This window comes from Ursus arctos, unplaced genomic scaffold, assembly GCF_023065955.2.
Source record: "Ursus arctos isolate Adak ecotype North America unplaced genomic scaffold, UrsArc2.0 scaffold_3, whole genome shotgun sequence".
In the NCBI taxonomy this organism is placed as follows: domain Eukaryota; kingdom Metazoa; phylum Chordata; class Mammalia; order Carnivora; family Ursidae; genus Ursus; species Ursus arctos.
Window position 1 is genome coordinate 8216816 of NW_026622985.1, and position 72089 is coordinate 8288904.

Consider the following 72089-nt stretch of genomic DNA (forward strand, 5'->3'; position numbering starts at 1 on the left):
CCATTTGACATGATGGATAAAATCAATCATACTTAGGGGAAATGACCCTTTCACAAAGGACAACAGAAACGGTGCATTAAGTAGATTTCTAAAATCTCGTCACCAATCGAAGGTTACAGAGTGGTGACACGAGCAGGATTCTGTTTTTGGCAGAAGCAGAAGAGCAGACGTGGGTTTACCTCTTGGGTTTAACAGTGAAACAAACTGGCAAAATCCATGAGATGGTGTTTTTAAGACACTGGAGGCAGGCAGTCCTGCTGAGTGCTCTGTGAGAGGCAGGCACGGCACAGGGGAGCCTGTGATGGCCCCAGACGTCGGCCTGGGAGAGTTTCCCAGAGAAGGTGCGGGAAGGGGGCCCAGGCAGAGCCTCTCAGACTCCCTAGTGGAGACGCAGTAGAGAATTCAGGGAGACCAGGTGTCTGGAACAGAATTTGCTGGAGAGACAGAGGGGCACCCGAGAGAAGGCTGGAGATCTGCAGGGGGGGGGACCCCATTTGTTCGACTGAAGACAGGATTGTGAAGAAGTTCCCCAGGGCCATGGGGAGAAGGACCTGGAAGGCTTAGAAGGAACAGCACCTGGTCCTCCCCGCTGTTCCACTGGGCTGCCTGGAAAGGCTCAGGTCTATGAGGAACGGGGCAGCAGACCTGGAAAGGCCTTGCATGGGGGAGCAGGACGCATAGCCCCAGACCAAACATGATTCTGGTCGTGACAAACACTCTTAAAACCCATAGACTCAGACTGTTTCCAATAATCGATCCAATCAAGGCTTAAGAGTATTTGTAGGAATACAGACATGTCCAGCGCTCAACAAGGTGAAATTCACAGTGTGTAGAATCCAAGAACCATCACCAGCCATGTCAACACACGGGGACCCTGAGCCGCAGCGAGGGGACAGCACAGCGCCGGGGACCGTAAGGTCCGTGTGGAACCAGAGTCCCCCGCGGGAGGCAGAGAGGCATAGTGAGAACGTGCTGGATAAGTCACAGCCAAACACTTCCCAAGTCGGGTGGGAAGTGTGAAAATACGGATCAAAGGGCCTCAGTGACTGGATGCATGTCCTGTCCGAACGACTCAACACCGGTGACGAGGGGAGGGACGTTCTCGAAGAAGCCGGTAAAATGCAGCGTGTGATGTTCAGACCCGCGGGGAGAAGGTGCCGGCAGGTTTGTTGCTGGAAACACGTAAACCAGAAGACAGCTTCGCCTCCAATGCACAAACACAACAGCAAACAGGTGCGCTCCCCCGCCTCCCTGGAACCAAACACACCAAAACACCAAACCAAACCAAACAATTCCCGTCAACCTAGCATTCTAGACCTGGTGCAAATACAGCTCAGAAATGAAGCTATGGGGCGCCTGGGTGGCACAGCGGTTAAGCGTCTGCCTTCCGCTCAGGGTGTGATCCCGGCGTTCTGGGATCGAGCCCCACATCAGGCTCCTCCGCTATGAGCCTGCTTCTTCCTCTCCCACTCCCCCTGCTTGTGTTCCCTCTCTCGCTGGCTGTCTCTCTCTGTCGAATAAATAAATAAAATCTTTAAAAAAAAAAAGAAATGAAGCTACGCTTGGATTTTGACATACGAGAAAGACGAGAAGCGTCGAGGGAAATTACTCAAATCAGGAGGCTGTGGGGAGGTTCCCGGTGCTCCTGCAGGGTGGTGATGGTGGCGGGGATGTCATACGGGAGCCAGATGGGGTCCGATGAGGAGAGTCCAGGGAGGTCACCCCTCCCCAGCGGGCACGAGGCTGTCCCCAGCGCTGTCAGTGGAGACCCTGCCACCTTAGGTGTCACGGGGCAGGGGGGCAGTTGGAACCTTGCATTCCCCAAAGTTCTAAGACTGAGAAGCTTCTCATCCCATTAAGCAAGTTAAATGTGTTTCTGATTCATTTTCCTTACCGCTATGCTGCCCTTTGCCCCACGCGTTTATGTAAGGGTTTGGAAACCCTGCTGTGGATTTCTGCAGGTGATGCTAGCTGGATACAAGACACTCGCCCCAGGTGCACAGAATTGCAAATCTATCAGGATAAAAGATGCAGGTAAGGGGATCTTTCCTATGAAAGCTCAGGACTGTGCTCCATACATCGAGTGAGGAAGGAGTGCTTCCAAGCTGTCACAGAAGTCACCAGGGGCCTGGGCTGATTCGAGACCAGCCTGGGGTTGGGGTGGCCGGCTTTGTCCCCGTCCGTGGGCAGGGCCTCCCTGGCCACCCGCATGCTGGAGTCCTCTGCTTCTGAATGGGACCCGTGCCTCCCCCGGGTGCCAGGGGACCCTGTTCATCAGCACTGCCATCACCTGTCGTCCTTCCCAGGGAGCCTGCCTCCACCTGCTCTTGGAGATTCCACGGTCAGCCCCTCGGTGCCGCCCCCGCTGCCGGACCAGCTGAGCCCAGGTGTCCAGCCTGGCTTTGTGAGGGATGGGTGCAGGTTAGCCCTGAGAAACTCACACTCACGGGGGGTTTTGAATAGACTTCAAGTGCAGCTGAGGTCAGGGACCATGGGGTCCCTGCTCCCGGCAGCCCCTTCAGGGGGGGATGCAGGGGCCAAAGCGCTGGCTGAGCCAGAGGCTGAGCTCCTCTGGCTCTGGATGTCACATCGAATCATCTCTGCCGTGTGCCAGCCCTTGCAGCTGGGGCTGCGGCCATGGCGAGGTCCGTCCTGCGTGGGTTCCTGCCGGAGAGCATGGGATGTCTCAAGCTCCACACACCGATGCTAGGCATGGGGCTGCTCTGTGCTTTCCGGGGTGCCGACAGCTGCCCGGGTCACAACCCTCTCTGTGCCAATAGCTCCCCCTTTGGGACGGCCCGCATCGTTGTGGGGCCCCTGCCCTATGTCTCTGGAGCGGGCGCGCGGACTCCTGCGCTCAAGACTCTCCCAAGTGTGACGCGTGTGGCGGGGCCTCCCTTAGCACAGCTGTGACACTCTGGCCACGTGCGACCTCAGCCCCACTGTCTGTCCTACACCAGCACCCCTTTAGCTAGCACTTCCCTTCCTCCCTTCTGTTTGGTTTGCTGGGATGGCTCTTCCAACCCTGTGGAGGGGCTGGACGGCGTTCTGCCCGGGGCCTGGACTTCTCACCCTCAGCGAAGACAGGGGTCCTGTGCACACCCCCTCGTGGGCAGCCGAAGCTTTAGGGTCATTTTGGAACGTGCTTCTTGGTTTCTGGGGAGAACTCGGGGTTGGCAGACAATCAGAAGTCATGGAGTTGGATAAAACCACCCAATGAGAGAAGAAATAATGCCACGAACAGATGTGCAAGGGTTGGGACTCTCTTTGAGGCTTTTAATTTTCCCCACCGAAATCACTCTGGACCCGGATATCGTCATCGGGTGAAATTTATTGAGTTGAGATGTGTCACGCTCCGGACATGGGTTTTCACGTGTATTTGCGTTCCCTGTCGCAGCAAGTGTCCCCCTTTCCAAACAGAGAAATTGACAGCAGAGAGATGAGCTCTTTCCCACAGGGTTTGCTGGAGACTGAATGCTTGTGTCCCCCATCCCCCAAATTCACATGTTGAAACGGAATGCCCAGTGTGATGGTGTTGGCAGGTGGAGCCTAATGGGGCAGCCTCAGGATGGGACCAGTGCCCTGTCCCAGAGCCTAAGAGAGCCCCAGCCCCTCCCACCCCGTGGGACACAGTGGAACGGCACCACCCGTGGACAAGGAAGTAGGCTCCGGCCTGGCACCCACTCTGTCGGCACCCTGATCTGGGATTCCCACCTCCAGGGCTGTGAAAGCAGTTTCTGCTGTGTAAGCCCCCCCATCTGTGGGACTTGGAACAGAAGTCCAGAATTGGCCCGTCCTGGATTCAGACCCAGTGCTGAATGACGTCCACAGTTCTGCCTGCTTCCTATTGGGGGTCCGAGGCACCTGTCGGTGGCCTGGGCAAAACAGCAGGGTGGCCATGGAAGGGGCCATTCTGGAGCTGAGCTGTTAGAATGCGTTCACAGGGCACAGCTGTCTGTCTGGCCAGCCTGGTTGGTCTGAAGGGCTCTGCCCCTGATGGCTGGAAGGTGCTGGAAAGCCACAGGAAGGTGGGACCTCTGCCAAAGAAAACACTCTTCTGGCCCCTAACCCTGCCGCTCCTCGGCCCCATTTGCACACGGACCTAGCGGGCGCACTGGAGGGGAGGATGCTCAGCCCGCCGTGCTCAGCACTGCTGGCCAAGGGGCACCGGCCCTGACGTCCCCCAGCGCTGGCTGCCGGGTGCCCATCTGGGGGCGCCCAGCCCGCACATTCTGCGGCACCTGCAAAAGTTGCCTTTTCCAGCATCTGTTGCAGAACTTCTGGGAAAGGAAGCACGTCCAGTCACATGAAGTTGATAAGGTGGTTGAATAAGCATGGGTCATGGAACCATAGCGACGAGGAAGAAAGTCCAAAATAAGATGAAGGTGTTGGCATTCGAACGCAGGTAGAATAAAAACAGAGTCATTAACACGTTGTTTGTTTTCCCAGAGTTTTGGCTGCTGTCCTGGCAAGCTGAATGGGCCCTCCCGGGAGCACTGGGTGCAAACAGGGCACCGAGAAGGGAGGACAGGGCGGGGGTCCAGACAGGACTGCGTCGTTCTGTTCTGCTTTGACAAGTGCTGTGGCTCAGGTCCCTCTTGTAAACCCTTAGGGCAGCCTTAAAACCAGTCCTGTGCTCTCTGGGCTGGCAGCCCCTGCTTCCCATCTGCCCCCCGTCAGGACGTGTGGCGTGAGGTGGGGACACGCAGCCTTTTTGTGCTTCTGCGTTCCACGTGCCGCACACTCTCACTGGAAGCTGTGGTTTATTTTCCATCCGGCACACTTTGTTCCTACTGACCACCCGCTGGTGCCTGGTCCTCGATACAACGGGCCTCTATATGCACCTTCTCTAATCCAGCACGGGCAGCATGTGTCCATGGCCTGCTGTGTGCCAGGCGCAGTGCTGGGCATTGTGCATGTCCTGTGTTATTTTCACTGCAATCCATTCAGGCTGGCACGGTCCTCACATCACCCTCCACGGAGGAGCAATGGGCTCTGCCCACAGTCCCCCACAGGGCAAGGTCAGAGCCCGAATTAGGACCCGGGCCATTTGACCCTAGAATAAAATGTCCCACTGTCTTTGCTCTGCAGGACCTTGTGCTTCCCAGGGAGGGTCTGGACTCAGCCGTCTCTGCACCCTGTCCTTGGCTCCGCTCCTGTTCCCCAGTTACCCATCCCTGGAGCACCTGTCCACTTGCCCCCAGTGTGAGGTGCAGAGTCCCGCAGCCGGGAGAGGCTTCCCCCCCTGTGTGCCCTTGGCTGTCCATGCGTTGAGGGCTCTCCTCTCATTCCATCACAGGGAGGGACAGCCACGTCCAATTTCTTTCTAGTGATTTCTTCAATCTCCTAGCTCCCAGGGCCAATAAGAGGGTGGGCAAGTGCAAAGGGAAGGCACTGAGTCACACAAGGATGTGTCCAGGTGCAGGGCCTGGGGGGGGTGCCCAGAAGGGGACCAGGTAGTGGAGAGTCTGGGACGGAAGGGCAGAGCCTCAGCCATTCACTCGGGGTGAGGCGTGGGCAGCACAGAGCTGCAGAGCAAGGAGCAGGGGTGGTGACCTCTGGAGAAGGAAGCAGAGTGGGTTTCACGGAGGGAGCAGCCCTGAGGTGATCAGAGGCATAGGGGCAGAGGTGAGAAAACAGGAGTCGGGGGCCCATGAGCTCCGAAATGGCCCACACCATGCTTTTGTTATGATTTGTTTCAGTCTGCGTTTTGTTTGAACCCATTGAATAACCAACAGATCTCATATGCTGGTCTGGAGCTATCATTCGTAGCCGGCTCAGCGGTGTGGGGCCCATTCCGACACTCGGCGGTTGGCTGGGGTCTCAGGTCGTCATCTGAGGGCTCGGTTTCCCTCCACGGACCTTGCTGAGCCTGCACCGCACCAGCTCACCCGATTGGAGGGGCTCATGAACCTGTCCGGGGCCAGGACATTACCAGTGGTGATTCCAGCCCCGAGTGGAGGCCGTGAAGGTCATCGTAAGTGAGGAAGTCCCTGCAGGGGCTGGGGCTCTGGTTGCATCAGCCTCGTGGGCATGGAGTGGCCCACGATGGGGACAGGAGCCAGGGTGGCGGTCCTAGCCTCATGTAGCGCCAGAGGTGACCTGGTGAGGAAGGCAGAGGGTGAACGACCGGATGCCGTGAGCTTCATAGGACCGGCTCTCAGGTGGCAGAAAGCAAAGGCACGTTACCGCTCACATCCTATGCGTGTGCAGAAAGCAAATGAACAGATTTACTGGCCATCACGGCCGGGATTGGCTTTTGCGGGTCACCATGTGTAAGAATGCTATAGCTGCTTTGGTTCCTTCGGATTTGGGGTTAAAAATGCCATTTGTTTCTTTTAAGGACTTCTAGGGATTTTCCAAGGCCAGTGCTACGTAGCAGCCAAGTGCTCGGCACGCGGCTCTCTTCACCCCTCCTAAGGAGCATCTGCAGGAAGCAGGGAACAGCCTTGGGGAGATGATGAATTGCAGCTCCTTTACGTTGAATGCATGTTCCTCAACCTTGAGTAGATAATTTCCAGGCCAAGAACGGCTGTAGTACATTTCTTGTTACAGAATCAGGCAGACCAGGAGGCTGCTGGGGACATTCATGCAAAATGGCCCAGTCGTGTCCTTGCGTGATGCACTGTTGGTGGGGCTCAGGCCACAAGGAGAGACAGAGACAGAGAGACACAGAGACAGAGATGTGAGATAGAGAAACAGAGAGACAAAGAGACAGAGAGACACACAGAGGGAGACAGAGAGACAGAGACAGAGAAACACAGAGACAGAGAGACTGAGATGTGAGATGGAGAAACAGAGAGACAGAGAGAAAGAGACACAGAGACACGCACAGAGAGATGGAGAGTCAGAGACAGAGAGACAGACAGAGAACACATAGAAGGTTGAAAGCCCTGAGAGACGACCTTGCTTGTGTCTATGCAAACACAGCTGGAGAGCTTAGTGAAACAGAATATTTATTGGAGAGTACAGTTTACCAAAACCCATGCAAGTAGTAAGAGAACCCATTAGCAGACCCATTTCACAGGAAAACTGGAGTAAGTTATCGAGGAGTATTTCACAGGAAACCATCAGTTCCCAGGGAATTCGAGCAAGATTTTAGAGACCAGATTGAAATTTCTAATTCTGTTTGTGAAGCAAATATAGTAATGATACGTAAACCTAATAAAATAACATAGAAAAAGAGTTTTCAAACCAATATTAATTTTAAATAAACAAACAAAACACCTAAATACAATTTTTAACAATCCCATTCCAGTATCACAGTAGGAAATAATGAAGAATACCCCAAAACCAGCTATTTTTAGAGCCCCATTCAAGGGTGATTCAATATTAAGAAATGTGTTAATATTATGTATCTTATAAATATGTCTAAGGAAAAGACTCACATGACTCCCCCTGTGGGATGATGCAAACACCTTTGGTAAAAGTTAACACTGATTTCTAATAAAGACTATTGAACAACAAGGTAGTTTCTATGAAATCAGATAAATAGATAAAGATATTTAAGAATTAAGTTAAGAAAAAAAATGTTCAAAAGCTATATGAAGGCTTGAAAGACACAAAAGTAGATGCTGGAAAAATACAGTGTGATTCCCGTGATGTCTAATCGTGACACGAACAACTCTTCCACTGTTATTCATGAGGTCAATGCACTCCTGGTGAAAACACCAACAACATTCTCTCCCCAGACCTGGCAAGTTCATACCAAAGTTCCCAAGGAGAAGTAAACACAGGAGAATAGCCAGGAAAGACCTGAGGAAGAAGAAGGGTGGGGGCCAGCACCTCCAAAATGGCTGTAGAGCTCGCCCCGGGCACCAGGGGTGACCAGCGGATGGGATCTGGAGCAGGGCAATGACCGCCCATGAGGACGTGCAGAAAGGGGCCGCGTATCCACCACCGGGTGCCGGGGAAAGCGAACTGCCCAACAGTGTGCAGGGCCAGCAGGAGAGCCACTGGGAAATGGCAAGATCAGACCCGTCCTGCACTCCACACACACAAGAAAGCCAAACAAGTCAGAGACAGGAATGTGAACTGGGCAATGCATGGTAAAATCCGTGTGCGTGCCTTTGAAACCTCGGTGTAGGGAAAGGCTTTCTAGAAATACCTTAATCTAGAGGCAACAATGAAGAGCTGGTTAATTTGACTATTTCAGATGAAAAATGTGTTCATGGCAGAAAACACCATGAATAATTTTTTTAAGATTTTATTTATTTATTTATTTAGAGAGTGCATGTGCAAGCTGGGGGAGGGGCAGAGGGAGAGAGAGAACCTCAAGCCGACTCCATGCTGAGTGTGGAGCCCGATGGGGAGCTTAATTCCACAACCCTGAGATCATGACCTGAGCTGAAATCAAGAGTCAGATGCTTATCCGACTGAGCCACCCAGGCGTCCCAGCAGGAATAATCTTGAATCAACATAGCAACATAAGTCACAGAGAAGGGAATTAATATCCCTAGTGGATAAAGGACACTCAAAAACCTCTTTGTTCAGGAGCTGCTTTTATTATGTTGAAATATTCCTTAATAACCTAGGCCTTATTCAGGTGAAGGAGGGTCCAGAACACGTATCTATGATGGCATTAGCCCGTCCTCGCTGACCCTCATGAATGATACACACAGCATTGCTCCAAAGCGTAGGTGACGGAAGGTCCCAGAGGCTGAGTGCTTCCAGGAGCAGCTCCCTTCTGGCTGCTTCAAGACTCGGGTACAAAGAAGAGCACCGTTTTCTCTTTTGAATTTAAATCTTCACTGCAGTTCAAATGCTCCTTCCCACATACCTCAGTTCCAAGCTTCCTTAGTCTGAAAAGACAGAGAATCATAAATTCACCAACTTTTGTCTTTTTGGGTGTACATTTGGACAAATATATCTGGACAAAAATTCAGAAGAGTTTGAAATTATTATTAAACGAAAAGCCCTATAAGATGACTACAAGGGAGATAAAAATAGGTGATTCACAAAGAAGAGACATAAAAATAGCTCTTCAACATATCAAACGATGCTCAAACTTTACTCAGGGCAAGAGAAATGCAGATTATAGGGGCACCTGGGTGGCTCAGCTGTTAAGCATCTGCCTTCAGCTCAGGTCATGATCCCAGGGTTTTGGGATCGAGCCCTGAATTAGGTTCCCTGCTCTGCGGGAAGCCTGCGTCTCCCTCTCCCACTCCCCTTGCTTGTGTTCCCTCTCTCGCTGTCTCTCTCTGTCAAATAAATAAATAAAATCTTTAAAAAAGAATAAGAAATGCAGATTATAGCAACACGGATTGGTAGTTACGCAGACAGTCGGGATTCCAAAACCTGGACGGTGCACTCAGTGGGCGTCTGGTGAAATGGGCACTGCTCTACTCTGCTGTGCAAACCCCTGGGGAGACAAACTCAGCAATATCCAAAATATATACGTCTTTACCCTTTGACCCACAATGCCACTTGTAGAAATTTACCGTGAAGACACACCCCTACTAACACAAAACCACATGTGCACACAATTATGCATTGTAGCATTGCCTGTCATTGCAAAATCTTGGAAATTACCGAGATGTCCAAGTAAAGGAGAGTGACTTCAAACAAAATACGTTACTTACACAGAAGGAGAAACAAGGAACTGTGTAGAAGAAGGAAGGTGTGCATGAAAAGCTCAGATGGCGTCTCAGGGGTGCTGTGGGCTGCAGCAGTCAGACTCCCGAAGAAGGCATAGAGCCTGCTACCGAGTACGAACGAAGGAGGACTCACAAAACAACACGTATTGGACAGTCTTGGCAAAACCCAAAAAAACACAGCACTGGAAGGATGGAGCAGAAAACAAGGGGACTGCTTTGTCCCTGGGAGGGAACGGAGTCATGGAAGGGCCAGCATGGAGTGGATTTCTGGGTGTGTCTTCAAGGTCTGACTTTTGGAAACATGTCAGTATTTCACATATTCGGAGAATGACATGGGATCAGCAATTGTGGAGGGCAGGGAGGGGAGGGAACGGAAGCTGAATGCAAGTAGAAATGAATGACCGTAGTCCCATTTCACCCTCGCAGCGAGCGGGAAAAAGTCGAATGCTTACCAACCTGCATGAGGTGGGTGGCTTGGTGGTAGGAGTGTCGTGGCCAGGACAAAATGTTGCAATCCGATGATGAGCTCAGGACACGGCGCTGTGATGCCGCGATGTGCGTGCAGCAACTCGGAAACTAACACGGGACAGGACCAGCGATGGAAAGGGTAATGTTGGGGGTCGGAGTTGTCATCTGAGTAGGGAGAAGGCAAGGGAAGTACCGTGGGGACTTTCGTGGTACTGGAGGGGCTGACTTGTGTATGTGTACGTGTGTGCGCACACACGTCTATATGCTCACACGCGCACACACACACACTCACTAATTTTGTCTGGTGGAAGTGTCCAGAAGCAATATCTCAGGAGCGCTGAGCACTACTAGCGTCCAGATCTTGGTATCAGGAAAAATACCCATTTTTCACTAAAGAGGCATCAGGGCTCCTTGCAGAAATGGCCATCTCCAGGTCTGGGGAAGGAAGGTTACAAGAGGAGACTCCCCGCACATTTTGTATGCCTACAAAATTAGGATAAAAGTAGGTCAAAAGGCACTGGCTCGGTTTGGAAAACGCTCCCAGTAGCCAACTCTGGGACAATTTGTGCATCCATGTAACTAGGGAGAATGAATTTGATTAGAGGCGATCTCCTCCCTTAGCGGGTGCAAAGGGGGAAAATCAACGAAAGCGGAGACACCAGCTTGACCCACACTGACAAAGGGTGAGTGGAGGAGGTCACGTGCCTCTGAGAACGACACAACCCTGCTGTTTCAGGTGGGGACTGGGCGAGGGCGCCTTGGATGCGTCAGCTGAAGAGACACTCTCTAAACTGCTCATCTGTATGCTGTCAGGAAGCGTTCCAGGTGAAAGAGGATCGAAGACACACGAGGGACCGATGTGACCCGCCGTCTTGGCGTGACCTTGCGCTGGGGAGAGATAGGCTTTAAGGAATAATGGAAAAAAACTGGGATCTTGCCTGTACATCATGTCACATCATATATCTGTGATAACCTGAGTCTGAAAACTGGATGACAGTTTCGTAAGAAAACCTCCTCTTTTTAGGAAACGGACACTGGAGTATTAGCGAGTGAAGGGGGCATAATACACACAAATGCTCTTCCATGTTTCAAACAATATGCATCTACAAAGGCGGAAAGAATAATAAAGCTAATGTGGCAAAAATGTTAACACATGGTGAGCCTACATGGAGGGACTAGAAGATTTCTCTGTATTTTTCTTGCAGTTTTTAAATAGGTTTGAAATGATTTCAAAATTTAAAAAGGTAAAGAGGGGCGCTCAGCTGGTGAAGCATCTGCCTTCGGCTTAGGTCATGATCTCAGGGTCCTGGGATCGAGTCCCGCATCGGGCTCCCTGCTCAGCGGGGAGTCTGCTTCTCCCTCTGCCCCTCCTCTCTGCTCATGCTCTCTCTCTGTCTCTCTGTCTCTCAAATAAATAAATAAAATCTTAAAAAAATAAAAAGTTAAAGAAATAAGTAAACTTTTCTTCCACACAAAAGCATAAAAGCCAGGAGTGGACAAGTGGTGTTAATTTGAGCAGAGGTCCTTGCACTGCCTGGCGAGTGGTTATGGTATGAGCCAGCACGAGCCTTTGCTGGGGCAAGAGTGCTCCTCACACGTCCCCTGCTCTGGGGTAACCCCCACGAGGAGAGAACAGGGTGCCTGATCACAAAACTGATGGAGGGGAAAAGGGAGTACGAATTAATCAATCAATTCAAAATACGGCAAGAGGGGACATGGCAAGGGAGACAGAACAGGCAGAAATAGACCCACGAGCAGAGAGCGAGATGTGGGCTTGAAACCAGTCACACCAGTAAACGCATCGATCTCCCAAACAATTGCTTAAACAAATACAAGCCGATGACAGGCTGCTTCTGTTCTTCTTGTAAGACTAAAAATGAGAAGATCCATCTATTCCTGTTGGCTGCTTGGAAATGGATGGTGTGTTCAAATTCGGTGATTCGAGGAGATTTTTGAAAAGGAAGTGTTGAAATATTGTTGGTGTGGTAAGTGCATCACGAACACTTGGACTTATTACATGACTGGAAGACGATCTGGTATTTGAATCGAGGAGTAATCGACCTCATTAATAAAGGAGGCGTTTCACAGTAGCCTTTTAATCAAGGCAGAAAAAACTTGATTAAATTCGACAGCTGCTTATGGTAAAGCCCTTAGAAACCGGAAACAGAGGAAAGCTTTCTTTTTTTGACAGAAGAAATGTATCAAAATGTTACAGCAACCATCATTGCCTCAGGGCAAAGTGGGTCCCGGGAGGGGGCAAGGCTCCTCCAGTCCCCCTCTGGCTGAGTCTTCCCGGGGGTCGCAGCAACCGCAGTAAGTCAGACATAGCAGGTGCGCGAGTCAAAGACAAGAACACAAAGGAATCTTTCTTCTGAGATGACATAATTGTGGCTACGGAGGATCTAGAAGAGTTTTTAGCAAAGTTATTGGAATAAGTGAGTTTAGTAATATTTTGTATCATTGGATAAAAGGTCAATATGGAAAAATCAATTAAATTTCCATGTACCAGCAACTAAAAAATTAAACTTTAGACTGTGAAAACAACATAACAGAATAAAACCCCCCCCTCCTGGGATCGGATCTCATAAGTGATCTTCATATCTCTACACAGTTAGCGCAAAATAAGATTGGGATCAGTGACTGCATCCAGAGTAGCACAGGGAAGTGCTCCGTTCATGAACTGGGGAATTGGAGGGTTGAGTTACGGGGATATTTTGAAGTTAACCACGCATGGCTAGGTACAGTCGAGGTTCCGGCAGGTCTGTTTGGGGTGGACAGTGATAGGCTGATTCTAGAATCTGAACAGAAATCTGAAGAGCCCAGAAGGGCCAAATGAGTCCCAAGGAGGACCTGCCCTCTAGAGGGACCAGCTCCAGCGACACTGGGCTTGTGCACTGGGGCGTGGTAGTTCCTACAGTGCCGCGTGACTGAGTGCAGAGAAGACCAGCGGGAGGACACGCAGAGCCCGGAACAGACGCGCACGAGCACGAATGTTTTATTCACAGCGAAGGTGATGCTCAGAGCAGCAGGGGAGAGAAGGGCCCTTTTTTTTTTAAATGTTTTTTTATTATGTTATGTTAGTCACCATACAGTACATCCCTGGTTTCTGATGTAAGGCTTGATGATTCATTAGTTGTGTATAACACCCAGTGCACCATGCAATACGTGCCCTCCTTACTACCCATCACCAGCCTATCCCATTCCCCCATCCCCTCCCCTCTGAAGCCCTCAGTTTGTTTCTCAGAGTCCATAGTCTCTCATGCTTCATTCCCCCTTCTGATTACCCCCCCTTTCTTTATCCCTTTCTTCCCCTACCGATCTTCCTAGTTCTTATGTTCCGTAGATGAGAGAAACCATATGATAATTGTCTTTCTCTGCTTGACTTATTTCACTTAGCATTATCTCCTCCAGTGCCGTCCATGTTGCAGCAAATGTTGTGAAATTGTTCTTTCTGATAGCTGAGTAATATTCCATTGTATATATGGACCACAACTTCTTAATCCAGTCATCTGTTGAAGGGCATCTCGGCTCCTTCCACGATTTAGCTATTGTGGACAATGCTGCTATGAAGGGCCCTTTAGAAAGTGATTCACTGGCTATCCTCATGAAATAACTCATGACCATGGAGAGTCGGCCCTTTTCCATGTCTGCTCCTAGATTTAGGTGCTCTCCAACCAGCCCTTGTCTAGAAACAGCACCTCCTGGACAGGCTCTGCTGCTATCTTCACACACGATCTCCTGGGCTGGGCTCCTGGGATGAGGCTCTGCTCAGAGGACAGAACTTTCCCTGCTTTTCTCCAGGTGGGATGGGGCTCCTGCTTCTCCTAGAAAAGGATGAGCTTGTTAGTCAACATCTTAGAAATCCTGTTCATTTTTAGAATGCCCAGGTGGCTCAGCGGATAGAACATGTGACTTTCAGTCTCAGGGTCCTGAGTTCAAGCCCCACATTGGGCCTGGAGCCTACTTAAAAAAAAAACAGTTTAGGGGTGCCTGTGTGACTCAGTTGGTTAAGTGTCCAACTCATGATCTCAGCTCAAGTCATGATCTCAGGGTGGTGAGTTCAAGCCCTGTGTTGGACTCCATGCTAGGCATGGAGCCTACTTAAAAAAAAAAAGAACAGCTTAGAAATCTTGTTCATTTTTACTCATTTTCCACCTACTAGGTGATGAAAATATATGCCAGAAAAAATGCAGAATAGAGTCACAATCAAAGTTATATTTTTCTCATTAGACTGCTAAATTTGTTACACAGACTATTAACAATATTCATGAAAAAGTAAACACTAGTTATAATTTTAAAAATGTTGCCCAAAATATTACTAAATTAGTTATTTTATCACAATGCACTTTTGAAAAAGAATGAAATGGGGAAATATTACATTTTTATTTGAAACCTTAAAAATAATTCTTCATAAAAAAGACACCTGCAATCATTCTTTTTTACAGAAAAGCAGAAAATAAAAGTATGTTTTAAGTGTAGGATTTGCAAACTACTGAATGGTTAATGTAGGCTGAAAATAATGTAGGCTTACTATATTTCAACAAAATTAGATTTGGAGACTTAACCATTGCAGGTTTTGTTTTTTTTTTTTTTTTAGCTTAGACAAGAATTTAGCTCCTTGAAATAAACAGCACAGGGGGCGTGGCCTCTGTAGGGGGAATGCAGGGTGGGGGCAGGATGAGTCTGGCGGGGGCTGAAGGTTTGCAGTGGGGCTGGCTGTCTCTGGGGGCCCTACGCACTGTGTGTATAACCAGAGGTTACAAGCACGGAAGAGTGGAGTCGAGCAAGGAAAGTATTGATTTTCCTTAAAGATTATTTCTGGCTCTAATTCAGCATTTGGAACATATTTTATTTTATTTTTTATTTTTTTATTATTTATTTATTTATTTTTAATAATAATTTTTTATTATGTTATGTTAGTCACCATACAGTACATCCTTAGTTTTTGATGTAAAGTTCCATGATTCATTATTTGCGTGTAACACCCAGGGCTCCATGCAATACGTGCCCTCCTTAATACCCATCACCGGTCTATCTCAGTCCCCCACCCCCCTCCCCTCTGAAGCCCTCAGTTTGTTTCCCAGAGTCCATAGTCTCTCGTGGTTCATTCCCCCTTCTGTCTAGAATCACCAAGGAATTGCTCAAAAGGAAAAACAAAGCTGGGGGCATCACAATGCCGGATTTCGAGCTGTACTACAAAGCTGTGATCACAAAGACAGCATGGTACTGGCACAAAAACAGACACACAGACCAATGGAACAGAATAGAGAACCCAGAAATGGACCCTCGGCTCTTTGGGCAACTAATCTTTGATAAAGCAGGAAAAAACATCTGGTGGGAAAAAGACAGTCTCTTCAATAAATGGTACTGGGAAAATTGGACAGCTACATGCAAAAGAATGAAACTTGACCACTCTCTCACACCATACATGAAAATAAACTCCAAACGGATGAAAGACCTCGATGTGAGACAGGAATCCATCAGAATCCTAGAGGAGAACATAGGCTGTAACCTCTTGGACATCGGCCACAGCAACTTGTTTCATGACACATCTCCAAAGGCAAGAGAAACAAAAGATAAAATGAACTTGTGGGACTTCATCAAGATAAAAAGCTTCTGCACAGCCAAGGAAACAGTCAAAAAAACTAAGAGGCAGCCCACGGAATGGAAGAATATATTTGCAAATGACACAAGAAATAAAAGACTGGTATCCAAGATCTACAAAGAACTTCTCAAACTCAATACACGAGAAACAAATAAACAAATCAAAAACTGGGCAGAAGATACGAACGGACACTTTTCCAATGAAGACATACAAATGGCTAACAGACACATGAAAAAATGTTCCAAATCATTAGCCATCAGGGAAATTCAAATCAAAACCACATTGAGATACCACCTTACGCCAGTTAGAATGGCAAAAATTGACAAGGCAAGAAACAACAATTTTTGGAGAGGATGTGGAGAAAGGGGATCCCTCCTACATTGTTGGTGGGAATGCAAGTTGGTACAGCCACTCTGGAAAACAGTGTGGAAGTCCCTTAAAAAGTTAAAAATTGAGCTACTCTATGATCCAGCCACTGGAACATATTTTAAACATACAAAAAACTTTCTTCATTTTTTCAATGAGCTGTTGGTCAGCAGCCTTGCTGTCTGTGGAGGAGGGAATGGACCCGTTGTGTGCAGTTGGGTCAGGTTGGAGGACCCCCTGGCCCAGGGAGCGACCACAGCTCAAAGATGAGGCCATAAGAAGGACCCAGGTGTGGCTCTGAGTGGGTTTCCGCACCTGGGCAGTGCAGGCAACAGTGTGTATACTATGGGGTGCTGGGGAGCAGAGCACAGCCCCTGATGGTGGGGGGCTGGGGGGCTCTGTGGCCTCCTTTCCTGTGTCTAGAGCTTTTACTAGAAGGGGAGAGCAAGGGAGAGCCCCACATCCCTTGCATTGCCACCGGGATTTGGGATTTGGGCTCCAGCTGCTCCGTCCTGTGCAGAGGCACACGGGGCTGGCTGCCCTCTGTCCCCAGCATGGGACGCCCTGCAGGAGGCATGAGGGGTGCACGGAAGGGAAGCATCCCTGGCGATGCAGAAGGACTCTGAGGCTCCTGGGCAGGCCCGGCCTCCCCAGCCATGGCGCGCATGTCTCTGCTATGTTTTCCATAGTTATGAATATGTATGCAGTTATGCAAATAATTTATTTTCTATATATCTATGCATATGAATTGTATTTATGTGATAAAAATCAAGTAAAAACATTTATAGATAATTTTTACCATAGTAATTTTATTCTGATTTTCAAAAACATATGGTATTATTCATTTTTCATGTTATTATAAAATAATTGTTAAAATACGTTATACTAGCCATGTAATGCAATGTCTCATATGTTTCAGAGTTTAATGGACCTCTTCTCTTATGCTGAACATTGATATTCTTCCAACCTTTCACCATTATGTATGTGAATCTTTTATTTTTCTCTTCTCAGGAGGTGTCCTCAGAATAAATCCTTACAAATGCCACGACTGGAATCCAGTGGTGAGCGTCATGAAGGCTCTTGAAACCTGCAGCTGGATTCTTCTGGAGACACAGGCAGGTTGCTGGTCCTGTAGGGTCCTTCCGTGCACCTCCGGCAGCTTGGCGAGTGTCTGTGAGGACAAGCCCCACAGTCACAGCGCACCTGCTCTGAAGGACATCGCCATAGCAGTGACATTAACCCGTGTGCACATTGCACGTCCACCCCTGGCCAGCTCCGCAGCTGCTCCGTGTGTTCCCCCCACCCAGCCTGCAGTTAGTGTGAGCCCGGGGGGTCAAGGAGAATCAGGGCCAGCTCACCCTCGTGGGCTCTGGGAAGACGGTGTCTGGAGCTGGGATGAAAGTCTGCAGAGTGCTTTCTGTCCTCCCATCTAAGCTTAGTGGCTTTAGGGTGGCCCATTTCAGTTTCCCTACCAGCACCCTGCCCTGGTTCTTCTGAGTGTCCTGCCCTGGCATGGCCCCCAGCACTCCCCTGACGGACCCAAGGCCTGGCCAGTGTGTCCCACACACCCTCCCGGTCGGGACTTCGATCATCCACCCAGGCCACCATCAGATTGGGGAATTCGGGGCCGTCGTGTCCTCCGTTCACCCCTGCCGTCCTGCCTTATCCCTGTCTCCAATATGCTGGGACTTCCTCAAAGCAGAGCCAGTCTCTGTCTTAACATGGGGTGCTCAGAAATGGAAGGCCATGCAGAGACACGGAACATGAAACTGGCAAGATGACAAGGCAGCTTCTTCCTTGAAGAGGTGAAAAATAATTTTGGTGGCATCTGGTTACACATAAGACGGAAGCTGATGTCGAATAAGCAAGAGCACTTGCTGTAGTCACGATCGTCCTTACGGTCATCGCTTAGAACGACGTTACGTTTTGTTCTTAAGTCGTTTTAAATCTTGAGCAACTTGCGGGCTCTTCAGGTTGTTCGCTGGTTTTCTCCATTAACCGGAAGGTTGTGCGTCACATCTCTGTGTGTGTCCGTGTCTCCCATTCCCCGCCTCTTGGCCCAGAGCTTCAGGTGCTGTAAGGCCCGCTTACACGGACCATCCTTGATGCCTCCTGCCAAATGCTCGCCCCACGGTGTGTGCGAATCTGCTCTGCTCTCTGCTCAGCGGGGTGCCACTTGTGCCAGCCCTTGACCATGGTGGGTACGCCATTTCTAGGACGTTTTGTTAATTTCGCCAGAGAACTGATCAGTATCAACTACTGATTGCTAAATTTTGAATAGTTTTCATGAAAGTGGGTGTTTAAAACCCAGTCTTTGGCTGTCTATCAAAGGAAGCCACCATGTACCTACATTTTCTATAAATAAGCTTGAGATGCTATCTTTATGCCATGCCCTTTAATTATGACATCAAATTATACTATGGCTGTCAACATGCTTTACACAAACCACATTTAAAACTTTGTTTTAGGAACAAAACCGTCGACCAAAATATAAATGGAAACATGAGCAGAGAAGAGCGATCAACAATGAATTGCCTCCAAACAGCTTGAAATAATATCGAAAGCTTGATCTCATTTTAAACACAACTGCGTGAGATTTCTGGAATGGATTTCACAGTTCTTTGAAACATTTCGTCCTTACATTTTAGCACATGTACAAACACCCACATCAGAAATGTCACGGCTAGAGCAAAGGAATCAAGGTGCAAAAATAATGTTCTCCAAGAGTCCTCCAGCACAAACATTACCACACTTCCCCCAACACTTATTTTTTGCTGAAAGAACTCCTTTGGGGAGAAATCTGGGAGACTCAGACTCGATTGCACATCACAGTTCTTTGCTGCACCGAACAGTGTGTGTTTTGGGAACCACTGTTGGGGACTGGGGACTTCTGGGCGTTAGCAGTGCCCTGAAACAGGGCTATCTTTCTGCATCTGAGTATTTTCTGCTCATGTATTTTAGCTTCTTTGGATGGAAGACAGGTGATCTGGGAAAGCACAAGGATGCAGGTGGCATTCTTGGGGACCCTGGAGGTATAGCTGCCCCGCCACCACCGGGATGGGGGCTCTGGTGCTACGTCTGCTGACCACACCATGCCACGGAGCAGTGCTCTGCCATGTGTATTCAGAGTAACAAACGGACTCTTGGCTCGGTTCCCAAGTGGTGCTTGTTTCCTGGGAAGGGGAGGAAAGCTGGAACAGCTGGAGGTGACATTTGTGTTTGGAATGAATCCCCGCTCCTCAGACCCTTGCTGTCTGGGTTTCTGAGTTTGTAAAGTGTGGGGATTCTGTCCGATGACCTTTCATACCCTCCCTTGCTCTGCCTTTCCAAAATTACCTTACTCTTTCAATACTGAAGTCTCTGCTATGTCTTTACAAAAGTTTTTTGTGGATTTGTATGGGGACATGGAAAAACAGATCATTTTAATTTGTTCATGTGTTCCACAAGCAATTTCCATGCTCCTGCTTTGTAAGAGGCATTCTTGCACTGTGTGTGGGCACGTGACTTACTCCACTGGGTTGGTTTCTGCTCCAAAAACCTCATGGTTCCATAAGGGAAGAAGAGCTAAACATTATTTTGGCAGAATGCGGCAAGTTCACTAAGAAATGCATGTATTGTGGGAGAGCTGGGAGGAAAGCATTCAGCTTGGCTCAAGGGTTTCAGATCCCGGGCCACGAAGCATTTGCAGCGGAAGATAGATAGAAATGCCCAGTTGGAGATATTCTAATGGGCTGACTTCTCCTGGTGGACATTTTGGTTATATTGTAACATTCAGTTATGATAACATTTTGTTACTATTAACGATCCCATAGCAAACATACTTGTGTGTATATATAAATATTTCTCTCTATATCCACATCTACACCTGCGTCCCCTTCTCCAGATCTGTCCAGGGCCACTCATCCCCCTGCTTTCTCAGATTGTCCTGATTTTCCCATTTCTCCCTTTCTGTTCAATATTTTTGATCTTCATAAGCACAGAAAAAAAAAAAAAGAAAAGAAAATGGTGGGATTTTAGGGGCAAGGCACTGCCCCCAAAAGTCCATTTTGATGGAAGATAAATGCATAGCGGATGTACCAGGAAAAATCCAAAAGTAAAATATTTAAAGTCTAGGATGTTTTCACAGTTTAGGCATTTTCCTGCCCCTAACGTGCTGGCTCCATGGCGGGAGTGGATGTGTTTCTGACCTGATGTGACTTGTCCTCAGCCCGTTCTTCCCCGGCCACCTTAGGAGAGATCATGGCCCCAAGGGTTGTATGTGGCTGGCTGGGACGGTGGGTCAGCTGGGGCACAAAGTGCAAATCTGGGGCTCAGGGGGTCTTGCATTTGAGTAGCTGACTTACTCAACTGTGTGAGGTAAGTCAGCAAGGCCAGGGCTCTCACCTGAGGAACACCGAAACATTGTTGGTCCTCGACAACGATCAGACCAAAGCGTCTCTCTTGCAATGCTTTCTTCAGGAAGAAGTTAATGTAGACCTCCCCTGCTGAGTCCTGGAATTGCGTGTGCGTGCACGCGTGTGTGTGTACATGTGTGTGCATGTACATGTGAGGTGGGAGTCCAAAGGTGAGAGTCTCTCACTCACTTTAAACGATTGGCATCTTCACTGAGCTGTTAAATCTCACATCCCTGCTGAGACCCAGCTCTGCAATCACCAAGATCCCCCCACCCCCAAGTCTGCTTTCGCGAAGCCCCGAGGAGCATACACTCTTGCTGGTGGAAGTCAGCGTTTTGCCAGAGCGCCAGAGACACTTGCGGCATCCCCGAGACCCTGCCAGAAATATCCTTCTCTAGCCCAGGCTCAGGGCAGCGCCCGGGCTTCACGCCTCTGTCCCAGCACGCGGACTCCTTCACCTTGTGGGGCTCTGGGCTCCCCTTCTTGACACTCAGTGGCCTTGTTCTAGTTTCCGAACAATGATATAAATGCACAAATATTGTGGGAATTTCAAAGTTTGTTCATAATTGCCGAACTCCTCGTTTACAGACTGTTTCCTCCTTCTGAGGAAGCAGACCCTGAGACTGGTCATTGGAACCTGTGTTACTGGCATGATCCCGGGTATGGTGGCCCTCCATTACTGACCCTTCAGCTTAAACAAGAAGAGACCCGGGCTGGAGAAATCATGACTTTTCCTGCTCATCCCATTTCTAGTATGGGGAGGGGTTTTTAGCACCCAGATTTCTTTTTTTTTTTTTTTTTTAAGATTTTATTTATTTATTTGACAGAGATAGAGACAGCCAGCGAGAGAGGGAACACAAGCAGGGGGAGTGGGAGAGGAAGAAGCAGGCTCACAGCGGAGGAGCCTGACGTGGGGCCCGATCCCGCAACGCCGGGATCACGCCCTGAGCCGGAGGCAGACGCCCAACCGCTGTGCCACCCAGGCGCCCCTAGCACCCAGATTTCTGACCCCAACCTGGGGCTTACTGTAATCCTGCTGAGCCCTAGACTGGATTTGAGGGCATAGAGGTGAGAAATCAGCATATCCTGACGTCCTGTGAGGCAACTGGCTTCACGAAAGATCCAGCTTTTGGTCCTGAATTCCCTCCTCTGGATACTCAGTAGTTTCCTGTTATGCCTGCCAGGGAGGCAGGGTGGGGGGCAGTGACCCCATGGTGGTAGGGGAGCGACTGGGGCATCCCCTGCCAGTGTTTGAACCTTATCACCCACTCAGCATTGGCTCAGACCTCGTCAGGCTTCTGGGGCCTTCTGGCTGCTCTTTGGTTTCCCCTGAATTAAAGGGGCAGGTCTGGGCTAGTTTATAAAGTCATCGGGGTTTTCTCTCTGAAACATGGAGCCCATTGACTCCCAAAGAAAGACCAGGTGGCAGAGACCACAGGGTAGAGGGCGTTGAGATGCCTCAAATGAGCACGTGGAAGTGGATGCCAGCGTGTGCGCGTGAGAAATTCTAAAGCCCTGGAGGATGCATGAGGCTAATTTGGTTCATTAGCTAATTAACCAATTCGTTAATCAGTGATGCCTTGAAACGGAACCGCACAGGTTATTTTCGCACATGTCTGAGCGTTCTTTAGGTGTTTTGGGGGACTGAATGATGTAAGATACAGAAAAGAGTAGAAAAAAGCTGGTTTCTTTTATTTCTTTTTATTTTGCAGATAGAAGGAGAGCAGGGGGAGGGACAGATGGAGGGAGAGAGAGAGCATCTCAAGCAGACTCCACACTGAGTGCAGAGCCCAACGGGGGCTCGATCCCACGACCCCGAGATCATGACCTGAGTGGAAATCAAGTCAGACGCCCAACTGACTGAGCCACCCAGGCGCCCCCAGTGCTAGTTTCTCTGAGATCGTGCCTCTGCTCAGTGACAGCAGGACCCTGACCGTGAGGGTCGCTTCTCACGTGCCGGGAGCAGCTCAGGTGTGTGGCTGCCGTGTACTTGTGCACAGCTCATGCAAGTGTGCAAGACGCCCACACACACACAGCCGCTCTCTCACACACCCCAATACACGCACACACATGCACACACAACACACACACAAGATACACACTCACACATGCATACACAAGACACTCGCACACCCATATACTCTCACACAAACACACACTAACGCAATCACGCACACAACCTCACACACACTCACACTCCTGTACTCTCGTGCACGGACGCGCGCACACACACACGCACACACACACACACACACACACACAGGCACGCGCACACCCGCAGGCGCTCAGGAGCCAGGCTGGGAGCTGGCCGTTACGGCCGCCCTGGTGACTTTCTCAAGGACATGCGCTCTTTGTGCTCAGTCGGCTCGGAGACATTTGAAGTCATTGTCAAGTGACAGCTTCCATCAGCCTCTCCCACTCACACTGCTGCTCTTTCCAGGGAGGCTCCTGCCACGTGGACACAAGGACACACGCCAGGGTCATTGGAAAACGCCCCCGTGGAATGGAGAGGAAGGAGACAGCAAGCAGGGGTTACTACTGGTCAAGAGAAAATCTCAGTTTACCAATTCAGACGTGCCCTCCCACCATTCAACTTGTCCTCAAACACTTGGTGAATTCATATTTTGGAAACGCCTTCGGTAAACGCGTGGCCAGTCCCCTTCTGTGAGAGGCCTCGAGCACGCTCTCTGTAAAGCCTGGAAAACCCCAGGACAGACCGGCCAGGGTCCACTCACCTTTGGGGCCTGCCGTCCTGATTTTACTATTTTGTGTCACATCAGCCCTGGGAACTGAGGAGATGCAGATGCGAATGCTCTTTCCAGGAGGACCCCCTCTCAACCCTGGGCTGCCTGGGGCCCCTGGCGGGCTCCCCTGTGGCAAAGTGAGGCCAGGCTTTGTTGGTTGGAGAGGACGTGCGGCGGGCATGAGGCGGTGCTCACACGCTGCGGCCCGGAGAGGCTCTGCAGGTGAGCCGTGGGGAGGCGGACGGAGCCCGTGACCACACAGAACACCCAGGGAGATGCCAGGTGCATCCTGACCGGGTCCCTGTTCCCCAGAACCACCCACTGCAGGTGCTAGAAGTGAGAAGGGCCTGGCGTCTTCCCTGGGGTATCGAGGGGGAGGTGGGGCTGATGATGCCCTCCAGCCAGGCCGGGTTGGCGGCCCGAAGCGTGGGCAATGCAGGTGCTGCACACCGGCCACCTCCCTTTGCGGCCTTGTGGAACTCACCCCCTGGCTCTGCACAATGGGGGCGAATGGAAGAACTGTCCCCGAGTAGGCACCGTTGAGTGCTCGCCGTGTCCCCAGGCAGAGTGGGGAAGGAGGTGGCCCCGGGTGCCAGGGGAGGCCCCAGGAAGAGTTGGGTACAGCAGTAATGGAACGTTCCCTGTGTGGCGGCATCCCGGGCAGGACACACAGATCTTCCTGTGGGATCGCACCTCATCCTCCCACCCCCAGGAAGACCGGTGCTGCGGGGCCCTCTTTACAGACGAGGAAACCGAGGCCCGGAGCGTTAAGCCTTGGTCTGGGTGACACGCAGAGGAGGTCGTGGCCCCAGGGACTGGGCTCAGGCAGCCCCGCACTGCGGGTTCATTTTCTCCGCTCAGTCCTTCACTGGAACGCTGCTCTATCCAGCTGTCCCTGTGGAGGCGGGAACCAAGGTTAGGGGCGTGTCGGCCAAGCAGGTGAGGCTCAGCGCCCTCTTTCCACGTTCACAGGGAGAACAAGCATGTCCCTGCAGGCAGCTGGGGGGCCTGGGTCCCTGTGGGAACACTCTGGGTTCGGGGGGGAGTCCTGGCTGGCCGGGTGTAGGGAGTGGCTATGCCCGGGACAGGGACCCAGAAGGAAGGGCAGACACTGACCCAATGTGGGGTGCAGAACGAGGCCAACAGTGAGGGCCCAGCGGTGGCTAGAGAGGGGCAGGGCAAGGGAGGAGATGGAGCCCCGGGACTGTCCCAGTGTGGGGCAGGCAGAGGGAGACTCGAGCAGAGGCCCCCCACTGGGTCAGGGAGCCGAGAGGTCCTCTCAGGAAAGGGGGCCAAGGAGGCCTCCAGGAGTGCCACAGAGGTGGGGTGGGGGATGCCGGCAGGCTGTAGATGCCTGAGCTCGGGGAGACTTGGGCACCATTGTGCCTCATTCCCATGAGGGGACTAGCGCTCCCCTGTTGTCTTGGGGGCTGTCTCCCCGGGTCTGTCCTGCTAGCGTGTGTGAGCCCAAGTGAGGCGTGGCCGTGTTACACCTGCGTCTCTGGCCCCTGACACGGAGGAGGTGATAACAAGCGTCGAGTACCTTCCAGGAGATGGCGGGGTGAAGCAGAGGGACTTGTTATAATTCCTTGCAAGTAGATCCACTGAAAAGGGGCAGTCCTGTCCCAGAAAGGTCTGCTTTCCATGAGGACCCACAGAGAAGGGGAGAAGGGAGATGGGCGTCGGTCTGCAGAATGGCTGAGCAGTCTTGCAGGGGCGAGAGGTTCTAGGAGCAAGGGCTCAAGGTTGAGAAAGGTGCCCATGGAGCTGGGGAGAAGAGGGTAGAGATTCTCCATCAGCCTGTTGCAGTCACGGTCCTTGGGGTCACCGAGTCGCCAGTGCCACTCGGGTGGTGAGGGTCTTTCAGGTGACGTCCCCCTGCAGAGCACAGACACCACTGTGTGTCCACAGCAGGACTGAGAACTGCGATCTGTCCCTGGGACCAATGGGAAAGAGATGAGTATTTTTATTGCGAAGATTTTCTGGTATTCGTCAAGTGCTGGAAGTATGGCAGGCATTGCCCAAACAGGAACTGCGTGGACGGGGGCGGCGGTTGGCCCGTGGGCGCCTGGCTAAGGTGGGAAGGAAGGCTGCAGTCCCACACCGTCGCTGTGCCACGGCATGGGCTGCCTGGCGAAGGCGCCTGCGCTGGGGACAGAGCCAGGGTGAGCACGCACGACTCCGCCCACTTCCAGAGAGGATGAGCTGCGGAGGATTCGTGACACCCCCCTCCCCCAGGTAGGTGCCTAAGTGGGGATCCGCACACTGCCACGCAGAGCCATTTCTAGCTTCACTCCATCCTACGGATGTCTCCTGTCGTGTGCTACGTTGAAGGGACAGTGGTTGCTCTTCCAGGGACACGGCAATCCTCAACACCACCGGCAATGCCCTGATTTCGGGTAGTTGGAGACTTGACGTGACTTTCCCCTCATTCTTTGCATTTATTTGGGAAGACGAAGGCCAAAACAAAACTCAGTCTTCACTGTGTTTTGTTTAAAAGGGAAAAAAGAGCTATTTTTGTTTGCATTCTTAGACAAATCTCTCTTTGAAGAGTTCTGCTTTGTGCATTTGGACAGGGGTGCTGTTTGGATCTCCTCTCCTCTGCATGGTGACGCCTGAGGGGTGGGCAGAGCCCGGGCAGTGGGCTCCGGCTCCCGCAAGGCCTCTAGAATGCACGTGGAAGGGCTGGTATGCACGTCCAGGGGATAAGAGCCCGGTGCTCGCGTCTGTCTCTGAAGCCCAGGCCCTGTTTGAAAACCTAGCAGTGGCTCTTCCTGCCAAAGGACCAAAGTCACGAATGGATCCCGTCCTCATTTCGGGGCTTTGGGCGTGCTCTGCAGTAGGAGGGGACAGCCCAACCACTTTGCAGCAGGTGTGGCCGTGGGCGTGGGGGCCGCTGAGCTGTGTCTGCTGGGGACGCAGCCCTCCTCCCTGCAAGGCCCTGTGGAGCCTGTGGCTTCACTCCCCCACATCAGCGTTGCTGGGGCTTTCCACGTCTCTGCCGCCCCAGACACAGCAGTTAACATCTCTCGGGCCGTCGTCCTCCCGTCAGGCGCCACGTTGGCTCCGCTTCAGGATTCCCTCTGGCCTGTCTGCTGTGAGCTCCATTGCTGCAGCCCTGGTCTGTGACCCAGGACTGACTGACCTTGTGTCTCTGGCTCAGGGGACCCTGGTGTGCAAAGGTCACTGTGCTACTCAGTAAGCCACTACCCCTTCCAGCACCCACGACTGCACCATGTCTGATGGGCAGGGGTCAGTAAGGGCGGATTACTCGTGCCTTCTGGAAGCCAAGGGTCCAGCCGGAGGGAAAGGCAGAGAGTGAATGTAGTGTTGGAGAAAATGTACCCGGGGATGTGGAGGGAGGGTGGCTGCCCTTTCTGGGGATCTGGGGGAAGGAGCAGATCTTGTAGGGGCAGGGAGCTCATCTGGGCATCTACTGGGCTCTCTCCCCACTCTTCCATGTTCCCCAGTATTTCTTCTGTCTTCATGATGCTTATGGCCCTCACTTCCTTAAGCAGCTCCCCCAAGTGAGGGACCCAGAACCCTTGCCTCTGGCTAATGTCCAGCTCCCCTTCTTTGACGTGAGGACTGGAATTGCTTCTCCTGGGGATGGTGGCTTTGTTCCCTCTCTTTGGCCTCGGCCAGGACGCTTGCTCCCATCACTTGGTGACGGCATGCAGGCTGAATCACAGGACCAGGTGCATGCATCTTTGCGTGTGTGGCAATATCTGCTCACTCCCCCGGGTTCACCTCCTGCTCTGGGACGGTCATGCCTCGAGTCTCACGCTCCATTTTACATAGAATTTTGTTCTTATATTTAGTAACAATAACCGTGACCCTGTGCTCCCTACAAACACAATTTGTACCAATGGGTAAAAGAGTTGTGGAGCGTCCTCTGAGGGGTATCCCAGAGGCAGGTGGAGCTCCCAGAGAGGTGCACCAGTGTGAGAATCAGGACGGGCTGGTGGAAGGATGCTGACCGTCAAGGCGTGGTGGGATCTGGGACGAGTACTGGTTGCTCGATGCCAGCCCCTGCCTGTGCGTGATGTTGGGAGACTGCTGGCTGTCAGGTGTTGTCCGCACCCAGCAGGGGGCTGTAATATCATTGTACAGCCAGACCATTGCCTGCAGCCGCAGCTCCTGCACGCTGACCACTCCCAAAGACTTTCTGTCCATTGACTTCCTTACTGTAAGGCCCGAGGTAGGTGAGTCAGCAGGTGGAGGACGTGGGACTTGGACCCAGGATGACTCTATCCATGAAGGTGTCCGAGGGGTGTGTGTGTGACCCCGTCTACCGCTGTAGCTGGGAGAACGGGCTCACCAGGCTCACAGCACTGAACAAAGACCATGTGATGTGCCACGAGCCTAGGTCACAAGTCCAACAACCCCAGATCATGCTTAGAGAAGTATGTTTATTTAAGAGAGAAGTCATGCTGTGTGGTGAGGGCAAGACGTTGATTGTACTAGAGGCCAGGATATGGGGACATTTCAAGAGGTCAGGAGGGTAAAAACTGTATTAGCAAAGGGGCCAAAAGAAATAGTAAAAAAAAAAAAAGGGGGGGGAGCACCTGGGTGGCTCAGTCAGTTAAACATCCGACTCCGGATTTCGGCTCAGGTCATGATCTCAGGGTCGTGAGATTGAGCCCCATGTCGGGCTCCACACTCAGAGTGGAGTCTCCTTAGGATTCTTTCTCTCCCTCTCCCTTCGTCGCTCTCCCTGCACACACACTCTCTCTCACATAAATAAATAAAATCTAAAAAAATAAGAAATAGTAAAAAATAATATATAAAAAAGGGTTCAAAAACTAACTTTGAATAAGAGCCCTGGAGAGACTGAAATCTCACTGCAGGTGGGTCTGGGGAGGGACTGGCCCTGGGCTGAGGATGGTGACCGTTTGTAATCTCTAGTAAACCCTCCCAGAGGGCCCCGACTTAGCAGTATTTCTTTTTTAACTTTAGAATTTCACCAGTGAACCCTGTCCCTAACTGGGAGCACTTTTCTTAAGAGGGCTCATAAATCTCAGTCCTTTTGAAGATGGGGGGTGTGGACACCTGGGCCCCACTGCTGGACATTAAGGCGATTTTCAGAAGGGCTGTAGCAGTGGCTCCCATGAGTACCCCGCACGGAAGGTGGGTGTCGGTCGGACAAATTCTAGGGAGCTGACTCAGAGACTGAAAGGTGGCGCGTGTCTGGATGGGGCATCCCATTCATTCTTCTGAAAGGTCTGATAATTTCCATTTGAACCGATGTCTGTAAAATCGCATGGCTCCTCGCCACGGATGAATATTGTCAATCACTTAAATTTTTGTGTATCCAAGGGGAAAAAAAGACGCTCAGTTTTTATCTTCATTTGTGTGTTTGTAATTGCGGGTAAAATGGAGCACAAGCTTGACACGTATTTGTCGCCACGCGACTTTCTTCGTCTAACAACTATTTATTTGTACCCTGTGTCCGTTTCCTTTCCTTTTCTCTTTCTTTCTTTCTTTCTTTCTTTCTTTCTTTCTTTCTTTCTTTCTTTCTTTTCTTTTCTTTTCTTTTCTTTCTTCCTTCTTTTAAAGATTTTATGTATTTATTGGAGGGAGAGTGAGCACGAGCAGAGGGGAGACTCAGAGAAAGACGGAGAAGCAGACTCCCTGCTGAGCAGGGAGCCGATGCAGGGCTCGATCCCAGGACCCTGGGACCATAGCCCAAGCTGAAGGCAGACGCTTAACCGACTGGGCCACTCAGGCACCCCTCTGTGCCCATTTTCTATTGAACTGTTTGTATTTGTTTCTTACTGCTCTATAGTTCACCTTTATTCTGGCAATCGGGGATAGTTTTAGGCGTTCTGCTTCCTGAAGCTTATACATCTGGAAGAAAAATCACACAAAACCAGATAAGAATGTGACTGTGTGCCACCAGCCCCCTGCCACGGCTTTGGCATTAACAGTGAGTGGTCGAGTGCAGGAGCCGCAGCGGGAGCCTTGTGATGTACTGACTCTTCTAGAACTCACCCCTTTGCGATGTCTGCAGCAAATACTGTCATTGTAAGGACATTTTAATTTTGTGTTTGCACATCTGTCCATCATCACGGCTGAGCTGATCGCCTGTTTTCTGGGGCTGAGGCTTCCGTTATTCTGGGTCTCGCGGGTCTCATGGGCACCGTCGTGCCCGGCCAGCCCCTGTGTCTCCACCTGCTGGCTTCGTGTGGGAGGGACGGTCGTGGGCTGTGGGGCCAGGGGTAGCATGCAGAGACGATGGCATTCCTCCTCTGGATGCAGGTGTCCCGTTCACAGCCATTGATACTGCCCGGTGTGCATGGACGCAGAGTTTCTGGATCTAGAATGCTCTATGCCCCACTCTGCCCGGGGCTTGGCTGAGGTCTCCCCAGGCTTGTTTCTCATAGATGTGTTTGCTGATTGTCTCCTAGGAGTCCTGTAAATGTTTTGCTTGGCTCAAGGCTCTGGCTTCTATTTTCCAGTACCGCTATAGATTTTGAAAAGTACTTGTGTGTTGTCATGAGGAGGGCGGCGGAACGTTTCAGACCATCCCTGGAGCCAGCCTTGTCTGCACGTGCCTCCCTCGTGGGTAGATCTGGTGGGCTTCTCAGGAGGAGTGGGTGGTGTGTAAGTGTGCAAACCTGGGACTTCAAAATGTTTTTACTGTGAACCACCATTTGTATTTTTATGAGACCTCTCTCCTGCGGCATGAGCAGGCATCCCCACTGCTTCACGCAGGACTGAAATCACGGCGTCCTGGGCCCCACATGCCCCCCAGGCAGGAGCTCCCCCACGTGCCTGTCCCCACATTCTCTCCTCTTCTGTCTCCTCATTTCATTTCATCTCGAAATGCTGGTGACAACCCATGACACAGATCAGCAGCTCCCTCATGGGTGCACCCAGGCCCCGGTGGAGGAGACGCCTGCCTGTGCCCGGTCCCCAGGCCGGTCCCCGGCCCTCCAGCCCCACAGTCACGCCCCTCCTGGCACCGTGGGAGGACTCTCTCTCTTCTTGCCAGTAATAAGCAGTTTTAAAAAGAGTGGTTTTTCTTCTCTTTGTTCTGTAATGCAAATTTCAGAAGTGCGGAGCTTGGCTGTCCAGAGACAAGTTTCCCACGGGCCGCCGGGTGCGGGCACCAGCCCTGATGCTTAGCGACAGTGTGTGGTGGGAGGCGCCGACCCAGGAGGGAAGCTCGTGGCGTCGCTGGGCATCACGGCATCTGTAAGCAGAGACCCGGAGATGCGGGACTGCGGGAGGCTGGGGACGAGCGAGCCCGTGTGTCAGGCTCGACCCCGCTTATTACAATGTGAGACACATTGTAGATGTGCTCACCTTGTACTGCGTCTGCCCTCCTCGAGGGGGATGCAGGCCTGACAGAGAGCCCTTTTCCCGACCCCTCTCACTGCCTGACTGGCCTCACCCCGGCTCCTTGTCCCTCCGTCCCCCGACCCCTCCCCCTGCCATGTTCCCGACTGTCCTCCACGGCATCTCTGTCCCCCCCCCACCCCCGTCCACTCTCTCGGTCTAGCCTGCACTGGGCGTGTGGGTGGACAGGGGTTGGGGTGAGCAGTGGTTCTGTTTCTCTGAAAGTCCGGGCCAGAATGCTTGAGTTTGTAGGGCTGGAGCCAGCTTTGTTTGTGGGATTCGGTGGAGTCATGATGGCAGGGGTGAGCTGGCGAGAAGCTACCGCCCTGGGTTCTCCTGCCTCCCTTGCGTGGTCAGGGCCACTTACTTCTGGGCCACTTACTCCCACATCCTGGATAAAATGTGGGCCACGGTCAAGGTCTATGTAACTTCAGTAGATGCAAGCACCTAGCTTGGGGTCTGGCCTTACGTTCATCCCGTTGTCCGGCAGCGCGCAAACTAGGGGCAGGTGGCCGTGTGCTGTTGTCCCGCGGAAACATCTTCCAGGTGCATGGCCCTCACCCCAGGGACCGGTCTGTCTGTCCCCCGCTGCGGGCGGCCCATCTTGGGCATGAGATACGACGAGGCTCCCCGCCCTCGCCGTGGAATGGGCCGACCCTGAATTTTGGGTTGGCATTTGAACAGTGCTGAAGTTCTCGTGCCGAATGTTGCATTGAACGTTCTTCGTTCCAGGAGTGACAGCACTGGGCATTTTGAGTTTGGGCCCCAAGACGCCAGTGGGAGCTCTGTGCCTCGTGGCCCGACCGTGAAGACGCCGGGAGGCCTGTGGGGGAGGATGGCTCCAGCCCCAGCCCCAGCAGAGCCGCCCCGTCCCTGCTGAAGGGTCCTCCGGAGTCAGGAGCCGCCCGCTGCAGCTCCAGACCAAACAGAGGGAGAGGAATATAAGCACAGCTGTAGGATGCCCCGTGGAAGCTCAGGAGGGGTCAAACCACACTAGACGAGCGGTCAGCCGTCCAGTGTTTATTTAGTTTTACAGCACTAGTGAGGCAGACAGGCCTGAGAATGTTTCCCGTCCTCTTCTCTGCCCTTACCAGGACACTCAGCTCCTTCTGATCCGTGATAAGGGAGGAACGGCGGCTTTTGACCAAAAGTCACTTTGCTGCCAGAATTAAACAGAACCGTCTCCTTCCACAGGAGGAGAAATCACGGCCAGATAAGGTCTCGAGGTTTCTCACTCGATCAGCCACGTAGACTCACGTGTCATCACGTATGTTCCATACCTGAGTTTCGTAGCCATTCTTGTCTCCCCCGGCAGTGAGCTGGAGAGCAGGGGCTCACTCCTCAAGGAGGTTTTATCTCCATGGGGAGACACGCCACACGTGGGCAGAATGCCATGTTTTAGAACATGGGGCTCCCATGAGACTCAGGGACTGTGTTCAAAGAGCAGGAGGAACTAGAGAAGTGAGAGAAGAGGAGGAGACAGAGTTTGCTGGCAGAGGAGGCTGAATGTGCAAAGGCTCTGGGGTCAGAGACAAACAGGAGCAGGTGAAGTCACAGGAAGTTCTGGCCCCTGGTGTGCACAGAGCACAGGGTGCACTTAGCGATGACTTCACTGCTAGGAATCATCATTAAGTATTAAATATTGTGTCAGAGAGCTGTTCACTTACCCTGAGAGTAATGGGGGATTGAGCTGTAAAAACTGCAAAATTTGGGGGCACCTGGGTGTTTGGTTGGTTAGGCGTCTGCCTTTGGCTCAGGTCATGATCTCAGGGTCCTGGGATTGAACCCTGCATCGGGCTCCCTGCTCCACGGAGAGTATGCTTCTCCCTCTGCCTCTGTGATCTCTCTCGCTCTTACTCTCTATCAATAAATAAAAATAAAATCTTTTTAAAAAAATGGCAGAATTTGAAATAGGATGCATTTTTGAGAACATGTGTTTTATGAAGGAGAATCATTTGGGTTGCAGTGTGGGTGAAGAAACGAGGCATGCTTGGGCCAAAGGCTGGAGGAAAGAAAACGGGGAAGTGCCAGTCTGAGGGTCACTGACAGCGTCAAGTCCATCAACTCAACGGAAGGCTGACAGGCAGGTGGGCATCCTGGTTGGGTCTCCGGGGCAGGGTCTGTTGCACAGCGAGGCTCTCGGAGAGCAAGTGTGCTTTACTCAGCTCATGCTGGAGCTCAGTATTGGTCGCAAGGATCAGGGGTATCCTAGCATCAGGGAATAAGGAAGGCAGAGAGTGTGGGGGAAAGCAGATAATGTTTGGAGGTGCCTTTGGCAGGAAGATGCATTGATCTCTGTTTCGGAGATCTAGGATGGGGAATCGTCACTGTGAGCTGGTGTTCAGAGGCCAGCCTGGGGAGGCAGGTGTGAAAGGTCCCAGGCCAGGATTCCAGAGTAAGGAGGCTGAGGAATAGCAGGTCAGTTAGGTTTTCTTGGTTCCATGTAAAACAAAAGGTCTCTGGCTTCCCAAGCATTCATGGAATTTGATGTGAGATCTGGAATCACTCCAAGGTTGGGGACCGGCTGGGAAGCGCACCCAGAAAGGGCAGAGGCCGCATAATCCAATCAAGGAGCACCACAGAGCGTCCTGGAGAAGACGCTGCAGAAGCAGAGGCTTGGCGGGAGGTGAGGCAACGGGTTCACGCAGCGCTTTTCACCAAAGACGGACGTCCAATGGCTGGAAAGTGACCACGGTCAATGGAGGTTTAACATTTTTTAAGGTGGTTATTTTGAGTGTGTGCCCATTTTGAGGGGAGGCTCCAGATGTGAGCATGTGACTTTAGGAATTGGGGGTTGGGGCCTAAGTGGCTGAGTGGGGTCGACATCCCAAGGATGGGGCCTGTGAGAACAGCAGCCTAGGTGGATGGAGGACGTCCAGCCGTCTGAGCGGGGACCAGTTGGGCACCGGGGTGCCACGAGAAGGAAGCCTCTACTTCCCCGTCTCCATGTCCCCACCACCTGATATTCTCTCCACAAATGCTTGACTCAGTTTAATTTTACAGTAAGGTAAAGGAACGCCCCTAGTTCACATGGCTAGCAGGGACAGAAGAAGAGGTTCGCTTGTATGTCCTCTGGCTTCAAACCCAGTGAGCTTTCAGAAGCTAAACCAGTGTGAGGATGGTGTGTATGCGCGTGTGTGTGTGTGCACGCCTATGTGTGTGCGTGTGCACCTGTGTGTGCCTGCGTGTGCACCTGTGTGTGCACCTGTATGTGTGTGCACTCCTATGTGTGCACCTGTGTGTGCACCTGTGTGTGCCTGTGTGTGCACCTGTGTGTGCGCGCACTCCTATGTGTGCATGTGTGCACCTGTGTGTGCACCTGTGTGTGCGTGTGTGCACCTGTGTGTGCACCTGTGTGTGCCTGCAAATGCACCTGTGTGTGTGCACGCCTATGTGTGTGCGTGTGCACCTGTGTGTGCCTGTGTGTGCACCTGTGTGTGCGCGCACTCCTATGTGTGCATGTGTGCACCTGTGTGTGCACCTGTGTGTGCGTGTGTGCACCTGTGTGTGCACCTGTGTGTGCCTGCAAATGCACCTGTGTGTGTGCACGCCTATGTGTGTGCGTGTGCACCTGTGTGTGCCTGCGTGTGCGCGTGCATGCACAAAATCACATATTAGACAGTATCAACAATTCATGAGAATTTATTTTCACACGGCTTACATTTGTTTGATTTTTCTTTGAATCCATCACTCATGTTTATGTGCAAAAGAGGTTTCTAAAGTGGAGCTCTGACCCGACCCATCCGTGGCCTGAACACGGCAGACGGGCTCCCATTGCCTGAAGAATGAGTGATGCTGTGCGGCCTCATGGCCCTTTGCAATCTGGTCCATTCCCTACCCTTTAAACCCCAGGGTCTCAAGGTTCTTGTAGCCCTTGTGAAGATTACAAGGGCACCTTTTCCTCAAGGCGCCTGGCTACCTTTGGGCAGGAAACTGTCCTAAATAATAATAGTAGTGACTTTACTAAAGTATAATTTACACACCCAAATCTCACCCATTTTAAGGCCCGATGTGATGATTTCAGTAAATTTATGGAGCTGTGCAACCACCAGCTCGGTCCAAACACACCTGTTTTAGAACAGTTCCAGTACCCGACAAATATCCCTGTTCCTGTTCGCGGTAAGTCCCTATCTGCTGTGTCCTGCCATCCACCTAAATGGAATCCCACACTGCGTAGTGTTGCCTGGTCTTGAGGGCATCCCCGTAACACCCGTCAACAATCCATTTCCGTTTTATTGATGAGCAACTTCCCCCTGTATTTCGCTGTGTGACTCTACCAGATGGTTTTTATTCAATCGTAAGTGAGTAGATCGTTGGACGACTTGCACTTTTAGCTACCATGGCCGATGACGCTGCCACCATCCTTCACGCACAAGCATTTGTGTGCACATATGTTCTCCTTTCTCCTGGGTGTGGGGTGGAATGGCCAGGTCACATGGTCAGTTTCCGTTGAACATTTTAAGACGCTTTGAGACTGTTTTCCAAACTACCATTTTACATTCCCGCCAGCGATGTTTGAGAGTTCCAGTTTCTCCACTTCCTCACCAACACTTGCTCCTATCTGGTTTTAGCTATTATTATAGTTATCCTGCTAAGTGGGTGTTGTTCGAGCACTGTGGCTTGAGTAGCATTTCCCAGAATACTAATGATACGGAAGGGTATGTTCTAACAACCCAGGTGTCGACCCCTCCATCGATGCTACCCCGTCCTGATTCCTGTGACTACGTAACAAGCCTTCACATGAGGAAGAAGGATTCCTCTACTTCATTACTCTCCATCAAGATCATTTTAGCCATAGGATCTGTGTCTTTTCGGAGGCATTGTATTTATTTATTTTTCTTTTTTTCCCGTATGCATTTTAGAATAAACTTGTCCCTGTCAGTGGAAATCTTGCTGACAATTTTGTAGGAGTTGTATTAAAACTGTGGTTCAGTCTGCGGAGAAGTGCGGTCTCTGCTAGGTTGGCTCCTCCAATCCGTGAGCACAGTGCGTGTCTCCATTCATTCGTCTCTGAACTCTGTCATCAGGACGTTGTGGGGTTCAGCACACAGTCCCGGACGCGTCTGTCAGATGTACGCCGACATCAGACATTCCATTTTTCTTGGCGGTTGTAATTGTGGTTTGGTTTTGGTTTCTGTGTGTGGGGTGGGTCTGCACCATCATTTACGGGCATGTTGGTGGGGAGGATGGTCTGGGAAGATGGACGTTCATTCCCGCCTGCCTCCTCCCATTCTGTGCTCCTGGGGAAGGCACTGAGACTTCGGTGGTGAGTAATACCTCCCTCCCAGGGGTCAGGATGCCTCAAAATCTATTAACATGCTACCAATGATGTGCTCCTGTCCTTACGACACTGGTGTATTTTCCGCTTTCGAATAGCTACCCATGCATTCATCAAAGTGCTTTGATCGCCACTTTGTAAATGAAGGGGAAGCTCCAGGAACCCCATTTAGAAGGAGAAAGCAAAACAAAATGCCCTATATCCTGACATCCACAAGGAATAAATATAGCAATGAAATGGTAGATGGACCAGAGCTGAGAACATCGTAGCAGGTGAGAGCCTGTGGAGAATTAGCTGCATGTGAGAAATTCAGGGTTAGAGTGGAGAAAGGACCCACAGAAGAAAGAATGTGTGTGTATACACACACACACACACACACACACACACACACAGTTGTTTTGTTTTGTTTTTGCTTATATGCTGTCTTGCTGCCCACCACAGTCCCTGGAAACTTTCACTAAAATCTGGAACACACAAATGCTCTGAGTGCATGGGTGGTTGAGTGGGCTTGACGGTGGGCAAAAGAGAAGCCCCAGTCCCTTGTGAATTGAAAATAAGATAAAAGTCCAGTTGAAAAAGAAGATTGGAGCTAACCAATGTGAGCCACCAGGAAGGGAGGACAGCCTTGGAGAAGGCAGGGCATTCATGCTGTGGACCTGCGGTGACAGTGTGATGTCATTGGCATCTGTGTTTGTAAAACATGCATGGAAAGTGTGGGTGCATGTGCTCCCTTCAGCAGTTCCTGCTTGGAGATGAGGAACAGGGAACCCCAAAGCACGCCTCAGCCCCCAGCTGGGTGACAGCAGTGTTTCTCGTCCGTAACACAGGACGACTGACCTACCCCCTTCATAAGACTGTGCTGAGAAATGGACCGGCACAGTGCTTAGAAACTCTTGACCATGCTACTATTAATATTAGGTTTGGGGCGTCGGGGGGACTCAGTGGGCTGAGCATTGCACTCTTGGTTTCGCTCAGGTCATGATCTCGGGATCATGGGATCGAGCCTTGTGTCGGGCTCTGCGCTCAATGTGGAGTCTGCTTGTCCCTCTTCCTCCACCCCTACCTCCCCCACTACCTCTTTCTAAAATTAAAACAAAACAAAACCCCATTGGGTTTGAGTCCCGGCTACATATGCTGGGAATCCTCCCGCGCACAGAGGAATGCTGTCACAGAGCAAGCGGTACACAGTGTGAGGGAGTGAGCAGAATGACTGTGGGTAGTTCCTGCCATGTGATAAACCCTCAGTATCTTTGTTGAATGACTAAACTCTACCATTCTAAGCATAGAATTACACAGTACTAGAAGCGTTCCTTTAAAATTCTCAACTCTGCTTAAATGAAGCAGCCCAAACCCTCTGAAAACCCCTGAGGGACAGAGAAGGAGAGAATGCTCAGGGGTCTCACGAGCAACCTGCAGAAAATTGTCCTTGAACGGGTTCCACCCACGCAGACCTTTCCCACCAGCTCTGCGCACAGGTGCCAGGAGGAGAGGCACGGACCACGGTGCAGTTAATATTAAGCGGGAAACCCCGTCTCTGCTGGGGAAAGCCTGGTGAGCATGCAGGGCTGCTGTCTTTGCAGGACATCATCCGGGGTCCGGGTCCCCGTGCGGCAGCCGCGTCCGTGGGCTGGAGACGCCAGGGAAGCAGCCTTGGGTGCAAGAGATAGGAAAGTTGCCTAATACAAACAGGCCTTTGACCTTTGTTATTTAGCGGTTCTTTCCACGGTCCAAATATTTGCTTTTCCTTCGGATGCCTTCCAAGACAGTTTATCTTAAGCCCGAGGCGGTGAAGCTTCCCAGTTGCACAAAGATTGGGGTCACATAGAGCCGCCTCGTGCTTTTCTCCAAGGACGGTCTTCAAGGAGTAGCTCAATGTCATTGCGAGAGGCCTGACCACAGGGGAAGGAGAGGGGGTGCGGGTGAAGGTGGTCGCGGACGAACCCCTCGCCCGCTCTGGGCCTCCTGCTGTCGGGGTCCGTGAGCCTCAGGACCCCAGGAAGAGGGAGAACCACACTGCAGGGCTCCCAGCCAAGGGCAAACCCCCAACAAACCACCCAGAATGACCCTGTGAAGTGGGTTCCTATGGTTTTATAGTGAGGAGAGGGGTCCCAGCTACGTCCGAGGGCAGCGGGTGCGAATCAGCCAGATTCACACAGACCCAGCAGGGAAAAAAAATCAAAGAGAGATTGTCCCATCTTCTCAGATGCAATTTTTAATTAAAGCGAAATGACCATAAAATGTCTGAGCTTCCAATCTGCATCCCATTGTAAGTGTGGGCTAAGGATTGTGTCGTGGACAAATTAGCCGGGCTTTTCATGTTTGAAAAGTAAGTCGAACCATGCCTCCTGATTTCCCTAAGGAGCGGCGCTGAAAGTTCCTCTGGCCGTGAGAGGGAATCTACCGGGTTCCTTTCATTAAAATGCGCTCATCAAGGCTGTTAATTTCTGGGGGCGCCTGGGTGTCTCAGTCGGTTAAGCGTCCAGCTCTTGGTTTTGGCTCAGGACGTGGCTCATGGGTCATGAGATTGAGCCCCTTGTCAGGCTGCATGCTCACTCCGTGTGCAGTCTGCTTGTGGATTCTCTCTCTCCCTCTCCCTCTGCTCCCCTGCAGCGTATACGCACGTATGCACTCTCTCTGTCTCTCTAAAATAAATACATAGATTTTTTTAAAAAGACTTTCTTTTAAAGATTGTAATAAAGACTGGCTCACCCCAAAGTTCAGGGTCTTCCCTCCCTCGGAGGTTGGCGGGTGAAGCCTCCTATGGGCGAATCCCTCTGATATGCGTCTTCTTCTAGCAGGAGGAAGCACCACGAGGATCCCTTATTTTTCAGAGTCCGAGGTCTTGGAGGGCTTCCCGGAGGCGGCGGGGATGGGTGTCCTGGCTGCGTGCAGAGAGTGGAGCTAGGGAGCTGAGGGCCTGGCGCAGCACCGTCAGTCCTGCCCGTGCTGGGGGCAGTCTCCCCCCCACCCCATGCTCCCGCCAGCACCCAGCACGGGTGGGGTTGGGGAGGCCGGCTTTCCAGCGCTACAAGCCCGGGGCAGCCCGCTGTCCCACCCGAGGGAGCAGCTAGCCCTCGGGACACGAGGGCACCGTGGGTCCCTGGCAGTCACAGAACTGAAAAAAAACACGGAGTTTCCATCCACCAATGAAAGAGAAGAAAAATCATGCGTCTCCGCCCATGTCTTAGGCAACATATTTAAAGCCTGTGATCTCTCCGAGCACGTGCTCAGTGTCAGTGGGAGAGGCCAGGCAAGTGGGAACTTCGTGGCCGTGACACGGGACTGTACCGCCACGCGGCCCATCCCTCGGCCGAGAGCCGCAGACAGCCTTGTGCCATCCTGGACAATATGTTTCCCAGGGCATTAAAAAGTAAAAAGAATTGGGTGAATCTAAAACTATAGAATTAGAATTTGATTATTATTTGTGTTGGATTTTAGGGGAAACACACCATTTTTTTTTTTAATTACTAAATTCTTACAAGTCTTTGAACAAAGACGGACTTGCATTTTGGGTACTTCATGATGTCTGGCCTCACACAGGAACTAAAAATACACTCTAGAAAATGTTGATAAGAAATACTTGAATTGATTTTGCCATTTGAGAAAGCTGAGATCCGTTTATCATCTTAGAAAATTAGCCAAGACACAGACCGAGGCCCGACTGGCTTACAGGACAAGGCCCCTGCTCCCGGGTTATGGCTATGAGGCTGGTTCCGGGAGGTTCTTAGGGCCTCACTGGGGGTTCATTCCTGACTCTTCCCTGTAGGGTCCCACGCAGCCTCGAGCCCCGATGTCTGCCCACAAGCTCAACTTCAGACTTTGTGAGGAAGTAACATGTGGGCTCGACTGAACCCCTCAGTGCTGAAGGGAAGTCGTGGATGGGACACAGCTCATCCCCTCCCCTCCTGCCTCCGGGACACCCCTTCTCACTGTCCTGGTGGCTGGAAGTTGGGGTGCAGGTCACCAGCAGGGTTGGGTGCTGGTGAGGGCCTCTCCTGGGGTGCAGACGGCTGCCCCTTTCCTCCTCATTTGGTGGAAAGAGGGGAGGGAGCTCTCTGGACACCCTCTTACAAGGGCACTCATTCCATCCATGAGACCCCTGCCAGGACCCCACCTCCCCCGCCCCAGGATCCCACCCGCTCCCCCCGGCAGGACCCCACCCACACCCCAGGACCCCACCTGTTCCCCCCAGGACCCCACCTGCTCCTAATGCTGTGGGATGAGGGTTTCCACCTCAGGCTCCTGGGGACACAGTCACACACTGACAGACAGGTCAGGCTCTCAGGCTTTGTCCAGAGACGACACTGTGAGGCTCGCACCATGACCAGCTGGCAGCTCTGACTCCCTTCCCCCCATCTCATTCTCAGGAGCTGGGAGGCGGTGGGCAGCCGGGTCTGGGGGGACCCGCAGCACGGACCCGCGCAGCCTTCACAGCACCGTCCTTCAGGCCCCGTCCGGTTTTCAATCCAGACCTTCTTTCTTGTCACTCTTCTCCTTTTCAAGCACCGTGTGGGACCCACTCCCGGGGGGTCTGTCCTCAGCGCCCCGCACCGTCCTAAACAGGGTCTGTGATCTGTGCGTTTGGAGGCTTTAGGACCTGACCGCACAGCCCCATCCACACTGGCCAGGACTCTCCCTTCTATCACCAACAAGTCAGGTACGTGACCCCAGGAGTCCTCTTGACCCCATGACCCCACCAGCCCTCCCACCCTGTGACCCCACCAACTACCACTCCTGTGACCCCTCCTAGCCCTCCTACCCTGTAACCCCACCAGCCATTCTGACTGTGATTCTCCCATCCCTCCCAACACTGTGACCCCACCAACCCCAACCCTGTGACCCCATCAGCCCTCCTGACCCTGTGATCCCATCAACCCCCCGTCCAGGGATCTCCCCAGCCATCCTGACCCCTTGATACCACCAACCCTCCTGACCTTGTGACCCCACCAGCCCTCCTGACCCCGTGACCCCACCAGTCCTCTGACCCCATGACCCCACCAGCCATTCTGACCCCGTGACCCCACCAGTCCTCTGACCCCATGACCCCACCAGCCATTCTGACCCCGTGTCCCCCAGAGGGCCTGGCCTGCGGGTGATGGGGCCCCTCTCCCCGGCCCACCAGAAGCCTGCGTGCTTCCCCTGCTCAGGCCCTGGCTGGCGTTGGCTTCTCCCCAACCAGGGCCTGGCTCCTCCGTCAGTGCTCTCCTGGTGTTTTGCGGACAGAGCCCAGGGCATTAGGCTGCTGTCTCATCTCTCTGGTTTTATTTTCGGGGATGCTGGGAGGTCCAGGAACTACCTGCCAACACCACTGTCTTCTCTGATTCTCGTCCGCGTCTGCCCCGAAGCGATCTTGGTTCTCGTGTTTGCATTTTTACCTCCGTAGTCACATCCCGAGGAATGTGGTCTCGTGTTTTCCAATCCCGGATTTATATCTAGACTCGCACTGTGCTGGCAACAGCTCGCTCGGTGATGTGGTGTCCTCGTGGTGACGGGGACCCTCCCGCCCCAGCACCCTCTGCATTCCTGAGGACCCCCCATGTTTCCATATCAGGAGCAACCACTCTGGACTGGTCCCGTTCTCCGTGTCAGGCAGGTGCCCGTTTGCTCCCGTGCTTGAATTCTGACGTCTATCCCTGACTGTTGGTGGGGATTTCAGCTGCTGATGGGCAAGGCCAGGCCTGCGGTTTTCCTCTCCTGGTCTGCATTCACTATCCTGTGATCCCAGAGACAAGTTTGCTTGGCAAAATAAATGTGGTTCTTAAAAAATATCTTTTTACATCTTCTGGAAGGCTGTTCATGCTTTTGTTTTTACAAAAAGATATGAATGAATTTCACAGCTTGGCCTCTCTGTGGCTGTCATAGTTCTGGAAGCTGGCGATTTCTCCTGGGAATCCCGTCTTACCTTTGGTTGTTTGTTTTTTTTTTTTTTTCCTTCTCATTGTTTGGGGATTGGCTAAAGGCAGGTTACAGAATTATTAGGAATAATAAGGAAGCCCAGGCATTCTTTCTCCCCCCGCGGGCCCCTACGGCCCATTCGCAGCCGTGCGAGGCAGGTGTCTGCTAGGCTAGGCGAGAGGAAGCAGGTCGGGAGAGCTTCCTGATGTGGCCGGGTTCCCACGGAGCAGCCGGAGCCTGACCTTGAATCTTTGCAAACCTTGCGCTCTTGTTTCTCCTGCCTCAAGCTGGTCTGGGGACCACTGTTTATGTGAATTCTTATTTCTTCCAGCTTGTTAAAGGAAATGGTTCAAAGAACAGTACATTCCTGACTGTCCTGCAGTTTCCTCCCCAACCCTCCCTCGGCCGTGCACAATGCTTCCCCGACGCGGCCGCGAGCGCCCGAGCGCAGCTCGCAGGAGCGGCCGCCAGACTGGTTCCCGTGTGAACGGTCTGGTCTGGTTCTGGTCTGGGTCGGCCAGTCTGGTCCTCTCCACATCTGCTGCTGTGTCTGAGGCGGCAAAACCAGGTGGCCCATTTCCCAGATCTGTTGTTGGCAACCCAGAGTTTTCCCCTAAAGTCAGGGGCTCTGTTTGCAGCTTTTGCTGGATTTCTTTCTCCTTGGCGTTTTCCACATTATTCGGCTTTTCTTGCACTACAAAACCACGGTGGTCAAACAGCCTTTTACGACTCCTCCAGCTGGGAGTGGCGAGGACGCAACCGGGCAAGGCACATCTTCTCGCTGCCCGGCACGGCCAGCCCCGGGCTAGGGGTCCGCAGAGGCAGGGGGATCTTGGTGGGCTGTGCAGTGTTTGTCCACACTGATTGCAGAGTTACCAGGCTGGGGGGGGGGGCGGGTCCCCACGAGGGGCCTGTCTTCCAGCCCTGCTTCCCTGCTTCCAATTCCATCACATCAGGGACCGCAGGGGATGGAAGGCTGAAAACAACCAGGGTTCTAGAACACCCCCGGCTCCCACGGCGGCTTCAGCAGCTGTCCAGACATCACGGGAAATGAATGCAGAAACATACACTTATTTAAAATCCATACTACTCGACATTCCTGTGTCTTCCCCCTTCATGGGATACCCTCGACTGACATACAAAGAGTCACGTGGACTTAATGTGTATGTTTTCATGTGTTTGGACGTACGCATACGCCTGAGACACCATCGCCACAAAGCAGAAACCGTGCCCATCGCCCCCATGGGATTGCCGGTGTCCCCTCGGCTTCGTGCGTGTGTGTGCATGTGTGTGCGTGTGTGTGATAAGAGCTCTCAGCGCAGTGTAAGGTGCCGGATTGCCAGCTGCGGGCGCTCTGTTGCACGTATGTCTGGAACATGCTTGTCTCTCGTTACTGTGACGTTCTGCCCATTCCCACCACTCAACTCTCTGCTTTTACGGGTTTGCCAATTTTATACTCCTCCCACAAGGGGAGTCAAGTGGTGTTTGTTGTCCTGTGATGGGCGTATTTCACCCGGCAGGGTGTCCTCTAGGTTCCTCCATGTTGCTGCAAACGTCAGGATGTCCTCCTTCCTCACCCCGGAGTCATGTTCCACTGTGCGTGCACACGTGCCTTGATGCTTTCGTCTGTCAGCAGGCACGTGGCCTGTTCCAGCTCTTGGCTATTGTGAGCAATGCTGCAGTGAACGTGGGGTGCAGATATCTCTTCCTATTTGCTGGATAAAGCCCCGGGAGTGGATCGCTGGGAGCCCAAAGGCAGAGAACTTGCAATCCCACGATCTGGGATCCGAGAGCCTGTGAGGTCTTTGTGCACCTGCTGATTCCCAAGGACACTGTGTGTGATGCTGATCGGCCTTCATGCGATGCCCGGCGATGGATGAAGGGAGCCTGACTCGTGGAGTGCTTGTTAAAATTGTGTGAAATGAAGGTGTGGCAGCTTTGATGGTGACCCTGTGTGGCAGAAAGGCTCCCGGGAGGCCAGCAGGGCAGGACGCACTGGGGGTGCTGTCCCCAGGCTGTCCCTCTGCCTCCTGGCTCAGGCTGGCTCTGCAGGCTGACCAGCAGCTGTTGCCTCACTCTCGGGAAGGCCACTCCTGGGGGTCCCCGAGCGGCCCCCTGCACGTCGGAGCGGGGCGCCCTGCCTCTTTCGACCGGCAGCGTCACGGACCGCAGAAGGCCGCCTTCAGGACGCGGCCCCGCTCCGCTGAGACGCAGCTCAGTGCCTGGGAATGAGAGCCAACATCGTCAGGAGGCAAAAAATCACCACATTCACTCACCAAACAAAACAACGGCAGCCCGACTTTTAGGGATGTTTTACAAAGCATAATAGTTTTGTTTCTTTCTTAGGAAGTTCCTGTAATTCTTGAACATTCAAGAACTTTATGGGTCACTTCTTGTTATTTTGTTAGTTGTGTCCTGGATACAGTTTACGGGCGCAGCGTAAACCCCATTGTGCCCGTGGGTTTATTGCTGCGCGATCGAGGGCTTGTCGGGAACGCGTTCAGACCCAGACGTCTGTGGGCCGGGGGGCGGCGAGGTGCCTCTGTTCAGGCCATTTGGCTCATTTACAGGGGTTTTAACCGATTTCCAGTTATGTCTGGAAAGAAGAATTAGGTCTACTTGGGTTTTCTTGTTTCACAGAAAGTCTAGGAGAAAAGAAGACATTTCAGATTTTTTTGCCAAGGTTCTGATAATTGTGGCCTTTCTGCCACGTGAATTTTTTCTAGATTCGTTTATTCTACTGTGAAGGTGAACAAAATCCGGGGTATTTTGCTTCTAGGTAAGCGTCCTAATACTTGGAAACGATTTCACTTGCTTAGCTGTTCCTCATTTCTTATTAATTTTTTTCTTTTTTTTTTTTTTAAAGATTTTATTTATTTATTTGACAGAGATAGAGACAGCCAGCGAGAGAGGGAACACAAGCAGGGGGAGTGGGAGAGGAAGAAGCAGGCTTATAGCGGAGGAGCCTGATGTGGGGCTCGATCCCACAACGTCGGGATCACGCCCTAAGCCGAAGGCAGATGCTTAACCGCTGTGCCACCCAGGTGTCCCTTCTTATTAATTTTTTAAAAAAGATTTTATTTATTTATTTGACAGGGAGAGCGAGTATAAGCTGTGGGGGGGGTGGGCTGCAGGCAGAGGGAGAAGCAGAATCTCTGAGGAGCAGGGATCCCTGACGCGGGACTCAATCCCAGGACCCTAGAATCGTGACCTGAGACGCCCCTGTTTCTTGTTTATTGACCCTACTCCAGTGACCTGTGGATGAAGAAGGTATACAGAAGGAGCATGAGGCGGGAAATGGCCGCAGGCCCGCCCCCGCGGAAGTTGTCAGCTAGTGATAACTACAAGTTCCTTAGCCTGTTTGAGACAGAAATAATAGAAATAATAGAATTGTTGGTCAGGTCACGGAGCACCCGGGGCCTCTGCTTTCTCACACAATGATGCAAAGCGAGTGACTCGAGGCTGGCAGGTCCTCTCCTGGGGCGCAGAGACCCATCCACCCTAGAGGGTGACAGCATCGCCACTGTGGCCGGGTGGCTGGGGATTGAGTCTTGAATCAGCCCCACAAGAGCCTTGGGGTTTGGGCCCCTCCCTCGTCCTGTCTCAGTTTCCCCACCTGTGCAAGGGGCCTGTGGTGTCCATCAGGACCTTCCTATGGCGGGCACTGTGAAGGTCAGACACCATAGCCCTGGGTCTTCACAGCTGCCTGGGGCGCGGTCCCCACTCACGTGGAGTTCTCCTTGGACAGCTAAGGGTGTGCGGTGTATTTCTACCCTCAGAAGACCGCTCCCGGGATTTAGGGCTTGGAATCTGCTTGAAGGTGTCCCTCATTTTGCAGAAACACTTAATTTTGCTAAAGCTTAATTTCCAACAACAAAGGATTTTGAAGTACGGAATGTGGTGCTTGTCACCATGGTCCACACCAAGTGCTAAATCCCGAGCACAAGTGGGTAATTATGACACACTTAGAACCTTCCTTCACTCGTAGGGTGTTGGAAAGACAGGCGTGGGACACACTGCTCTCCCGTGGGAATGTTCTAGAGAAGGGTGTGTTGGAATGCACTTAAAATCTTCCAGGAACCTAATTTTCTGAATGTTTGTGTTTAATACAAGCCTGATATCATTTTTAAGCCTGAGATTTTTCTTCTTTTTTTTTTTTTTTGGATGAATACAGAAAGTGAAACTTCAAGACCACTTTTCTTGTTCACCCTGCAATCGGATTACTTATTTAAGAGAAACAGACACCTGTTGAGCTTTTTCCTATTTCTTTAAAGGCTCTTGTCTGAGATAGACGCTCTTTTGGCTGAAAATAAATAACTATATACCCGAAGTTTAGATTTCATTTAAGATTCCAGAAATAAAAATTGACAGGAGGAATGGTATTTTGCAAAATGTGTGAATTTTTTTTTTCGTTTTTATTCCAAGTCAAAGGGGGCACATTGAGGAACGAGGGTGTCTCTTCGGAAGGCAGTCCCCCTGAAATCTGCCTTGCCTTCAGGAAACTCTGTTTTAGGAGCTCAGTGTTTCCTGTAAGACTTGCTTCAAGGATGTCTCACGTTTGAACCCCCACATTCAGGCACCTTGATCTGCCCAAGTTCCTTGGGTCAATCTAGCGAAATATCTCCAGGTCTTACTCAGTTCCCAGGGTTTCCTCCTGGCTAGGCGTGACTTCTGCCCAATAAACATCAAATCTCACTGGAGGCACGGAACAGCTGTGCTCCAGTGGAGGGAGGGTCTTACAGTCAGGAGAGCAGCTCCAGCCCAAAGCCACGGGCAGGGAGAGGATGCCATGAGCAGGGAGAGACGCTGACCTCCCCGAGGTCAGCCAGCTCTCAGGAGCATGGAGGAGGGGGCGCTCCAGGGTGGCCCTGGGGCAGGAGAGAAGCTGGAGTTGAGATGGCTCAAGTCTTCTTGGCAAGCATTCTGTCCAGCTTGGCCAGCCGGGACATGGAGGATGGGAATTTGGGGTCCGTGTGGCCGTCCCAGGTGAATGCGGGCACCTGGAGTCTTAGCCCATCCTGTGGGCAGGGCAGGTGTGCAGGAGACCACGTGACCCTGACCTTCTCTGTTTTCCGGAGATATAGACGCAGGTGGGGCTCTGCTGGGTCCCTTTCTTGTGGCATTAACCACCACGTCTTGCATGATGGATGTCCACTTTCCTAGATTGTTTTGTTTGTCCCCTTCCCCTGTCCTCCTGTGCCATGGGGGCAAGACACACAGCCCTCGCGTTCGGCAGACAAGAATTTGAATGTTCCCCACCTCGCGGTCCGGGGTGCAGCCCACTGTTGAAGCCGGGATAACAGGATACGTGCGGGTTTCAGTCCTTGCACCCACTCAACTCATTTTCCACTGTGGCCTCCCTGAGGCCAGTGTCCCTCCCCGACCCCAGTGACGTCACACCAGGCACCCGCCCTTCCCTTCCCCCTCCCCTGCTCTTATAGTCACACCCGAACGTGCTCTGCACACAGGACCCACAAGATCCCACCCCCACTATAGGGTGTTTTCTTGATATTATTAATCCTGTATAACTTCTCCTGCTCTCATGCGGGGTTCAAAATAACATTAGGCTTGATTACTTCATGAAAGCAAGTCAGTTGTTTTTTTTTTTTTTCAAACTCGAGCCTCTGGCGTTTGGAGTAATTTTAAGATTACTATTGAGTGTGTCTGAAACAGTAAATGACGCTTTGACAGATCAAATCATAGAGCGTTAAATTAAGTGTCTCCCACCAGCTCCACTTCGACTGACTATAATTTACATCTCATGCTTTAGAACTTACGGAAATAGTCATACCATGTTTTGTGATTATACTTAGATTACAGAGAAAACCAAGGTTCTGGAAGAAGCCGTGATCTGCTGCTGGTGGCGTAGCTGTCAGGTGCAGAGCCAGGACCGGACACCCAGACTCCTTGGATTTGTTCTTTCTCTCACGCTACAGTTACCAAGGTCGTCACACTTTCTGAAGCACGGCGAGGAACACAGCCCCGTTGAGAGACGGCTGGATCTAAAATTCTTTTTTTTTTTTTTTAAGATTTTATTTATTTATTTGACACAGAGAGAGAGACAGCCAGCGAGAGAGGGAACACAGGCAGGGGGAGTGGGAGAGGAAGAAGCAGGCAGTGGAACAGGGAGCGCCATGTGGGGCTCGATCCCAAGACTCCGGGGTCACTCCATGAGCTGAAGGCAGACACTTAACGACTGAGCCCCCCAGGCGCCCCTGGATCTAAAATTCTTACCCTAACTGTCCCCACCCTGCTCTATAGCAGCTTCTTCTTTTTTTAAAAAAATAATTGTATTTATTTATTTGAGAGAGAGAGGGAATGAGTGAGGGGAGAGGCAAAGGGAGAAGCGGACTCCCTGCTGAGCAGGGAGCCCCATGAGGGGCTTGATCCCAGGACCCTGAGATCATGACCTGAGCCAAAGGCAGACGCTTAACCCACTGAGCCCCCCAGGCACCCCCTTTACATACATTTTATACTTGCTGATTGGCTGGCTTCTCCACTAAAAACGTGAGCTCCAGCGGGCAAAACCGTCCCGTCGATGGCCAGACGCACGCAGCCCCGACTCGCGGTGGGCGCGCACTAGGGACCCAGAAGATACTTGTTGGGAAGATGGGCTGCACGGGTCTTATTGTCTAAACCTATTGTTATAGTTCCTTCACTGAATTACGGTGAAGCTTCTTATTTTTGTATCAGATGGTAAAACGTTATGAATACAAAACCATCCTGTGGGGCCTTCCAGCCTGGAGAGGAGACTGTTTCTGGAGACTGTTTCTGCACGTTCTCCCATGAGGCACAGCTGTAAAGCCTGGGAGCACTGGGACTGACAGCCACATGGTGAAAGGAGGCTTGGACGCCACGACCGGGTATGGAGTCGTGGCAGGGCGATGCGCGTCTCTGCGCCCAGCAGAAGCAGAGCCCTGCTGCGTGTCCCCCCACCCAGCAGCAGGAGGAGGCCCACAGAAGCCCACTCCCCTCTCTGGCTGAGTGGGAGCCCCACTGGCCACAAGGGCCAGGCCCTTCCCTGTTCAGAGATGGGCCTCGGCGGCGGGTGGAGCACTGTCCCAGCAGTCCTGATGATCCTCCCACAGGGAACAGTGGGGTGGGCGGGAAGGACCTAGCCAGACAGGTGTCCTGGCCAGGACGCTCTCCCTGCTTAGGCAGACAGGTGCTGCCACAAAAGAAAGCCCCCGTGGCCCTGAGACTCCCCTGTTCACTGTGGACACGTGGTCAGAGAGGGCCCAGCTATGGCAGGTGGCCTGGCTCGGAAGGCCCTGTCCCCTTCCCCTCAGATAGGAGGAAGCAGGGAGCAGCTTTTAAGGTTTCCTGAATGAGATCCAATGGGGAAGCCTCCTTCCCCATCTTAGAGACTCCCAACGACCCTGCCTGGAAACCCCTCTGCCCCCCAGACAGCCATCAGGGATGACGGAGCCCTAGAGTCACCAGATGCCCCGCGCCGACCACAGGAGCACCAAGAAGCTCCAATGACTGACCCATCGGTGGGGTCACAGCCCACAGAGCGGGCCAGGACCTGCACGCTGATGTAAACAGCATGACTGCCCGCTAACGTGGAAGATTCCCGCAGGATCCCGAGGCCCCTAAAGTCACAGATGAACGTGCAGGATACAGCTGAAAACCTCCTGCCGTACCTACAGCCAAAAAATTATAACCCAACGAGAAAAGGCGGTTACTTCATGCCTAGACCAAGGTGAATCCGAGGCAGGTGGCAGCTGTCCCCAAAATGTGTCAACAATCAATTAAGCATTCTCCGCAAGATATAAAAATTGGAAAGTCTCAGCAAGGGTGTAGAAAGGATCAAACATGACAAAATGGGAATACGGAAATAAAAAAATCACTATTAGAAATTTAAACAATAAACTTGCAAGATGGGCTCAGTAGGCTAAGACCAGTGAACAGGAGGACGGATGAATTTCTAAGGATTCCATTCATATAGTGATTTCGAAATGACACGGTTTTACAAATGGAGGATGGATTAGGGGTTGCTATGGTGAGGGCTTAGGGATGAGGGGGACGGTGCAAAAGAGCCTCTCTGTTCTTGCTGTGGTAAGGCCATCCCGTCTCCCGAAGGACAGGCACACACACACACAAGTACAGGAGGGGAACTCTGAATGAGACTGGGGGTCGTCTCAAAGTCGATATCGTGCTGGCATTTTGCAAAATGTTAGCTGTTGGGGAAACCAGGTAAAGGTTATCCAGGATCTCTCTGTATTGTTGCTTAGAACCCCATGTAGGAGCGCCTGGGTGGCACAGCGGTTAAGCATCTGCCTTCGGCTCAGGGCGTGATCCCAGCGTTATGGGATCGAGCCCCACATCAGGCTCCTCCGCTATAAACCTGCTTCTTCCTCTCCCACTCCCCCTGCTTGTGTTCCCTCTCTCGCTGGCTGTCTCTCTCTTTGTGTCAAATAAATAAATAAAATCTTTTAAAAAAAAAAAAGAACCCCATGTAAATCTACAATTATCTTAGTGGAACTTTCCATTAAAGATTTATTTTTAACAGTTTATGTTAGGAACGCTCAGAGCATGCTGTCCTTTACATGTTTTATAGGGAGCGCCTGGCTAGCCCAGTCAGTGGAGAGTGTGACTCTTGATTTTGGGGCCATGAGTTTGAGCCCCACGTTGGGGGCAGAGATTATTTTTTAAAAAGTGTTTAAGAAAAATGAAATGTTTTATAGCCGAAATAACTCTGCAGGAAACTGCAGTGGGTTTTGTTGTTGTTTGTTTTTCTAAATGTAAAGTGCACATTTAATTTATTTTTTATATTAAAGATTTATTTATTTATCTGAGAGAGAGAGAGCACAAGCATGGGGAGGGGCAGAGGGAGAAGCAGACTCCCTACTGACTGGGGAGCCCAATGTGGGGCTTGATCCCAGGACCCTGAGATCATGACCTGAGCCAAAGGCAGACCTTGACCGACAGAGCCCACCAGGTCCCCCGAAAGTGCACATTGTAAAGCATGAGTATTCTGTAAGGTGTGCTGGAGTGCAAGGGGTTGGAAGCCTGGCTTCTTGGGTTCCATTCTTGTCTGTGTGGCTCTGTGACCTTTGGGACCCTTACTTAACCTTCCTGCATTTCCTCACCTGTGCCAGGTGACCGTAGGGGTCCCTACCTGTCAGACTGTTGGGAGGATGAATGGAGTTAACAGATAGAAATACTTAGGCTGGTGCCTGACACTCAGTGAGCGCCATGCGCTCGCCAGGGACTAAGGGCGCCCGGCTGCTTTTGAGCCCCGTGCAGGATTTGCACCTGCTGGTGCCGGGTTGGGATACATAAGAAGCTCTTTTATCCGTGGATTCCTGTTCGTGTGCTATTTCTCCTGTGGCCTATGATTTAAGGGGTGAACGTGTCCGCTCAGTTGAGGACCCGTAGGCAGGGGCTTTCTCTGGGTTGGGCTGGAGTCTGAAGGCGCCAGGCACCCTGAGCTCCTCTCCCTTGCGAGGTCTCTGCCAGCCCCCGACCCCAGGGAACTCACCCCTCATGAATGCAGCTCTGCCCTGTGCAGTGCTGGCCCCGCTGCCCGCCATGAGGGGTGTCGCACCCCACACCCAAGCCTCTGAACTAACCTCACATACGCTCGGGGTCCTAATCTTACAGTTGGGTAAATGCTCGTTCTTGGACCATCTTTGCATGATGTATGGTGATCCTATTTTTGTCTGTGACCAAGAGCCAGTAGGGGTCCTTCTGGAGCTATTGGGGTGGCTCTCGGGGCCCTGAGAAACCTGGGGGTCGGAATTGCCACGTCGGGAGCAAGATGGTGGATGAGGTGTGTGGAGTCAAGGGGGTCCAGCCAGCCAGGAAGGAGCAGGGCTTGTCCTGTTTGAGGGGACAGATCTCTGGAAGGACAGCTGAGAGGAAAGGGGATGGTCCAGTATCTGATTACTATGCACCGGAGACTCTTCCTACTCTTCTTTCCCTTCTGTGTTTTTCAGAACCTGGCTCTGTGAGCTGAGCTTATGTCATTCCACAGAAGAGGATGGTGAGGGCGGGACGCCCAGAGGCTCTGACCAGGTGCTGGTGACAAAGCCGCAAGTCAAACGTACGCAGTTTGTCCTGCGCCCCACCATGAAGTGGATAAAACTCCCTTGTCCTACATGGTGGCCGGCGCGGGCCGTTCATGCCGCCAGGCAGCGGAGAGAAATGTGATGCTCCTGAGCCCAGAAGTAGAGGTGAGGTTGAGAGGGGACGAAGCCAACAGGAGGACCAAGAGGGCCCTGGGTATCAGGGACATGAGGAGAGTGGGGACGGTGACCAGGAAGCACATGGGAGGTCGGGCGGATTTGCCCTGTCTCCCGGTCCCAGTGCTCCAGCAAGTGTGACACCCGAGGGGCCCCCCAAACTCTGAGAGCGCACGTGCTCCCAGTCATGACGAGAGCCCCAGCTCTCCTCCTGCAGTCACATCAATATGGCTGCCTTACCCTCCCATGGGCTCCAGAGGGCACCTTGTACTTTTGCATCTGGCAACCCATTGTCATTGGGCCAACTGTGTCTGTGGTCTCTTCTTTCTTAACACAACTTGATCCTGGCTCTTCCTCCCTTCATTCTGCTGGGTTCTGAGTCTGGGAAAGACGCAGGGAAGCTGTGAAGAGCGTGGTAGGTGAGAAGGTGAACTTGCAAATCAGGGCTGCTTCAGCCTGGAGAAAGCCAGCCATTGATGAATCAGGTACATGGACGTTTCTTCCATACGGACCGAAGCTAGCCATCTGTGGGCTGCTCCCGAGCAGAGCACGGTCAGGGTTAACAGGGCGCCAAGGGCGCCGCAGACTCGTGTCTCTGGATCTTTTGGAAAGAAAGGTGATCTTCTGCCTCGGGACATAGAGCCAAGTCTTGCCAAGGTGGGCTGACCACCATCATGATTCCTCAAGAGCTCTTCATGTTCCCTTGCTTTCTATGAGCATTTGATGTGCTTTCCCGGAATTCGGCCCTGGCTGAGCTCTCTTTGTGGGATGGGCGTCTTATCAATCTGTTGCCAACAAGCTCCTAGCAGTTCAGCCCTCGCTGCCCCAAGACTGCAGCTTTCTGGATGCGCACACGCTGACCTTGAGGAAACCCGTTAGGGGAACAGTAGGCGCGGGCCACCTCACTTGTCTCTGAGTCTATTTCGAAACCCGAGTGCCTCTGCAAATCGCTTCCTGGGAGAGTAGCCCCTCCCCATAGAGTTTTGTAAAGGGCACTAGTGTTTCTCCAGGACAAGTCCTGGTCTCAGGCACGCGTGGATGAGGAGGCCGTGGAAGTGTCTCCTGCCGGGCTCTTGGACCCAGGGCTCAGACACCGTGCACCCAAGGTCCTCTCCCTTTAGGGTGACTGCCTGTTCTTCCATCCACAACTTCTGACCACTTTCTCCCCAGACTCTTAAGCTAAGTCTGCACCGTGTGCCTCGGGGGGATTCTGAGCTGCCTGCCCTGAAAGGCGCCACGCTTGCTGAGATTCTGGAATCTCACGCCGCTGCTCCGAGCACCAGCACTCTTTTATCCCATGGCACCAGAACTCTCTCCCGCCCAGAGTTGCTGTAAGGATTAGATATTAGATATTGGGTTTATTGACATTAAGCGCACTGCAGCACAAACATGCATGTGTCCCTTTGGCAAGCTGTGGGGTGCGCTGGGGATCTGAGCACGCTGCCCGTGCCGCTGGTTCCGCACGAGAGCCTTGGGCTGTCCAGCCTATGATCAGAGCCCGTTGGTTGGTTGGTTTGTCCCTCGGCCCCTCCCCCACTTTGGCTTCCACGTCTGGACCTAATATCATACCAGTCCAAACATGTGTTATAACCTGGATTTGATCTGTTTCCTGACTCCAAGAGGGACTTGGGGGTCTGTCTTATTAGCAGGGCCATGCTGACCGGTGTCCTTCCCTCCAACCAGCCTTCCCATCTGTCGTTCAGGTGTGCAGGACCTGGTCAGGCTCTGCTGTCCACACCGTGCAAGGGGTGAAGGGCTCACCTGCCTGCCCTGGGTGGTCAGCTGCACACAACGGCTGGCCGGAGCCTCTCTTCCAACAAAGACGTGCTGGGCGGGCTGACCTCACCTGCTGCACTCTTCACCCCCTCCCCAAATTAGCCACAAGTTGCCAGAGCACAGCGTACGTTTGGCTGCGAGGTTCTGTACCGAAGTTTCTTTCTGGTGATGAGTGTCTCAATACCCTTCTCTGTTACGGGGTTCGATTAATTGAGTGACCAGCTACCATCGAAATGGCTGAAGGGTTAGGGCTGTGTGTCCCTTCCTCCCCCAGAAATTTAAGCTGGATCATAATCCCAGATTATGGTAAATTCACGTTTCATGGTGCTCGAGCCCCTGGTTGCCTCACATACGTTCAGAGTTCTGTTTCTCTGTCTTCCTTAGTCTGAGCCCCTGTCCCTTTGATCCCTGAACCTGGTCCCTCCCTGGTCCCTATGTTGATGACCATTGATGACCGCATCCAGCTGTTCTGATATTGGTGTTTGCCAGCCAGCTCTGCATCTTTCCCAGGCAGGCGCTACGGCGCCATAGAGATGACAAGTCACACCCTGAGTGCTATGGGACCAGGCATGTCTTCTCATTTATTCCTCCAGGTTGCCGTGATTATCCCCTCACTGTGATGGTGAGGGACGCCCTGGGAGGCTCAGGGAACCCAGGGGCAGGGAAGGGGTAGAACCCCCCTGGATCCAAGCCCAGGAGTGGGGCCGAGAGAGCACGGCTTAGGGAGCTGCACCTGCTGGGATTCTGGGGCCGATGCTGCTCGGAGCCCCCCCTGCATGCTGCCGTTCTGTGGGCATTTGTGGGCCAGGTCCCTGTGCCCTGGTGCAGCTGCATAGATGGGACCTCTGGGAACTGGCCTCACTGCGCCCACCAGATGACAGGACGCCCTTACTTTAAGTACGTGATTTGGGTGTCTTTTTCACAGGGATGGGAGGGAAAGACCCAGAATGAAAATGCTTTTATGCAACAGGATCCCGCTTTCCTCTTGCCCCTCCTGGTGAACTGGTGGGGAGCGCACAAGCCCGGGGAAACTGGCCATGTTTATTTTCTCATACGCTCCTCTCCGACCTTCAGAATTTGCCTCTGCCTCCCGGGGGCTTCTGGGAAGGAAGTCTGGTCAAGGAAGCACTGGCCCCCGTGTCAAAGGGCTGAGGCTTTGGGCCGTGGGCCTGGTCACTAATTACACGTGGGCACCCTGCCCCAGCTGTAGCTTATTTTCTCAGGGAAACAGGGAATTGATGATAAAGCAGACTTCATCCTATCCTATGTTTTGTTCTAAATATTTATTTTGCACGGTGATATTTTATCCCAGAGGCTTTCTTTCTGTGATTGCTTATAAAAATCACTGACAAGGTAATTGACATATAAATATCCCAAATATGTTGATTGATTAAATATGCATACTTGAATTATTGCTCAAAATCATTGCCCCCCTTGGGCTCATGTGACTTTCCCTCCTGGTCACAGGAAGCCCCAAACTCAGATCCCTTTCCTCAGTAACACCTCTATATGTTCATTGTTATTTTTATGTTTTCAGCATTAGATTTTTTGAAACAACAAAAAAGTTAGTTGAAAAGAACTGAAGGCAAACTATAGAATAAACCATATATATGTGTGTATGTGTGTATATATGTGTATGTGTGCATGCATTGTGCACACATGTGTACGCATACATGCATGTGTGTATGTGCACACAGTGTGCACATGTGTACGTGCATGCATTATGCATACATGTGTGTGCATGTGTACGTGTACACACTGTGTACGTGTACACACTGTGCACGCATGTGTATGTGCATGCATTATGCATACACACGTGTGCACGTGTATGTGTACATGCATGTGTATGTGCACACATTGTGCATATGTATGTGTGTATCCATGCATCCGTGCATGTGCATGTGTTATGCATATATGTGCATGATGTGTACATGTGCATGTATGTGTGTACACACATTGTGCATATACGTGTATGCACGTGTGCGCACATGTATGTATGCATGCATCTGTTTATGTGCACACATTGTGCATGTATGTGTATGTGTGTGCATCTGTGTGTGCACAGATCATGCATGTATGTTTATGCATGTGTATGTGTGCATATATGTGTATACACGCAATTGTGTATGTGCGCATGCGTATGTGTATGCATGTGTGGTGTATCAGTGTTTTGCATGTTTGTGTGTGCGTGCATGTGTTTGCATGTACGCAGCCTTGTGTTTTGTGTGCATGCACGTATGGGTGTGTGTTTGCATCTATGTGCGCATGCATGCATGCCTGTATATATGTGTGCATGGGTATGTACATATATTATCAGATGACTGGGTGCACCTGTTCTATGTTTGTCTGGATTCTGTACGTTATTACTTTTTCTTTCCCGTCATCCCGGGTCTGCTTCTATGGCAAATTCCAGGCACATGCTCAGTGGTTGGTGCCCACTGGATTGAGGGTTGTCTTATTTGCAGACACTGTAGCATTTTCTAACTCCAGAATACTCTCAGTTTTTCCATCACTAATGCATAAGAGAGTCTGTTTCTTCAGCTCCTTCTCTGATTTGCTAAAGGTGACATCCAAGCACCTCCAAGACATTCATCTCTGTGAATCAGCTGCTGCACGAGACCCTCCCATCTCTCTGTGCGCAGAGAAAGGGCCACGAGGTTGGCTGCCCGGCCCCGTGTCTGCCCATTCTGTCAACAAAGACCACGGGCACATCGGCAGAGGGACACAACCTGGTTCCAAAGCTGGACGCACAGGAAGGAGCAGCCCCTGGCAGCGTGGGCCGGTGCGCTGTGGGTCCAAGTGCACCAAGCCCCTGGGGATGGGTCACACCGGCCGGGACCTTCTACGTTCCCAGTTCTGGGAATGAAAGCGACTTTGTCATCCCTTGGAGAATGTTTCCGTTGCAGTAACCCTTTGTCTCAGTGTGCACTCCTCCCCGGAGGAAAGCGTGACCTCCAAGTTCCTGGGGGTGCCCTCAGAGTTAATCTGCTTCCTGCACCCCCACGCCTGTCTCCAGGGGCGCTTTGGGAACTCTGGGGGCCATAGTGTCACAAATTTGATGACGTCCATAAACAGGGTGCTCAGTATGACCTTCCTGCTTTCTAGGGAATGTGTTAGTGAGCCCAGCTCTTTAGGCACCAGCGTGCTCGGGGAAGAAGCAAATATAACTAAGTGTTTCCGGGATCTGTCCGGCCCTTCATCTCTGGCCACGTTTCTTATTTCTCTCAGTGAATTTGTGCTTTTAGTGGGGTGGGTGTAGGAGGTGGGCTGGGAATCGTGACCTTGGACTCTTTCCAATGGGCCAGTGCATCTCATCTTCCCGAATGGCCTCTGGGCCCCCTTCCCTTTCTGGGAGCTGCCATCAGAGCCTCTTCAGCTTCGCCGCTGGCCGGCTCCCCGTTGGAGAACTTTCTCTTTTTCTTTGGGATACTCCTGTTACCTGCCTCTCTGGCAAACGGGGGTGGTCCCATTTTGGGAGGGGGGCTGCTGGTCTCCGGGAGCTGGCAGTGGTTCTCACCAAGTGGCCCGTCAGCCGCACGTGGGAGAGCATGCTGTGCAGATTAGGGGAGCAGGAAGTCCTGGGTTTCTGCAGGTCCTTGGGGTTACCTTTGGCTATGGCTGTGTGGGAACATCACACCAGGGAAACGTCATGTCCGTGGAAAAGCCCTCGGGCCACCCCACTGCACACTTCATTCTAACGTTGCCCGTTCCCCACACCGGGACCCAGGTGGCCTCCACCAGCATCTCTGGCCCTCCCTGTCAGCTCCCCAGGCTGCAATCAGCCAGCAAGTTCTCCTAGTTCTTCCCTCCACATTCTCAGCTGGAGACGCGTCTCTGGTCACCGACACTTTGAGCTAAAGCTGGTCCCGTGGCCACTATACTTTGCTGCCATCTGATGTCTCCCCCTTGGTGATGCCCCACCCTGCTCACAGAGCCAAGGCAGGAAGCCCCCACGACTAGCAGGGACCTCCCCGCCCTTCTCAGACTCATTCCCAATCCACGGGACCCCCACGACAGAGCCCGCACCTCCCCCTGGGTGTGCTGGTCCCTCCGCCCCCCATCTTCCCGCTGTCATCCAACCTGCTTGCTGGGCGCTACTCTCCGTGAACGTCTCTGCAAAGTGACTGTTCTCCCATCACATCCTCCGGCCTTTGGAAACCCACCATCAGAGTCTCAACACTTTGGAGGCATATTCTCTGACCCCCTGTACCTGCAGAGACTGTGGACCCCTTTCCCAGTGGGGTGCAGGTTCTTGGCCGTGACTCCTTATATGAGGGATGCATGGCTGCCACGGGCCACGTGGTCTCTCCTCACGCTAGAACACGGTCTGCACGTGGCAGGGTGACAATAAGCCTTTCTCGGTTGCTTAACTCTGCTGTGGCCAGCCTCAACCCCTACTGGATGTACCTTACTGATAGTTTCAATATAAAAACCAGGCTTATTTATTTATTTGAAGATGGTGAGAACGCAGGGAAGCAAAGTGTAAATGCACTGGTGGAAATATTAATCCCACGATATCAGAAACAATGAAATCAACAATGAAATGATGTTTCTTATGATGTATCTTGAGTCTCCCCCTAAGTATCCACGCTCTTCCATCCAGCAGTTCAGGGTCCAGAAAGATGTCAACAGACAGTTGCCCACCTCGGAAACGCCGCTGGGTGCTGTGGTTTGTGGCAGATATTAAACTGATTATCACGAGCAATGCCGTAAGAGACAAAATGATGCTTCCGCTGGGGTATCAGGCTTCCAAAAGCAGATCACAGAAGCAGGTCTGGTGCATCTATGTTTATGCCCAGATATCAAGTCATTGATGTCGTTCACGTGTGGGGGGGGGCACACACATCACACTGGCCTTACACCTGTTCATCTAGTCTGTCTATGTCGTCTAGGCAAAGATGGCTGGATTTTAAACATTCACCAAAATCTACAAAGCGGTCATGTTCAGGAAAAGGCCCGTGTAGGATTCGTTTTCTCTTTTATAGTTTTGGTCTCCAAAATCTGCTCTGAGGAACATGGTTTATTTATTTTTTTTAAATCAAAACGATGTATTTTTCTTTTCTTCAAGAGGGCTTTACCCACCACTTCGCAGTTACAGCCTTCAAGGCTTTTGCTAAAAGTTGGACAGCGATTTAAATAAAAACAGCCACAGTCAAGACAATGGGCATTTTCCCCTCTGGCAATGCACAATGAGAATGTATTTGACACGCAGCCCAGAACATTCCGAGTCAACTAACAGCAGGAAACACACTCAGGCTGAGATCATTTTAATGTCCTAGATGACAATTTGTTCTAAGTTTCCAAAGCCAGCCCAGCAAGTAGGATTCGGCCCCATGGATAGAATATTAAAAATCATTTCAACCTAGCTCTTCCAGGACAGAACGATTCCTCAGCGTTGTCTGAACGAGGCTCGAATGTCTGTCCTGCGTGGTTTCATCTTAGAAGGGGACGCGCTGCCCAGTGCAGGAAGTCCAGCAGCCCCGGCCCCAGAGTCCTACGGGGTATTTTTACACAGCCTTTCACATTATAACAACACTCCTACAACATGGGTGTTCTTTTTTTTTTTTTTTTTTTCTTTTATAGGCGAGAAAACAGGTAGGTATGTCAAGTAACTTCCCAGAGGTCTGGGGTGACAAATGAAAATGCAGGGAAAGTGCCCGATTCAGTGCCTGGTGTGCAATGAGTGTGGCAGAAACGGTGCCTGGCACGGTTGCCGATGGGAGCCTTCCTAGTGGGTCTTGCCTGGGAGGGAATTTCCAGGGCAGAGGGTGAGACCCACGGTCAACAGTCTCCTGGTTGGAGATCCCCAAGCATACGCATGGATCCTCTGAGACCAAGGGTCATGTGACTAAGGATGGGCTCGTGCCTGCTTGTCCTGATGGTCTCTTTACAGAAAGGACTGGAGAGGATCTTTGAAGGGAGAAAGACTCCACACCAGGGACGAAGGGGCTGCAGGCAGAGGGCAGAAGCCCTCTTCACTGAAAGATAGAAGAGCAGAGCTGACGGACATCATGGGCTGCTGCTAGGGAAATGGGTTACAAGGGCAGACCCCCTTTGGGTGCAGCTTCGACCCTGCCAGGGGACTTCACGCCCACGACTGTGTGCTGGTGCCTCAGCCCCTGAGCCTGCTTTCTCCCTCATGCCCTCTCGGGCTCTCTGTCCTCAACACACGTCCATGGCTCAGCCACTCTGCAGTCAGTGTAGAAAAGCATTTAAAGGGACTCAGTCCAGTCGGGTCCAGTGTGTGTTGCTAATGTTCTTTCCGGGATGTTTCCCATTGTGATCCACACAGTAAGTCGTAATGAATAGGTGGCATATGTCCATCTTCCTCAACTCTTGACCTAGATTTTGGAGAAAAGAACCCTAGGAATTCGTGTTGACTGCAGGAGGCCCACAGCTAATCCACACTTCTTCTTTGTGTCAATTATAAAAAGCATCCCTCTGGCAAGCACGTAACTGCGTACAAATGGTGCTTCTGCCTCAAAGCAGACCCTGCCCTGCCCCCCGCAGGCAAGCTTAGATTTCAGCTCTTACTCTCCTCGTTGGCTAGACATCCTGTACTGTAACAGTGCACAACCTATGCAACTGTACAGGCTGACCCCAAATGATGGAGCCTTAACTTACAGAAAAGCAGAATGAATTTAGAACAGTATTTTTGAAAGGGGGTAAGAGAAAGTATACTTGGATATATCAGGGCACTTGGGACAAGTTTGTCCTTTGCAATTGAACATTTGAGAAATATACCATGTGACCTTGACTCCTCATCAATCAGCATTAATTCATCTATCCTGCAATATTTATTGGGCACCTCCTCCCAGCCGGGCCCTGTGCTGGCACTGAGGACTCAGGAATTCACATGGCTATTGCTGTTTGTGAAGCATCAGTTTGGACTATGATACATGGACCCGGCATCTAAGGATCTAGGGACGCACGTGTGCGTGTATACATTTTCTGAGACGGGCAGATTTCATGAGGTTTTAAAGGGCTAAGAGGGTTAAGAACTTTTCAAGGCAGGCCAGTTAAACCTGGTTTGAGTGCAGCAACCAGGTGAGCCTCGGAGTAGCAAAAGAACAACTGAAAACAAGTGGACACACATTCTTTTCTGCCCAACCCACCTTGTGGTGCTTCTCCTTTTCTTCCAGGGTAGAAGAAAAATATGGAAAGAGACAGAAGAAACAGAAGAAACAGAAATGTTGATAAAGCAGTCCATAATTAGGGAAAGGAAGGTCACTTGAAACTCAAAGGCACAAAGGTGGGGTGGGAGGAATTTCACAGAGGAGAAGGCATTCGGCACATCCTTCTTCTTGCTTAGTATACACACACACCCACCCTCACACACAGGAGCACATGTCACACAGAGAAGGGGTATGACACTCCTTTGCACGGTATAGGTCACACACACGCATGCACACGTTTGGAAAGGAGAAGGCATGTACCACACCACACATAGACACACACATGTGAATACACAGAAAGAAGAAGGCGTGTATCACAGCCCTTCCTCCTGCCTCATGTGCACATGCATGCATGTGTGCACGGAAACACACACACACACGGAAAGTTCCATTGTCATAGATGTTGAAATAATTGATTACACGGATTAGTAGATTCATAATAGATTCATTTTAGTTAACTATATTAATTAATGAAGATATGTCCTCATGAAGGCATTTCTCCAGTCCTTCACATGCTAAAGTGAATTATTGTATCTTAACAGAAAGACAGAATATGCTGTTTCTCGAGTATTTAACACCAGACAGATTTTCTTTTTAAAATTTTTAGAACGTCTCATGAGGCTAGTACTTTGCAGGAAATTTTGAGGACAGTGGGCTGCTACCCATCATGAGACCTACCAGCTATCTGGATTCAAAGGAATATCATGATTGTGCTGTAGTATGGTCAGGCTTCTTTCGGACAGTTCTTGTCATGCCTGGAGGGGCAGACGCTGGGTTCTCAGGGGCCTGGGAGCAAAGTGCAGGAACCAAAGTATTGTGATGAGGTGAGGAGGGGATATGACAAGACAGGTGTGTGCAAGTGATGCATGTGGTTGGTGGTGATGATGATGATGGTGATGATGATGGTGATGATGGTGATGATGATGATGATGATGATGATGATGATGATGGTGGTGATGGGGATGATGATGGTGGTGATGATGATGATGGTGATGATGATGGTGATGATGATGATGGTGATGATGGTGATGATGATGGTGATGATGGTGATGATGATGGTGATGATGATGATGATGGTGACCGTGGTGGTGATGACACTGGTGAAGATGATGATGGTGGTGATGACACTGGTGAGGATGATGATGATGATGGTGATGATGATGATGGTGATGATGATGATGGTGATGATGATGATGGTGATGATGACGGTGATGGCAGTGATGATGATGACGGTGATGATGATGATGGTGGTGATGATGATGATGGTGATGATGATGGTGATGACCTTGATGATGAAGATGGTGATGATGATAGAGATGATGATGATGATGATGATGGTGGTGGTGATGACACTGGTGAGGATGATGATGATGATGGTGATGATGATGATGGTGATGATGATGATGGTGATGATGATGATGATGAAGATGGTGATGATGATGATGATGGTGGTAGTGATGATGATGGTGATGATGGTGGTGGTGATGATGGTGATGATGATGGTGATGACCTTGATGATGAAGATGGTGATGATGATGGTGATGATGATGATGATGATGATGGTGGTGGTGGTGATGATGATGATGGTGATGATGATGGTGATGATGACGATGATGGTAGTGATGATGATGACGGTGATGATGATGATGATGGTGGTGATGATGATGATGATGATGGTGATGATGATGATGGTGATGATGATGGTGATGTCCTTGATGATGAAGATGGTGATGATGATAGTGATGATGATGATGGTGACCGTGGTGGTGATGACACTGGTGAGGATGATGATGGTGATGACCGTGATGAGGATGAAGTCCACCCAACCCTCTCTGACCCGGATCTCTGAGAGTCTGTCCTCTGAATTACTCCTTCATGCCTTTCGTTATTTCCTGGGAGTCACGTGAGGGGAGGACAATGCAGGCAGAGGAAAGAGTGTGTGTAAAGACCCAGAGTGAAGGGTGAATCGGGACTTGGGGAAGGACGGGAAATTAGACCCCAGGGGTTGCGTGGCCAGGAGGAAAGCTGGGAATGGGAGGAGAAAGGACTGGGCCCTGTGGTCCAGGTGGGGAAGGACGAGCCCCCCACCCCACATAGCAGCCGTCAGAGGTTCTGGCTTGTGTGGCTGGATGTGGTTTGGTTTGTTTCGGGCTCAGGAGGGGCTTGGTCTCGCTTGTTTACTAGGAAGGCATTCCTGGAGGTGTGCAGGAGGGATGTTTCCTGGGGTATCGGCAGCAGTGGAGGAAATTAGAGATGCGGGACACACAAAGAAATGGGGGCCCATGAACCACAAAGGAAGGAAAGCTATCTTCAGAAATCCAGAGCTCCGGGGATGGGGTCAAAGATGTGGCAGATTTTCCAACAGGAAGTTGCCAGTTTCATCTGATCCAGAGAATGGACATTTTGTAATGACTTGGCTCTAAAATGTAATTGAAAGCATATATTTTTTTTAAAAGCCGACGTTTCGACGCCTCATATTGTAGATGGGGCATTGCTGCCAGTCACGGCTTTTTCCACAAGGGAAGACGTAGGAGCTTGTTTCCTTCCTGTTTTTCCTGGGAGTGCAGATACTAGAACAAAGTCACCCTGTTGCCTCCACAGAACCATGCACCAGAGTGCGGGTCACCCGCGGCCACATGCAGCCAGGCTTGGTGCACACACCTACGTGAGCCCTCCTCATCCCTTGGGAACTCGTGAATCTTAGCAAGACAAGTCTTTGACTGAGAAAAGGACATTCAATTCCCCAGAGCAACATAGAAGAGGCCAGCTTTCCAAAGGCACCCCTCTTAGATGTCTGCGAGGTGGCAGAATGAATTAGAATGATCTGGAACCAAACTTGGATTCTCCAACTAAGTAGTTCTGTGATCTTGAGCTTTTTCCTTAGTATCCCAGAGGTTCTCATTTCTTACCTGTAAAAATGGGTGGAAAAAGAATAATCTAGTTAATAAAGCTGTTCCAAGATGAAATGCATTTAGCAGGTGTGCCTCTTTGGCACAAAAGGGCTGCTTTGTAAATGCTGATCGAATGCATCCAGCCACCATTTTACTTCAGGTTTTTCCACAGCGGACATCCCATGTGTTCTTCCGAAGTTTTGTGTTTTGTGTGTGTCTTTGGGGGCTGGCAGGTGGTTCACATACGTAAGTGTGCGAATTCTCTCGTGGGAGCTACACTTGCTGGAAATCATCAGAACACATCTCAACCCTGCTAGTGCGGCATTCACATCAGCGCCAGATGAAGTCAGGATGGAGCCCGGACAGGGAACATGTCCTCCCGGCAGGACCCACGGGGCTGTCACGGGGCCGTGCCTGGGATCTGGCGTGCTGGCAGCAGTGGGGAAGGGAGGGCCGACGCTGGCTGGTGCTGCCAGCAAAGCATGGGCAGTAGCCGAGCCCTGGGACTCACTGCCGCCTGCTGGGTTTCCTCATCTGAGAAGCAGATCCGCCATTCGCCTGCCTCACAGGCTGTGACAAGGTCACGTTCAACACACACGCAGAGTCTCATGCATTGTGGGTGCCCGGGAGACATCAGCTGCCAGGAAAGCCCCTCTGCTCCATCCACATGTTCTCTTTCCTTTGCTCTCAGGGGAGCATTTCCTTGTTTTCTATGAGAAAATCAATGCTTTCAGTGGTTTATTGTCACCTGTCTTAAGTTTAGCTTCCACTTTGCTAGTCTTCCAGATAGTTTTTACAATAAGCAAAATCTCAGCAAGAACGTAGAAGACATGCTTTCCTTGCTGCCGTTGTGGCGAATGTTTCACTCTCCTTCGTGGCTAAATTGCACAAGCAGGTCTGAGGACAGAAACACTGGACATTTCTGGGTTGGAGGACACCTGACCCCACGCGGCCAGTAGGTGTTTTCTGTGGGGCCACCCTGATCCGTCTTGCTCAACAGGAGCCTTGTTTTTCAAGGGGAAAGACGCCTCACAATTTTGTTTTCAAAGTCTTTTAAATATCAAAATTATCTTAAGATCAATCTTTAGTAGAAGAATAGGAACAAAAAATCAGAGGGAAAAAAGTGTGTGGAACGTATTTGGGCATTTTCCAAACTCCACCTTTAAACAATGGACTGGAATGGTTTTCTAATTTGTCATCCATGGCAAAACCCATAAATACCTCGATATTTCAAAACTTTGGCACAATCCGTTAATTATCAGATTTCTTTTCTCCAAACTGTCTTCTGGTTGAATGTTGCAAAATGTTTTGGGGAGCAAATAAAGAAGTCAATATTTTACGTCAAAGAGAACTCCAAGGAGTCTACTTTTGAATACAAGGAATTTATTTATTATTTTAGAGTTTACATCTTACTTAAATATTTTTTATATTAAAAAAAAGGTCCGGGGCGCCTGGGTGGCACAGCGGTTAAGGCGTCTGCCTTCGGCTCAGGGCGTGATCCTGGAGTTCCGGGATCGAGCCCCACATCAGGCTCCTCTACTATGAGCCTGCTTCTTCCTCTCCCACTCCCCCTGCTTGTGTTCCCTCTCTCACTGGCTGTCTCTGTCTCTGTCAAATAAATAAATAAATAAAATCTTTAAAAAAAAAAAAAAAGAAAGGTCCAACTGGATTCAGACAAGGATTGGCTATTTAGAAAGTACTGGTCAGGGGTTATTGTTATGGTTTTGACTTCCTTCTTGCTGATTTCCTCTTCCTTTGAAGAGGAGACGAGGAGGTGTGCTCTTGAAATATTTGGGGGTGTTTTTGGTTTGCTTTTTGTGGGCTATTTTAGAAGTTTGCTAAAGCGATGCCTACTTATGCCCAGGCTCTTTCCGGGGCTCCACGCCTCTGAGGACAGGTCCCTGAGGCGTGAAGTAGTGAGTTCTGTCGTTAACTGTTATGCTGTAGTTTGAGCCCAATATTCGCAGCACACGACAGAGGAAAGACAATCGCTTATAATCTTTAAAACAAAATCTTAGTCTGCAATAAGGCAGAGATCAGAATGGCTTTTGAAAAGCCGGTTCTCCTGGTTGGGAGCGGTGGGGTGCCTGGCCTCGCGGGTGTTTCCTGACCTGTGCCAGACCTTGTCTGGGATGGAGTCTAGAGAGGTGGGGGCTCTGGGTGTGGCGGACCATGCTCCCTGAGTGTCGCAGCCTGCACGCAGGCGGCCTGTGTGGGGCCCCGGGAGCGCGTGTCTTGTCACCCCCCACCCCCCCCCACGCCACCCTGGATCTTCCCGCAGGGGCCTGCCATGTGTCACCACTCACCTGCACACCCTCGCTTCCAGCGTGTGGCCAAACCACAGAGATTTTATTGCCATGACTCGTACCTTCTTAGGTTTTTGTGGTGAATATTTTATTGTTTTAACGTGAATAACTCTTTAGAAGTGCTTTGGGGATGGTTCCCATGTGTTTCCTTCCAAAAATATCCACAGCCCTCCGCTGTGCCCCTCCCCCCCCCCCAGCTGTGTGATTAGCGGGTTCTTCTACAGTTCCCGCGAGAGCCGGGGTGGGGGGGCACGTCTTAGGAACGTGGTTCTTCTCGCTCCAAACGAACACACTGGTGCGGAAGTCCGTGCGTACCGGTACCTTACGTTAGCCTTCCAAGCTCACGTGCGCCATGATGTCTGTGTATTTCGTCTTCCTGTTTGGGGGGAGTTAACAAAAAGGCTTCATGATTGTGGAAAAGTACAAACACGGCAAATGCCAGTATCGTGCCGTTGGGAGGCTCCCAGGTGACACAGGTCAGCTCATTCTGGTCGGACACCAGCTTTCCCAGCTGTAAATGTCGCGTGCTCGCCAGGAAGCTCACTGCTCCACTTCCGCCATCCTCTGCCTCTGAGCGCGTCCCCAAGGCACTTGTCATCTGTCACCGACGAGGCCCACGATCGCAGTGGGGTACGGGGTGTCTGCTTGGCTCAAGCCGGCCTGCGCCGAGGCTAGTGTCAAGATCTTCGGCAATATCAGAAAATAAATCATTTGAATTTTACTTCATGTCACTAAGTAAACAGTGTCTTCCTAACGTTCGTAATGCTTTAGTCAAGGCTCTAGCTAGTTTACTAAATATCTGTGCAGAAACATTTTATCTCACAAAATGAACTTGTCTCCTAGGCCACTCTTTTCCACAGCTGTTATTTTATTTATTTTATTTACTTTATTTTAATTTAATTTTATTCTTTTAATTTAATCGTTTATTTTATTTTATCCAATTTTATTTATTTATTTTATTCTATTTTACTTTATTTAAACTCCAGTTGGTTCACATACAGCGGAGTTTTAGCCTCAGGTGTACAGTATAGTGATTCAGCGCTTCCCCACATCACCCTGTGCTCATCGTGACAGGTGCACGCCTTCATCCCCATCACCTGTTTCCCCATCCCCCATGCACCTCCCCTCTGATGACATCACTGTGTTCCCTGTTGTGAAGAGTCTGTTTCTTGGTTTGTATCTCTCTCTTTTTTCTCTATGCTCATTTGTTTTGTTTCTTAAATTCCAGCTGTGAGTGAAACAGTATTTTTACCATTCACTGCCCTCTGTTATGTCCCACATTTGGGACGAGGTATCACACATGAAAGTGAGTGAGTTGGAGGCATGGCTCGTGTGTTTGACTTGTGTCTGTACGAGTTTGCCAGGGCTGCCGGAACAAAGCTGAAATTTACGTCCTCACAGTCAGGAGGCTGGAAGTGCAAGATCAGGGTGGCGGCAGGGCTGGTTCCTTCCCAGGTGGCGAGGGAGACTATTCCAGAAACTTCTCTTTGGCTTGTCCACGGCTGTCTTCCCCCTATACTTCACATTTTCCCCTTCTGTGTATGTCCCTAGATCCAAATTTCTTCTTTTTATAAGGACACCTGTCACGAGGGGTTAGGGCCCCTCCCCGTGACCTCACATTAGCCTGATTTTCCCTAAGGACACCTGTCACACTGAGTCAGGGCCCCCTCCCCATGGCCAGTGCAGGCCCTGCCTCATGTGCGTACAGACACAACCTCCAGATAAATGCCCTTAACAAATTAAATCCGTGCATTATCCTGCCCATTAAAAGGCTGACATTTAGTTGCTTACAGACAGCCAGATATCTGGGCCTCGTAAGAGGTGTTTGAATGGATGGAAGTGAATTTATCTGCATATAGGTTAGTTGGCTCACTGTGATCTAATTAGTGTAGGTCTGCTTGTTTCTGGTAGTATTTGAGAGACATGGCATTAATAGTCATAATGCACAGTAAAATATATGCATGTTGAAGTGGAAATGGTCCAACAGAGTGTTGTGCAAGTTACCTGCCTAAAGAGATGTCCTGTACCAGGGATTATTATGCATTTTAGTTCTAGGCCAAAGTACTTTTTAACTTCTGTTGCAGCAGAAGTATTGTTGTTTATAGGAAATGTTCTGAAAATCGTATTTCTTTCCTCCTTCCTTCACTTCTACTCTCCCTCTTCCTCTCCCTTCTCTCCCTCCTCCTTCTCTCCCTTCTCCTCTTCTTCCTGCTATCTCACCTCCTCCTCTTCTTCCTCCTCCTCCTCTTCTCAATCATTTTCCTCCTCTTCTCTCTCTTTCTGGCCCTCTTCCTACTCTCACTCCTCTCCCTCCTCCTCCCTCCTTCTCTTCCTTCTCCTCTTCTCCTCCTCTCTCACCTCCTCTTCTTCTTCCTCCTCTTCTCCATCCTTTTCCTCCTCTTCTCTCTCCTTCTGGCCCTCTTCCTAGTCTCACTCCTCTCCCTCCTCCTCTCCCTCCTCTCCTTCCCCTCCTTCCTCTTCTCTCTCCTACCCTTCCTCGTCTCTGTTCTCTTCCTCCTCTTCTCCATCCCCCTCTCTCCCTCCTTTCTTCATTTTTTTTCCTTTGTATAAGCCTAAAATAAATGTTGAGCAGTAATGTCACACACCCTGCCAAATATACATTATTTTCTTTTAATTGAATTTTCTTTGAATTGAATTGAATTGAATTTTACAGCAATTAAGAGAATAAGAAAGTATTGCAGCATTCTTTACAAGAGCCACATTATGGAGGTAGGCCAAATGTCCATTGACTGATGAATGGGTAAAGAAGAGGTGGCACACACACACACACACACACACACACACACTGGAATATTACTCAGTCATCAAAAAGAATGAAATCTTCCCATTTGCAATGACATGGATGGAGCTAGAGAGTGTTATGCTGAGCCAGACACAGAAACACAAATACCATATGATTTCACTCATATGTGGAATGAAAGAAACAAAACAAGGAGCAAAGGGAAAGAGAGAGTGAGGCAAACCAAGAAACAGACTCTTCACTACAGACCACACACTGAGGGTCACCAGAGGGGAGGGGGGTGGGGATGGGGGAGACAGGTGATGGGGATGAAGGAGGACACCTGTCGTGATGAGCACAGGGTGTCATATGGAAGTGCTGAATCTCTATGTTTTACACCTGAAACTCACACCATACTGAAATTAAAATAAAATTAAAAAATCATAAAACCATACACCAAAAAGGATGAACGTTACCATATGTAAATTTTTCTTCAGTAAAAAAAGAAAAGTCAACTGAAATAAAGAGAGAACGAGGTAATTAACATTCGGGGCTTCCCAGGAGACGTCTCTAATGCTAAGGCTGCCAGATTTAGCAAATAGAACTATGGGATGCCCAGCTCCACTGAACTTTCAGATAAACCATGGATAATTTCTCAGTAGATCTGCATTATGCGCACTGCCTGGGACATCCTTACTCTCACACCAATCCTGCGTTATGGGGCTTCTAGAAACAGGTGGGCTCTGAGATTCCAGTTGAACGGAGCCTCCTGCATTTGTTCTGGCAGGAGAACCGACGTGGGGAGTAGCACCTGGCTTGAACTGCATGTCACATTGAACTTGCACACTATTCATACAAGGCCCTGCCTCCGACCTCCCTCAGTCACGTGGGAAGGCAGGCATGTCCCAGAGCCATCCGAGGACTGAGGCATCTCAGAGGTGCTGAGCGAGGGGGCAGCTCTGCTTTCTGCACAAGGTCCTCGGGACCCTCAAGACCCATCCTGTCACCCTGAGACTGCTCCCTCCCTCCAGCAAGTTGCATAGAGCCTGGCAATCCTGCAGGGCTGCGGGAGCCATGGCCACTCTGTAGACATTATTTTCTGGATCTTTTTCCCTCCATCTCCTGAAGGGAATAAAAAGTGTAAATTAGAAACAGGCTGTTGACCTCTTGCCGTGAGCTGGGCAGCGTTTCACGAACAGAAGATTTAAGGCCGTTTAGAGATGGCTCTGGATTCTGGTGGGAATTAAGTTTTTATTAAACTCTGGTTTGGTCTCATTTCATTGCTCAGCTTCAAGAGCAAAAAAAGACAATAAGGGATTTAAACTTAAGTGATTTTCTGCAATTAAAGTCTTCTGGAATTTTAAAAAGCCCAATTGTACTGGCATTTGCCAAATATAAATGTATTTTCCACTGGCTCAGCCAAGAGGAGCTGGATCGGCCGTCAGATATTCAAGGAGCTGATGGTGACTGCATTCGCCCACTGAGGAATCAGGGTCCTGGGTCTGGCCCTTCTGATGAATGGTGGCACACAAGACTGCTTTCTCCCAGGGGCCCTGCATGCACGCAAATCCTCCTGGACCCCTCGGTGTCATGCATGCTGGAAAGTAGGCAACTAAACAGGAGAGAAAGGGGCATTGGGAAGTGTAGCTCTCTGCAACAACAGGAGCCATGATTCTCATGAATGCAGCTCTCTGGGCTCATCCCTGAGCATTGCTGCGGTCTGGTGACGCCCACCCCTGGCTGCATATCAGAGGGCCCCAAGGAGGATCTGCAAAGGGGCAGACTCAAGGCGGAAGACCCCCGCCTAACCCCACTGGGATTTCATTGTCTTCCAGGTGTAGAGGAACTTTGTAACGCACTAAGTAATTGTTTCATGCTGATTATACAATTGATGGCAATAGTAAGAAGGCTAGTCCTAACAGCACTAGTGACCACGCACGTCAGCACTCTCACTATACCACATGTGGGGAGGACGCAGAGCCCCAGCTGTGTGAGGGGACTTGTCTGAGACCACGCGGTTCGAGGCTGGCGGGGCTGGCATCCACGGGTCCCTGTGTGTCACCTGATACAGCAGGGCCTCCCTTAGGATGAATCACAAAGGAAGGGAGGTCAAGCCCAGTCCCACAACATCCACCTGGGAGTCCCCAGAAAAGGCTAGGTTGCGGAATCATGACACTCAGTTTGAGAATTATTTTATAACTGTAAAATTTGAAAGTCTTACAGGAAACAGGAACCTGTTTGAATGTCAGGTGTTCTTACTCAAAAACCCCCTTCCTCCCAAACTAGAAGACTAACAAATGAGGCCAGGGTAACGGGCGGGCATTCTCCTCACAGGGCAAGGTCTCGTTACCTAGGAGATTCAGCCTCTTCTTTGCCTCTAATCCCGGGGGGGGGGGGGGGTATGGGCAGGCAGCTCTTGTGAACGTGGTTATCACAACAACTGAGATAGCACCATACACAGGCATACGACCCAACAACGAGAGTGAAACATGGAACCTGTGTGTGGGCAGGAAAGCAGGTGCGGCTACTCAGCCCTGACCCTGACCAGGTACAGCAGTGGTCACCTGCACTCCAACAGCTCTGCGACCTCTCTGCCCCGTTTCTAATGCATAAAGTGGGGGTGACAGAGGTGTGTACTTTGTAAGGTCTTGTGTGGATACATAAAGCACACAGAACATTATCTGGCACCTATGAACTGCTGTGTATGTGTTAGTGATCATTGCACTGAATGATCTAAGATAGGTTAAGGCTCCAGGACAGTGACCAGTGCTCAGGAAAGCATGCTAGGGTTTATTGCTGGAGAAATGCAGACTCATCTCACTTCCTTGGGGCGAAAGGAAAGCTCCAGAGCATTGATGTGCTCCCCTTTCAGGCCCCCAGTCCCATTGAACCAAGTTCGAACACCTCATTGGCTAGAAAATAAGCCATGGGTTTTTATATCTGGGAGGGAGCTCACACATTCTTTTTCTGGCATTCCCTTTGCCTTTGGGAGCAAAAGGAAATGGTTCTTCCACAAGGTTTTTATGATAGCTTTTCAGATTGAGTTCTTCACTTTTGCATATGTGGAACCTGAAGTTAAGAGAGAAAATTCCAGAGACCAATGGTGGGCTTGTGGTGAGGAGCTGTCTGGGGATGAACACTGCCTGGAAGCAGATTTTAAAAGAAATTTCTCTTCCCAACACCTTTCTCCAGAGCACCTGATAAGCATCTTGTTATGCCATAGTAGTGCCACAGATGAACTCACAGAGAGCCATCCTGAGTTGTGTATTTCCAATCCGAAGAGGAGGAAACCTAAATGTCATTCAGGAGGAGAATGAATAA